The sequence below is a fragment of the Coptis chinensis genome, chromosome 9, assembly GCF_015680905.1.
Source record: "Coptis chinensis isolate HL-2020 chromosome 9, ASM1568090v1, whole genome shotgun sequence".
Lineage (NCBI taxonomy): Eukaryota > Viridiplantae > Streptophyta > Magnoliopsida > Ranunculales > Ranunculaceae > Coptis > Coptis chinensis.
Window position 1 is genome coordinate 39,650,914 of NC_141464.1, and position 72,089 is coordinate 39,723,002.

At 38.3% G+C, this 72,089-nt stretch overlaps 4 protein-coding genes and 2 long non-coding RNA genes across 11 annotated transcripts; 1 reads left to right on the forward strand and 5 right to left on the reverse strand.

The window, feature by feature from the left end:
• Positions 1–928: 928 nt before the first annotated feature.
• Positions 929–1,498, reverse strand: LOC147475947 (uncharacterized). Its single transcript, XR_015207347.1, has 3 exons — positions 1,393–1,498; positions 1,164–1,306; positions 929–1,055 (listed from the first exon to the last, which is right to left on the reverse strand). It is a non-coding gene; the product is annotated as an uncharacterized LOC147475947 (long non-coding RNA).
• Positions 1,499–15,461: 13,963 nt separating this feature from the next.
• On the forward strand, positions 15,462–21,108 carry LOC147475948 (beta-glucosidase 18-like). 4 transcript variants are annotated; one of them, XM_086582542.1, is made up of 13 exons: positions 15,698–16,304; positions 16,391–16,457; positions 16,562–16,620; positions 16,714–16,789; positions 16,887–16,961; positions 17,042–17,129; positions 17,218–17,470; positions 17,768–17,883; positions 18,079–18,138; positions 18,944–19,193; positions 19,979–20,084; positions 20,279–20,387; positions 20,636–21,108. In XM_086582542.1, exons 1-13 carry the CDS (start codon positions 16,170–16,172, stop codon positions 20,880–20,882), a joined length of 1,641 nt encoding a protein of 546 aa, XP_086438668.1. In that variant the 5' UTR covers positions 15,698–16,169; the 3' UTR covers positions 20,883–21,108. The 4 variants fall into 4 exon arrangements, with proteins under 4 accessions (XP_086438669.1, XP_086438668.1, XP_086438671.1 ...); XM_086582545.1 differs by lacking the exon at positions 18,079–18,138 and having other exon boundaries at positions 15,698–15,832; positions 16,003–16,304; XM_086582544.1 differs by lacking the exon at positions 18,079–18,138 and having other exon boundaries at positions 15,703–15,828; positions 16,003–16,304.
• A 1,268-nt stretch (positions 21,109–22,376) lies between these two features.
• LOC147475949 (uncharacterized) lies at positions 22,377–31,085 on the reverse strand. Of its 3 annotated transcripts, none has more exons than XM_086584037.1 (10): positions 30,915–31,085; positions 30,057–30,156; positions 29,432–29,544; positions 29,093–29,161; positions 27,422–27,537; positions 26,107–26,161; positions 25,843–25,963; positions 24,302–24,349; positions 24,087–24,181; positions 22,377–24,011 (listed from the first exon to the last, which is right to left on the reverse strand). In XM_086584037.1, exons 3-10 carry the CDS (start codon positions 29,534–29,536, stop codon positions 23,910–23,912), a joined length of 711 nt encoding a protein of 236 aa, XP_086440163.1. In that variant the 5' UTR covers positions 29,537–29,544; positions 30,057–30,156; positions 30,915–31,085; the 3' UTR covers positions 22,377–23,909. The 3 variants fall into 3 exon arrangements, with proteins under 3 accessions (XP_086440163.1, XP_086440161.1, XP_086440162.1); XM_086584035.1 differs by lacking the exon at positions 30,915–31,085 and adding an exon at positions 30,500–30,698; XM_086584036.1 differs by lacking the exon at positions 30,915–31,085 and having other exon boundaries at positions 30,085–30,382.
• An 892-nt stretch (positions 31,086–31,977) lies between these two features.
• LOC147475950 (uncharacterized) lies at positions 31,978–33,161 on the reverse strand. Its single transcript, XR_015208836.1, has 2 exons — positions 32,427–33,161; positions 31,978–32,319 (listed from the first exon to the last, which is right to left on the reverse strand). It is a non-coding gene; the product is annotated as an uncharacterized LOC147475950 (long non-coding RNA).
• Positions 33,162–56,478: 23,317 nt separating this feature from the next.
• On the reverse strand, positions 56,479–57,085 carry LOC147475951 (uncharacterized). The gene is made up of 2 exons (XM_086585586.1): positions 56,716–57,085; positions 56,479–56,615 (listed from the first exon to the last, which is right to left on the reverse strand). Exons 1-2 carry the CDS (start codon positions 57,083–57,085, stop codon positions 56,479–56,481), a joined length of 507 nt encoding a protein of 168 aa, XP_086441712.1.
• A 54-nt stretch (positions 57,086–57,139) lies between these two features.
• LOC147475952 (uncharacterized) lies at positions 57,140–57,547 on the reverse strand. The gene has a single exon (XM_086585587.1). The coding sequence runs from the start codon at positions 57,545–57,547 to the stop codon at positions 57,140–57,142; it is 408 nt and encodes a 135-aa protein (XP_086441713.1).
• Between the last annotated feature and the right edge of the window lie 14,542 nt (positions 57,548–72,089).

Sequence of the window (72,089 nt, forward strand, 5' to 3'; positions counted from 1 at the left end):
ATCAATGTGGTTTGATAATTCACGTGGGAGGAAATGAGATTTCTCTCAAATGGAGAAGAAATTAGACAAATGTGGGGACACTCCAATTACTCCATTGACTTATTTTCCTCACATGACATTATTTTAGTTCCTTAGTGAAAAGGAGAAGTTAGTTTTGGTTTTTATTAAAAAGCTTGTAATAGTTTTAATGGAGGAACACTTGTTCTTCTAGAAAATATAGAAGTGAGTTTGGTTGTGGATATTTCTTCTCTCTCTCTCTCTTTCTTTTTGGTGTTTTTATTAGTTCATAAGTCTTTGTCCCAAGGATCATGAGCTAACTTCCCTTTTGGGGAGTTAATCCAACTCATGTGAGGGTAAACAAATTGTTGTTGGTTTGATAGGTTTAGGAAGAACAACTAACTCTACATCCTATCCCAAAATGGTAGTTGGTGTAGAGTTTAGTTAGGAATCAAGCAATGAGCTTAGAGATAAGTCATTGTTTGGTTTCACTTGCTAGCATGTATGAGCTCTTTAGTGAGCCATGCATGTTAGGGATCAAATCTATTTTTCCATTAGGGACTTGTCTATGAGTCTAGGAAGAATCAAAACCTATTTCAAATCAACACTAATGATAGTTTCACATGAGGAGGATTAACTCTCCAATTTCTCTTTCAAATTTCCATTTCGGTATTAAGTGCATGTTTTCATTGTTAATGTTTTTATTAATATTTGTATAGGAAGGAAAAATCTAACATTTATGTTATATCCTTACTCCTTAATTTCCCTTTATTGTAACATCTAATTTTTAGTTGTTCTAAGCTTTAGGTTAGTTCGAATCCTTATTCAAACTCTACGAAACGAAGATCGTGAGTAAGGAATCTTGATTGCTTTTACATTAATTTAGAGAGTTCAAAACTCTAAGTAGTAGAACAAGCATATATCAGTGAGCAACACCTTTTCCCATAGACTCAACCCTTAATTAAGGGGTTTATGACATTTAAAAATCAGAAGTGTAACTCAAAGATACTGGCTTCTACAACATGCTAGCTTCTCAGAAGTGTGCAGCAACATGCTAGCTTCTCAAACATACCAATCAACCAATAATAATAATAAAAAATAAAAAAATAAAAAAAATAAAAAATAAAAAAAAAAAACTAACAAAAACCCAAATTAATAACTATAACCTGCGTCTGAATCTCTGTGGTGGCTCACGGTTCCTTCTGTTAGTACGAGAACGAACCCTCCCAACATGCGAGTGAATCGCACACGAAACACAATACTTCATCTTAGCATACAACTTAGGTAGAGTTATATTCTTTATTCAAAACTGCAAAACCAAAATACCCATCATCAGAAATCCAAATAATTCTTAAATCTTAACCTACTAGTTACGAATTTGACGTACATTAATACCTTCATCTGCTAGTTATACCTAGAGCGCTGGAGTGGAAGCGTGAGATAGTTGAAAGTGAGGAACGATCATCAGTAGAGCCAACTCGAGTTGCAACTTGTACTTCAGTCCTAGAATAACTTTAATGGTCGATAAAATTTGTTGTGCAAACAGAGGTGAAATTACGCCATATATAGATGGGCAGGGCAAGTGTACTTCAGGTACTCGATAAGCTCGTAAAATCAAAATAAAAAGTATAAGTAGTCACAAATTTGAACACCACAAGTTCAAGTTGCATACTAACATCAAAGATAATCCAAAAGTGTTCCTTGTTGCTCTTAAATAAGCTACCTAAACCAATGTGGAAATAAATAGGCTTAAGAAGAAAGACAAAAAATAAATAAATATTGAACAAAACCAGTGTTTCAAATGAAAGACGGTGATCATGGAGGAATGGGCATGTAGTCATGTATAAAAAATTATGAACTAGCATCAGGGGACGCCAATGGTGTGACACTCAACAATTTCTTCGTAACCAGTTAACAAAGCATTAGGTCCACTTTCCTTTATACACTTAATCTAATAAGAAAAATAAGGATTGGAATAGCGACATGCGGACGAATCATCATTAAACCTCACTGCCCTAGTATACAGATGGCCCGCCCATCATTGGTCTAATATTTAGTTAGATGGTCGACTCTTGATGTTGCTAAGTTTGTTGCTAAAAGAAAGAAATTCATTTCGCAATCAAAACTAAATCCATTGTCACAATTATAGGAATTGAAGTTTTCTAAGTAGACTGATAAAACTAAAACCTGACTCAGGTAAGAAAACTAGGGTTAACATAAGATGCATGATCCACCATATAATTTACTCATTCAAAACACCAAAAAAGCATGCTCATGTCTGTCAATTATGGTTCCTATTATAAATATCTGTATCCTATATCTCCAATAAATATGAGCAAGAAGATAAAAAAAAAACCTTGGACCCCGCAATATAACCACCACATGAACCAAACGATTTCGTAAAAGTTCCCATCATGACATCCACATCAGCAGTATCGACACCTAGGAGCTCACAAACACCCTTCCTGTTTTACCAACTGCTCCAATGTTGTGTGCTTCATCCAAATATGTATATGCCTGTTTCAAGGAAAAATGATATTAAAAAAATAACTAGTGGGAAAGGGCATTGGCTCAATCAAATCAATTGTGAGAGTTCTAAGCAGGTAGAGTAAGCACTGGATCCTGCAAAAACATAATAACTTAAAAAGTCTACATTCTACGAAAGAAATTTTCATTTATTTATTTATATGTGTGCATGAATCCTTACCTGCCACGACCAATTTAAGATTATAAGAAAAGATGTGCATGAAAGTCCTTAAGTCGATCTCTATACACATAAGAGTTGTTTAGGAAGCAACACCTTGGTTAAGCCAAAAAGAAAGAATGGCAGTACTCATGCACTAGACAATATAGTTAAGGACGTTGTGCACACAAAAATGGGACTAAGTAAAGGAAAGAATCAGATCTAAAAATGGGACTAACCTCAATTTAATGCTATATTTCATGACTGATGAGATTGATATAGATATACCTAAAATATAGAGAATAAAGTGATGTCAAAAAATAAATTTGTTGCAATCTATACTTCTATTCCGTGATAATACATTAATTGACTAAGAGACGTAGAAATAACAAAGTTTGTCCACCAAAGTAGATGCGCATTCCCTGCAATAAAGTGCTAGAAATGCCAAACACAATTATCCTCACGCATCTAAATATTCATAACAATTACTTGTACTACATGAAGACTCTACAACATTACAATACAAACAAACGAAGAGTAAAAGACGCAACAAAACAAAATACAACATCTATAGCGTAATTATGCTACTTGTCAATGATTCGCAATGTAAACAAAAAGTTTCAAAATACCATATCTTTCTACACTACCTAGAACTCCGACGAAAGCTTTAACCTAATTAAAAAAATCAGCTCCCAGGCCGTCTGCACTCTATCCTCAAAGTGTCTCCAAATAAATGCATATTAATAATTTCATATCAATCCCTCCATAAAGTGAACATATCAATGAACAAAAGGCTACTAGATCCTCAATAAACAAGGTAGCACCCAAACTACCCAACTTTAAAGCCACGTAATCTCATTAAACACTTTCATTGGCCTGGTTAAAAACCACAATACCGTAGCAAGTGACTATCGGGGTTGAATCTAAAAACAAATTCGAACTATAAAGCCTATACTCTAATTCAAAAAAATTGTGGGGCAAAATACCTTAAAACCCCAAAATCATACTGGATTTCAACATTGCGTAGTTCGGAAGGGAAACATATACTAGCAATAATCCTCTCAAAGTAGTGAACACTCAATGAACAAACACAAGGCTACTAGATCCAAACTACCCAACTTTAAACTCAGGTGATCGTATTGAATACATCAGCCTATCCAAATTTAAACACTGTACTACATAACATCGAAGTAGAATCTATAAGCAAACGTGAATTGTAAGCCCCCTATACTCTAAATCAACAAAACTACCAAATATAATGTTGGGGCTATTCCCATTATCTAATTCGTACATTACAAAATGAACTTAGCTCATATGCACACAACAAAAAAGGCCGCATCTATGAAAAACTAGATCTAAAACAAAACAAAGTCATTTACATTGGTCCATCCAAGTCTGGCAAACAACTTAGACTAGGCAGGTACCGATAATTAGAGCCTGCAATGAACATGATGGTGTTTAGCATTATGGAAAGCTCATAAAATGGTCTTAAATCCAAATAAGATATTATTATGAGTTGGTTGAGTTAGTCAGACTCCATTGTTTAACATACACATTCACATTTCTTCATACCATCTTCCATATTGTGAAAACTCGTCTTCAATTCTTCATCCAGGTAGAGAGAATTTCTTGTAATTGAATGAAGATTGTAGACTTTTTTAGTATGTAACTAAACCGCTAGAGAACTAGACATCTCGAGACACAAAACAAAGAAAGTACTCATTGAGACATTTTGTCAAACATGTAGGACAAAAGACTTAATTACATACTAATTATTATCAACAAAGCTATCATTCTAATCATATTCTAACTTGCTGAAATAACTAGTACAATATTGATTTCGTATCTTATATAACTAGTACATGGAGAGATGTGAGAAAAAACACCCTCTTACTTTACATCTAGTTTCTTAAGTTCCTCCTCATTCTTCACCTTCATCGAAGCCAAAACACCTTCCTCCTTCTCCAACACACCATCCGTAAGATGCAAGAAGAGAAAATGATTTGAACTAAGCTTTTCCTATTCCATTAATGGGGTTTACAACTATTCACTTTTTCTCTCTCTATTTACATGTGAGAAACAAAAAGTAAAGTTGGAAAAAAATGAATCGGTCCTTTTCTTTCTTTTGTCTCCACTCCTTTTATAGTTGCTCCACATGTGTCCATCCAATAGCTTTTTTTGACATGTCACTATCCTTGTCTCTTTCCTGTACCTAAAATTTATAATGAATATATCGCCCTCATGCCGACATTGTATTAGAACTTTATTGAAATAATGGCAAATATCGGTATGTACGATATTTGAGCACCACACCATCACCAATCAAGTGTTCATACAAAGGTGCCATATCTACAAAACATTACAATATATTAACTAATTAAATATTGTATTTTTATTCATATTTAAGATAAAAGAAACAAAGGGGCGTTTATATTATTTTCATCTGACTTAACCATGGTTAAAACTTCTTCTTTGAGTTGGACTTTCTAAATGTCGGGGATATCTGGGTGTGTTAAAAGGAAGAGCTTGTTTGCTAGTACTAGATGGGGTTAGGGGTTTTTCGGTTTCCTTTTTTTGTGTGCAGATCGACCTAAAAAACAATTCTATTTCATGACTGATGAGATTGATAGAGAAGAAAAGAACGCAAAAATGCCTCATATGGATCCTGGCATGGCGGTGGTAGCGAGAACCAGCGCCAACACTTCACCCCTTTTTCCCTGTTTTGTTTACTCTTTTCTTACACAAGGTCTTAACCTAATGAGCGCGATGTGAAAAAATCCCGCTTAGATTTTCACCTTTTTTCTTTGGATTTTTTTTAATTGGTCTCAATTTTTCTGTAAGATTTTAACATTGGTCACACTTGAAGATCCGTTAGTTAATATCTTGAGAAACATCACAAAATAATTCGAGTAATTTACTAACGGTTAGGTAACTTTGTAACGGAATTATAATTGTTAGTAATTTACTAACGGATAAATATGTGTTACAAACGAGAAATTGCATTTGTTAGAAAATCCTTATTATGGTGTAGTGGTTTTTATTTTCTTCAGTATGTAGCTTGGAGATCTTGTCAGCACAGTGAACTCGCGTTTCGTGTGCGTCCTGGTACCAAACTTCTGTCCCTAAGGTCTGGGTAGTTTGTTTGAGGACGGGGCAACGTCTGAGATTGCTGCAACTTCCTCTTGTTCACCGTCGTTATCTAAAGCTTCCTATAGCTTTATATACTTGTACACTCGAGTGTACAAGTCTTCTAACTTTTCAGGATGCTCCTTTATGAGCGACCTGTATAGCCAGGTGCTTTTCCGGATTGCCTTGGTGAATGTCAAGGTTGCAAATGACTCTTGGAGGTCGCTTTCTATAGACAGTAAGTCTGTCTTGAATCACCCTAAGAAGGAGCGAATTAACTCGTCTTTCTTTTGAGACAACATGAAGAGTGAGTCTACATCGGTTTTCTTACGTTTGTTGTGGACATAATGGTTAGCGAATAGATCAGTTAGCTTTTCAAAGCTATCGACGGAGTTTGGTTCCAACAAGTAGAAACAGTCGAGAGCTCCTTCTTTCAGACTTGTAGGAAATAGGCGGCACTGCAAATAGTTAAACTCTTGCGCACTATAGAGTGTGAGACTCTGGATGTAGCGAGCTACGTGTTGATCGACCGCGAACTTCCATCATACATCACGGCAACGGCCGTATGAAATCGTCGGGGGAGGGCTTACTAAGTATCTCCAGAGTGAATGAGGATGCTCAATAAGTTTTCAAAGATTTTCCGGATGATCTCGGGCGCCCTTCTTCATAACACTCTAGTCAATTCGCTGGGACAGCTCGTTGATTTGCTAATTCACTTCGTTAATGTCGTCTTTGGCTGTGACTCCATTGGGGTTCTAGGATGCCACCTGAGTTTTCAGTGCGATGTTCTCCTGTCGTAAGAGGGTGATGCTATCATTCATGGTTTCCATCTGTGCGGCCATGACCTTTACTATTTGATCTTTGAGGCTTTCCATGCTTCATGGGCTTGAAAATTAACGATTCTAGAAAGATGGTTGGATGAAATGGAAATTTTGAGTAGATGAATTTTCAAGTAATTTGATCCACAGACGACGCCAATGTAAAAGATGTTTTTGGTTATCCTTACAAATGTAGGCTTGATCAAGGGATTGGGATGATTGGATTGAGTTGACCGAGTTCTTATGGACAAACTATCTACGTATCAAGTTCTCTCTCTGGGGGGGGGAACTTGAATCAGGTCAGATGTAGTTTCTCATCCTCTTTATATAGGTAAGATGTTTGTGCCTCATGCTCTCCCACTTCAGGTCAGATCCAGGTCTTCAGGTCTCTTATGAGCCATAATGGCGAGTTATGGATAATCAATGAGCTGCGTGCTTGAAGCTTCGGTCTTGATGGGTGTAATAAAGGTTTATGTTACGAGCCGTTGTGGAGAGAGAGGAGTGAGCGCTATGGAGATCGCTTCTTAGTAAGATCGCTTACTTGACTCGAGTCACTATGAAGCGAGCTCGAAGGTCGAGTACGGGAGATCGGTTGGTGGTGACATCACTCTGGGCGTGAGTTGTGGAGGTTGCTTGTCTGAGTTGAGTCACTATGAAGCGAGCTCTGAGGATGAGGATACGAGATTGGTCGTTAGCTCTGTATATGCTGGATACGTGTGTGGTATTCATTGGATGTGAATATTACTCCCTCACAAGTGTCTTTTAGTAGCCTATTGCGCCACAAAACAGAAAGACAGCCAATATAGCTCTTTTCATCGAATTATCTAGTGCTGGCAAATGAACTATCTACCTTTTTTTTTTTCTTTTTTTTTCAACAAATGCTGAAGTTGGGTTATCTAGTTCCAGCGAACCTTACCAAAATTTATAATTAGGGCATCACCATTTAAAAAAACAGCCTCCAAGACTCCAATGCAACCCCTAAACGGGCCTCCAGTTTTATCATCGTGGATAATTGTCTTCATTTATATCAAAGGCCTAGTTTTAGCTCCTTTGTTGCTCCTCATTACTGCAACGTGGACCTCCAAAATCTAACGTGGGCCTGGATTTTAAATGGGTGATGCCCTTAGACTGAATCCGGAGATTCCCACTGTTTTCACCAGTTCGCTGTACTTTTATATACCAAAAGTTCGTAGGTTGTGTAGAGGGATAAGCTCGCGTGTTAATAAACACACGGAAAAGCCGTGTGCAACAATTTCACTCCCCTCGACGACACCAGAAGACAAGTAGGCAAAATGTATTCCTTTTCTAATTTGAAACACTTGCATTGACCGATGTCCATTCGTCTAGTTGTCAGCTCAAAACAAAGTTGCATTTCGATTCTTCTATAGGGTAACCATCATTCACCACAGCAACAGCCCATTCAAATGCATTTCTTGATGGTCCACCAGTCTACCGTGCGTGGTACCACATGCTTATTCTTGTTGGGCAATAACGCTATCATAATAAATGCACACTTCTTCTGTTTATTCGGTTCTAAAACTTATCAATTCGCCTTTGACTCGTAGGGCAAGGCAATTTAAGCTTAGTTTAGTATTAGTGTCCAATTGTCCATCGTGGTTCGACACGCACGTGTTCAACCGACGACCATGCTTTTGTGGAAGACTTCATTCACACCACACAAAGTTTCAAATATGGTTGCAAATTCCTAGAAAAGCATCACCTATAGTATACGTGCTCCAAATTCACAGAACGTGCTCCAAATTCACAGAAATGAGTATGACATGTAGCTATAGCAGGGAACGGGTCGGGTTCGGCTATATCCGAATCCGAATTTGACAATATCCGAACCCGAATCCGAATAAAATCGATATTTTATATCTGAATCCGATCCGAACCCGACCAACCCGATCGGATAACACTAAAAATGCAAAAAAAGCTCAAAAAAATATATCTGAACTCGAACCCGAATCTAACAGACCCGAATCCAAACCCGACTCCAATAAATAAACAGATATAAAAATCAACCCGAACCCAAACTATTCGAATTCGGGTCAAACCCGACCTGATTCCCTGCCCTACATGTAGCCTGTTACCAGCGTCACACCATGAAGGTACAACATTTAATATTACAGAAAACTACTACGAAAATGCTTGTACAATTTGGCCCATGAACGATTTTTTATCGACTGAAAAGAATGAAAATTAACTTTCTTTAAGGCTCTGTAGGCACTGTTTGGCCATGTGAAATTCGATAGTACTCGACCATGTTTAGGGTATGAAAAACAAGTAGTGGATACTCAAAAAATAGTTACTCTAGAAACTGTTTGGTCCCTTTTTCTTTAGAGAGATTGTCTCGTCCTGTTTTTCATTGTGTTTTTTTTTTCAATTCTCCCAATGGAATAAAAATCCAAAAAAAAAAAAAAAAAAAAAACACACACACACACACATACACACAAATCGACCAAAGAAAACCCGTATCAATAACTTCAAAAAGAAAAACCAAACTTCAAATCAACATAATTTCATTGAAGAATCAAAGTGATGGTCGGTCGATTGGAATGGAGACGGTGAAGAAGAAAAACCATAGACCATTTATGTTTTTTTTTATTGCTTGCTCCTCCTGTTTATGATCTCTAATTTTAATTTCGAAAGGTGAAGGGAGAAATTTGTGAGAGAAAAAAATGAGTGGGTGAAGAAGAAGGCTCAATTTTTTGAGTGTATAACTTGAATGAATAATAAAATGGTGTTTTCTATCTCTTGTATTTCTCTCGTATATTACGTTATCTCTCCTAAACCCAAAGATCCACTATACACGTTTTTTATGGTTTTACAATCTACATGGTTTATACCCTACTCATTAGTTGTGGCCCCAATTCATAAAATAGGATGGGACCAAACACTAAGACCTAGTATACATGGTCTTATTCCTTCTATAGGTTGGGCAATTCATGCTGCCAAATAGGGCCTAAAGGGTTAACTAGTATTAACCTCGCTAGATGAGCCAATTATTTCCCCCCACTAGTAGATGGGAAATTAGAGTCTCTTTCCTAAATACACACAAATCATGGTCTTCACTTCTAAATACACACTAGATGACTATGTATTTTTTTGTGTGTATTTAGAAAGAGACTCTAATTTCCCATCAAGAAAGGGAGAAGAGAAAATCCTAATTGGCTCATCTAGTGGGAGACAATACTAGTTAACCCTTCTTTAAAATTTCGTATTCCAATTCATAAACAAAAGAAATTGTTTGTGTCGACAAGGCCCAAATAAATAAATTAGGAATAATTCTACATTTCTACCACGGGTATTATTTAATTAGATAACGTACTTGGAGAAATGTTTTCCGCCACAGTTCTCCGGACCTTTTAAAAATAATAATACTTATAAGTAGCTAGAGATAAGTAGACCCACTTGCACTAATTTGAAAATCTAAAATACACCTTCCGTGATAGATTTTGCTTTATGTTAGTAGTAAAGGTTCTTATCCTGAAATCTCAAATTTGAGAGAGAACATGCATAAGTTTTGAAATTGGGTTTCCAGATTATTGGTGAGAACCGTTGTGAGTGTTGGGGAAAGCCGATACCAATTGATCCCCACTAAGATAATTTCTACTTGGACAATCTACTACTTCAATAAAAAAAATTAATCTTTCACTACAACCAACAATCACAATCTTAATCTATGGATATAACTATTACAAACAGGCAATAGAAATATAAAGCGAGTAAAACATACCACAACAAAAAAATGTAACGTGGTTCGGCCAATGATGTCTACTTCCACAAGAGCTAATCCTTTTGTAAGTATGAGAATGAATATTACAATCACTCCTCTCAAGTCTCTCAACCTTACTAGATCACTCCTCTCTCCTTACAAGCTTTTCTCTTTGCAAGGGTTTTCTCTCAATTTTGATTGCTCTTAAAATTGGGTTTCTAAGACTTGGTTTTCCAAAACCTAACTTCTGTTTTTATACTAAACTTGCAATTTTGCGGTTACTATAGAAATAGAAACTGACAAGTTTAGGCATGAGCGCGGGCGCGCTCTCGGTAAGGCAAAATTGAGCGCGTGTGCGCTCTCTTATTTTCCTCAAACCCAAATTCCAGTAAAACACCTATCATGAAAAAACTAAGTCCTTTTTCACGGCAAGGGCGTAGGCGCACCTTGAGCAAGGCTAAGTCGAAATAAGCGCGCCTCCGACTTCTTCAAACAAATAGTACATGTTCCTCCAAAATTCTTCCTCATCTTCATGTGAGGATAACTCCAACAATCTCCCCCTCTCGAATAGTGAGGGGGGATACCTCCATGCATTCCCAAATCAACAAGAGGAGTGTGCTACCATTTCGGTGGTGGCACAACACACATCAAACTTATCTTTCAGTAAGACTTTGGTTATCATATTCGACCCGTTCTTGTCAGTATGGATCTTCTCAATGCACAAATATTTGTCTTCGAAAACTTCTCTAATCCAATGATAACGCACATGTATGTGCTTGGATCTGGAATGAAAACTCGGATTCTTGCTCAAATGGATGACGCTCTGACTCTCACAAAGAACTACAAACTGTTTCTGCTTTAACCCTAATTCATCGAACAACCTCTTCATTCATAGCATCTTTTTGCCACACTTAGTGGCTGCAATATACTCGGCTTCTGTAGTAAAGAGGGCAACACACTTTTGCAACTTAGATTGCCAAGAAACTGCTCCCCGCAAAAGTAAAATGATAATCGGAGGTGGACTTTACAGAGTCAACATCACCGCGCAATGTCTACATCGATTAGCCTTCAAGTAAGGTCTTACTTCCACCAAAACATAAACACGCTTTGGAAGTACCCTTGAGATATCTCAATATCCACTTAACACTTTCCCAATACTCCTTACCCGGATTTGATAGAAAACGGCTTACAACACTAACAACGAAAGCAATATCCGGTCTTGTACACACCATTGCATACATCAAGCTGCCCACTGTGGATGCATAAGGAATCTTTTCCATTTGACTCTGTTCATGCTCACCCTTTGGACACATATCTTTGGTCATGCAGAAATAGCCACTAAGCGGACAACTGACTGGCTTCGCTTGATCCATGTTGAATCTCTTCAACACCTTCTTAATGTAGCTTTCTTGAGAAAGCCACAACTTCCCACTCTTTCTGTCACGAGTGATCCTCATACCAAGTATCTACTTTGCTTGACCCAAATCCTTCATCTCAAAGGACTTACTCAAGTCTTTCTTCAGCTTGGATATCTTGTTGATGTTATAACCAACTATCAACATATCATCCACATACAACAAGAGCACTATGAAATCCCCATCTGGAAATTTCTGAACAAACACACAATAATCAGAAGCAGACTTCATGTAGCCATGCTTCACTATAAATGAATCAAACTCTATGTACCACTATCTTGGTGCCTGCTTCAACCCATACAAACTCTTTATCAGCTTGCATACAAGGTGCTCCTTGCCTTTGACCTAAAACCCTTCCACGGGTCCATCCATGTAGACATCTTCTTCAAGGTCTCCATAAAGAAAAGTCAGTCTTGATATCTAGTTGCTCAACCTCTAGGTTCATATTTGTGATCGGACCCAATACCACCCTCGATAGAAGTCATCTTAACTACGAGAGAAAATTTCATCAAAGTCAATACCTTTTTACTTTGACCAAATCCCTTCACAACAAGGCGAGCTTTGTGCCTTGGATGTGGATTATTCTCCTCATGCTTGATTTTGTAGATCCACTTATTCTTGAGAACTTTTATTCCTTTCGGTTTCTCAACTAAGTCATAAGGGTGATTCTTATGCAAATAATCCATCTCATCATGCATGACCTTCAACCACTTCTCTTTTTCTGTACCTTCAAGAGCCTTTTGATAGTGTATAGGTTCTGCACCATCAGATATTAAAATATACGTATGTGGTGGATACCTAGTTGAAGCTTGTCTCTCTCTGTCGGACTTTCTTGCCCCATTTTTTTGTGCCTCAGGAGAATGTACTTCTGCTTGCTCAAGTGGTGGTTCATGCACTTCATCTGCAACTTCTATATCAATAGGTTCTATCACATCATGAGCAATAGGATCATCATCATGAGCTTTAAACCCATGGTTCTCTGCATTCTCAATGCCTTCTGCACGTTCCACAATAGGAATAACTTTTGATTCTGAATCAACAAGAGCATTAGTGAAAGCTTGTAGCTTCTCACCATCTTCAAAATTTGCTATAGTTTGGTCTTCCAAGAACACAACATCTTGACTTCGGATTACCTTCTTATTAATCGGATCATAAAGTTTGTAGCCAAACTTCTCATCCCCATAACCTAGAAAAATGCACTACTTGGCTTTGTCATTAAGCTTAGATCTCTCATCCTTGGGAATATGAACAAATGCCCTGCACCCAAATACCCGCAAGTATCCATAATAAACATCTCTGCCTGACCATACTCTTTATAGATAATAACTATTCAGATGCTTCGAAAGTGATAGGTTGATCACATGTACGGCTATGCACATTGCTTATACCCAGTAACTTCTAGGTAACCTAGAGTGAGACAACATGCATATCATCATCTCTACAATGGTACTGTTTATCCTCTCGGCTATACCATTATGTTACGGAGTCTTGGGAACGGTCTGATCATGATGAATCCTATGACTCTTGCAATACTCTTCAAACGGCCCAATGTACTCACCCCCATTATTTGAGCGAATACACTTCAAAGGGTTCCCTGTCTCTCTTTCCACAATGCTATAAAAAGTCTTGAACACGCCAAGTACTTCATCCTTAGTCTTCAGACTATATGCCCATATCTTTCTTGATGCATCATCAATGAAAGTCAAGAAGTACAAAGCTCCCCCATGGGACTTCACTTTCATAGGACTACATAAATATGTGTGTACAAGCTCAAGGACATTGTCCTTTCTGTGAGAGGGGAATCTTTGGAAAGGCACCTTGTGTTGCTTTCCTACTAAATAGTGAGTACATCTATTTAAATGCGTAACTTTGATGTTTGGCAAGGCCTTTTGCTTGGCAAGAACTTCCATGTCTTTTTCTCCCATATGACACAGTCTCTTATACCATAGTTCGGAGGAAGCTTCTTCTTGTGCTGCATTTAATTCTACTTTACACAAACTAGCCTATGTCTTATAAAGCGAGCAAGTTTTCTTCTTTTTGGCTACTACAATGGAATCTCTGCTCAGTTTCCATGCCCCGTTACCAAACGAGTTTAGAAAGTCATCATCATCTAACTTCCTAGTGGAAATTAGGCTTAACCGAATGTTAAGGACATGTCTTACATCCTTGAGTGTCAAGGTGTAGCCGACATTGGTTTCTACATGAACATCCCCAATGCCTATAATCTTTGAGACTCCACTGTTACCCATCTTTACCTCACCAAATTCACCACAGCTGTAGGTATAGTGAAGAATCCCCTGTGCGGTGTGACGTGATAGGATGCTCATGTATCTATCACCCACTCTGTATCCTAGCATGAGGTACTAACATAACACTCACCACAATCTGACACAATTCCCACTAGATCATCCTCGACTAGTGCGGTAGTATCTCTGCCTGTGTTTCCGTTCCTCTTTACCATGTCTTCATGTACACAGTTATTCTTCTCATCCCTCTTCAGTGTTATACACTCATACTTGAAGTGACCCTTGGTGGCACAATAATAATATTGTCTCTCTACCTTAGGAGTTCTAGCTTCACCCCTAGATTTGTTTATGTCATCACCTATAGAATGAGATGGTTTTCTGCTCTTACCTTTTCCCCGCTTCTTTGTGACAAGGATCTCTGAGTGAGAGGAACTGCTTCATGAACCCCTTATTGTCTCCTCATTCAACAATGCCCCGGTAGCCATCTCCATGGAAATGATTCCATCCTTAGCGGCTCCGTTAAGAGAAACTACTAACGTCTCCCAATTGTCGGGTAAAGAGTTTAATATGAACAAAAGCTCAACTTCGCCACCCATATTAATCTTCATCAAGTGCGACTGCTTGATGGTATTATGTACTTTATTAAGATGCTCAGATATTGAAGAACCTTCTTTGTACTTCGTGTTAGCAAACTTCTTAATGAGCAGTACCTTGTTTCTGGCCGACTTCCTCTTATAGAGGTCTTCGAGTTCTTCCACAAGCCAAAAGCGGTAGTCTCTTGGGATACATGGTGAAAGACACTGTCATCTATCCACTGTCGAATGTACCCAATTGCTTTTCTGTCAAGCTTGCTCCACTCAGCCGCCACTATTTTGTCTGGTTTTACTCATCCATTCTTAATGGGTTGTGCCAAGTCCTTGCAATAGAGCAAGTCTTCTATCTTGGATTTCCAAATAGTGTAGTTAGCTCTATTATTCATACTAGTCATGCGAGTGTTTACAGAATGGTCTATCTCTACAAGCTATTTCAACTCAAACCTCCTCTCATGAATTTTATCAAACACTTTTTGGGCAAGATTTGGATAACAACCTTGTTGGGCTTAATCCAACCTGGCTCTGATACCACTTGTTGGGTAAACCGATACCAATCAATCCCCACTAAGATAACTTGTACTTGGACAATCTACTACTCCAATAAAAAATCTAATCTTTCACTACAACCAACAACCACAATCCTAATATATGGATATAACTATCACAAACAGGCAATATAAATATAAAGCAAGTAAAACATACCACAACACAAAAATATAACGTGGTTCGGCCAATGATGCCTACTTCTACAAGAGCTAATCATTTTATAAGTATGGGAAGGAAGATTACAATCACTCTTCTCAAGTCTCTCCACCTTACTAGATCACTCCTCTCTCCTTATAAACTTTTCTCTTTGTAAGGGTTTTCTCTCAATTTTGATTGCTCTCAAAATTGGGTTTTTAATACTTGGTTTTCAAAACCTAACTTCTGTTTTTATACTAAACTTGCAATTTCGCGGTTACTATAGAAATAGAAACTGACAAGTTTAGGCATGAGCGTGGGTGCGCTCTCGGTAAGGCAAAATCGAGCGCGTGCGCGCTCTCTTATTTTCCTCAAACCCAAATTCCAGTAAAACACCTCTCGTGAAAAAACTAAGTCCTTGTTCACGGCAAAGGTGTGGGCGCGCCTTGAGCAAGGCTAAGTCGAGCGCGTGCGCGCTCCAACTTCTTTAGACAAACAGTACCTGTTCCTCCAGCTTCTTCCTCATTCTCGTGTGAGGGATAACTCCAACAGTGAGTATGTTTATGGGAAAACGATTTATTTGTATACTCTGGTGGTTGAAAATTTGAAAATGATTTTATGATTAATATGCAGCACTAGAAGATACGTAGCACTATATGATTTCTTGATCTAAAAGTTACAGGATAACTTGAACTAATGCCATTTGTCTAATCTAAAACGTTTAGTAGGGACAAATTTGTGTCGCACACAATTGTTTGATTACGTACACCACACACAACCACACGTTATACGCGCGTTGTAGTATCACCTGCTCCCTTCAGCATTTACAAGAGATCATCAGTATAATTGGGTTACAATTTTTGAGCCAGTTGAATGAAAGAGAAGCTAAAAAATGAGCAGTATTACAACAGTAGTTTTCTTTTATCTCTGCTGTGCTTTCTCTTTTGTATCAAACGCTCAAGAAGAGATCAGTAGAAGCCAATTTCCTAGTGGGTTTTTCTTTGGAGCTGCTACATCATCTTATCAGGTAGCTCTTCTTGACCTTTCTGTTTTTCTCATATATATGTAACTTATCTGCTTTCTCTGTAAGAGTCTGGTGTTTCAATATTGAAGATTGAAGGTGCAGTTCTTGAAGATGGAAGGGGTCTAAACAATTGGGATGCATTTAGTCACACTCAAGGTGAACTAAATTCTCCTAATGCATGTTTTGTTGTCATAATAATACAGTTCACATAATGTGGTTTCTTGCATTTTCATCTTAATTTTGCTTCATTAACTTCTTAGGAAAGATTTTTAATGGAGATAACGCAGATGTTGCCGATGATCATTACCATCGATACGAGGTGGAACAGTAATAGTGTTATTGCTCATTCTTTCTAGCTCAATTTCTAGAGAACAAAACCTTTTCTAATACCTTTTTTGATTGCTATGGACAGGAAGATATTGAGCTGATGCATACCCTTGGCATAAATGCTTACCGGTTGTCAATATCTTGGACTAGAATTTTACCTAGTAAGCTTTGTAAAAGCTCGTTACGTTTTCCGTTTAAGTGCTACTCATCCCCTGTGTTGATAAGCGAATTGCATGTGTTTCTAAACAAATCTGTTAGGAGGGAGATTTGGGGATGTTAATTCTAATGGGATCATGTTCTACAACAAGCTCATAGACAATCTTTTACTGAGAGGTACCACTTGGCCACTATCATGGTTCCTTTTGCTTACTTTTAGATGAATTATTGCTCTGATATACTAATGTTCAAGGCAGGAATTGAACCATTTGTGACAATTAGCCATCATGATATACCTCTAGAACTTGAAGACAGATATCAGTCGTGGCTTAGCCCTTTGATACAGTAAGTGTAATATAATTCATTTTACTCTTTTTGCTAGGTTATCTGAATTAAGTGGACATAGAATTGAAAACATTTTGTGCAATTACAGGGATGATTTTGTATATTATGCCGATATATGTTTTAAGAGCTTTGGTGATCGCGTAAAATATTGGATTACTATCAATGAGCCGAATCTTTTCGTCCGTAACGCTTACAAGATGGGGATATACCCACCTGGTCGATGTTCAGCACCATTCGGAAATTGTTCTTCGGGAGATTCAGAGACGGAGCCTATTGTTGCTACTCATAACATGATAATATCACATGCTAAGGCCGCAACCATTTATAAAAAACACTATCAGGTACATAAATAATTGTGACTTTTCAATTTTCAATCACTGCATTTCCTTTTTGTATGGCTAACTACGGATATTACTTAAGGGTACGAAATATGAAATCTAATCTCCATGACACAGAAATAGCTAGTAGTGATATTTTCCATGAGACCATGGACTGAAAATGTTTTAGTAGAATCTGGAATTTACTAGATTAATCTCATGGAAGAGACATCAGATCAACGTCTCAGAGTGAAATACAAAGCAATATAAACAAGTGAATATATTAGATATAATGTGTGTTGGTTTAAAAATACAATTCAGGCCCAACAAGGAGGATACATTGGAATTCTGCCCCATGCGTCAGCGTTCCTACCCATAAGTGATGATGAAGCGGATCGTGAAGCTGCGAATAGAGCTATGGCTTTCAGTATCCCCTGGTAAGTGTTCACTGACTCCCTCAAAGGCTAATAAACTTTTGTTTATACAACCTACAATTGATTCTGCGAACTTCATATAACAACGACCATTGGCAAAATACTAACAAAGCTGATTTTGTGACTGACTTGTCAATTAATGTTAAAATGATTTCGACCCGCCTTAATTTACCGATTTTTCTTCCTTGCAACATGCAGCAATAGATGGCTTGTAAGTTGTAACTTCCTTAAAAATAAGCTACTTCAGATTTTCTTCGGGTATGGAACTCTACTTTCAAGTGGTAGACAATAGGTACTGTATGTTATAAAGCTCACTGGAAAAACAATGAACGCGCATATCAAGTGATGATATTATATGCAAGAATATTAGAACTACTTGTTTATGTTATCCAAATTTCCAATAATACAAAACATCCCCTTTGAGCTGTGAAAGGGGACGCTGTTATCCAAACTCTGAATCTCCTAGCCAATAATATTTGGTCTAGATCTACCTACCAACTTATACAGTGTAGATGTACCTACCAACTTAATGCAAAGGGTTTGAGTTAATGTAGTTTTTTAACCTATATTGGTGAATATTTGTACACATATTTGCTATTATAATTAAAGGGTGAAGAAAATGTGAACTTAATATATAGGATAATGTTGTCTGATTTGCTTATCCCAACTGCAAAGATTAATTTAATGTGCCGTTCCTGACTTTCTGTAATCATTGATTGGGATACATGAGTTTGGTGCATTTTTTGCTGTTGGAAAGATCACTATCAATTCCTTCAACCTTTTGTCGAAAACATTCCTAACAATCAATATCCTCTGCTACAGAGTTTCTCCAGAAAGATCACTATCAATTCCTTCAACCTTTTGTTGAAAACATTCCTAACAATCAATATCCTCTGCTACAGAGTTTCTCCAGATTTGCCTTCTGAACTTTGTGTTTGATTCATTAAATTTTGCTTTTCTTGCAAACTGTTTTCTCTGTAATTTGTTAAATCGTGTTACATTCAGTTTCTTCTAGATAATTTATCAAACTATATGCACTGAAATGATGATTGATCATAAACAGGATTTTCGATCCCCTCCTACATGGTGATTACCCTCCAGAGATGCGCCTATGTCTTGGAGATCGACTGCCTAAGTTCTCCCACGAAGAGAGGAACATGATGAAAGATAGTTTAGATTACATTGCCATTAACCACTATGCTACTTTTTATGCAAAGGACTGTATGCATTCTACTTCTGAGTCTGGATGTCACGCCATTGAAGGCTTTATGCTCACCTTGAGTGAAAACAATGGCGTACTAATCGGAGAAAGGGTACTTCAAAAACGTTTTAATTGACAGATTATTTTTTTGTTTTAGAAGACTTGACCACCTTTTTCTGTTCTTTATTCTAAATGTTGGTGGAGTGCTGGAACGGTGCTCAAGTTCCACTCGTCCAGGCTAGGCATCCACAACCAACTGGGACAACCCCAGTTCTCATCCAAGAAGTTAGGATCAAGACTTTAGCCCAGTATAGAGTTGATGCACATTGACCAGTAAGGCCCTCAGTCGGGACTTGATGCACAAGACCTCTAGTATGGAGTTGATACAAAATAGTCTGTTGAATTATTCTTATGTTAATTAGCTAAGACTGTTGGCTTTTGCAAAATCTATTGCCTAAATATTGTAATTTGTTTCGAAGCCTATTCTGTTTAAGCCGCATACGTGCAGTCCTCTATGTTCGGAGACCACTTTCAGTCTCCATATCTGCTAAGGAGCTGACGGTATAGTCGTATAGACGGAATGTGCCCACCTATTATGATACACAGATACAGATAATACAGCTACGGCACAGTAAGAGCAGGGCATTTTGCATAAGATGGAATATTTCATAGATTATGACACCTATGTCAGAATATCCTGGTATCATAAGTTTGTGTGCTGGCAGGTCAATAATTTGTTGACATTTAAAACAACGCATTAGGTCATTGTGTATTACTGACTTCTGGTCATGGCAGTCTTCTATAACAACACCAACATCTTTTCTTTGTCTTCTGAACTTCTACTCCCGTCTTCCTCTGTACCTTCTCACTAACTGAGTTTCTGTTCTTATTTAACAGACAGCATTTCCAAGTTTCTTTGTGGTTCCCTATGGCTTAGAGAAGATCATCGAGTATCTGAAGGAAAGATACAATAACATCAGGCCTATGTTTGTGCTTGAAAATGGTGAGTATATCAGTATATGTGCTATAGATGTGTATAACTATCAGTTATTCAGATAATATATATGCCGGGTCAGACTTCCATCTTACTCTATTCTGAGGACAGTGGCCTTGTCTATTGTAGCTGCTCATATAAAATACTTACATCCTTTGCTCCAGTGTAAAATACTTACAGAATTGTCGCTAATTTGTGTTCAGGAATGGCTCAAGCAGATGAACCTGTCGAGAAACATAATGAGTTGTTGCAAGATATAAAGCGTGTAAATTACCATAAAAGCTACCTTGCTTCTCTTCTGCGGGCAATGAGGTAATATTTCATTTACTGCTAATTTTTTTTCGCTCATAAAGAACGGAAAAAAATCCAATCGCAGCTTCAATTCAAATTAACTGTCCAATTATATTTCCTGTGCAAGCAACCAGGATTTATAATAAGAGTGCGTTCCCCATTCCCAGACTGCCTAACCTGGGTCCTGCTTGATATATGATTATTCATTATACAACTGAAATGGATACATTTTTGTATGTTGAGGGACTAAAGTTAATTGATATTGACAGGAATGGAGCAGATGTTCGAGGTTATTTTGTGTGGTCACTGATAGACAATTTTGAATGGACCAGTGGTTATAAATTGAGATTTGGTCTCTATTATGTCGACTATCTAACATTGAAAAGAACGCCGAAGGCATCTGCAAAATGGTACAAGGATTTTCTAACGAATGGAACACATGCTGAGCAGGCAGCAATCAAAACTAGTACTTCCAAGAACCAAGATGTCACTGCCACTGTATTGAAGGAGGAGTAGAAATGGACATTATGCGCCACAAAGTTAGATTCATGTGATCAGCCAATTATTTATTACGTATTCAGTTTCCACTTATCTGTTGTTGTAGTCATCGAACACATGACTACTGTACGTGCTTGTAAATCCTTGTTCTCTAGATGTCTTAAAAAGTAATTTAGACATATTTTACCCATTTCATGGATATTTCCTGTGACAAGAAACTATAACTACTACATGTTATACAATCTGATCAGGTGTGCAGCTTGTATACTTCAATTATGCAAGACGTTTGAGATCAAATTAGAGTAAAAAAAAAAGAGACTGACAAAATCTGAATCAACTCCAAGTCTAACAAATGAGGTCTACATTACGTACCCTTAACGTACTCGCACTCAATTTGTCGTTAGACTCCTTTACATCCGTTACTTCACAGGCTGCATCTGTGTTGGACACAGTATATGTTGCGCCAGGAACAAGTTTTACCGTGATCAATGATTAAGAAGACTCTAAGAATTAATTAATTACAACATGACAGGTTTACTTATCTTTCTTTATTTAATTAGTCATCGTTGATGCAGGTTCAATAAGTTCAAATTTTTGGCAACTTAGCCAGGAACTTAGCAGCTCCAAGACTTCATTTTTTTTTTCTTTTATAGTTTTATCATGTTCAGCCTTTCTTTCTTCGAACAATATAAGTATTTCCTAACGGACACTCCTCGCAGTTAATAGGGGCCGTTGAGCCCGCAGGCAAACAAGCGACCATAGATGGTAATTACTCAAACAAGATAATCTTGTGACAACACAACTGCAAAAATGATACAAACTGCTTGTTCAGTAATTGTTATACGAGAATGTGCATCAGTAGCTAAAACTTCGTAACCAATGAACTTATGAGTACTACAAGTATTTGCTGATGCCGAATCCGACCTTATGTGTGTAAATATTCCAAAACACAAGACCCTTCCAAGTTCCAACAATCTCATCTTCCACAAAGGATTTTAGAGAAGTTTGAATAAATTAAATTCTAATTCTCCGCACAAGGCATATGTTGAACCAACTCTTCAAGAACTAATTTCTAAAACGACAATGCTGGTTTGATGAAGCATTTCTCCAGCACTCCAAACTCCATAATACACAGTACAAAAACATCTGGAGGACTGAGGTTACCTTCAAACTCCATATTCCCTTTCCTTTTGAGTGTCTTTTTAAAGCTATTATTTTAACGACTCAAAAAAAGAGGAGGGGGAGGGTTTGTACAAGGTGGCTGTGTCTGTTAAGCCTAAAGGAGTGCTTTATCACTCCAAGATACAAAACCAAAATCTCAGCACAGAACCAACTAGTCACCCATTAAGAGTACATTTAGTTAGTGAATCTATAATATGTAGTATCTAGTAATTCCCATCTTCTGAGCCAATGGGGCTTCCCTTCCTCTATCTCCTTCTATCGCCTCTGTTGCACTAGCCATGTCTAGCAACACAATCTCAAGCGCATATTCACTTCCCTCCACGCGTTGAAGTGGTATAAATTTGCTGCATCTTAGATTTACACTTGTTCCACCTAGGAGTGATGAACCAAGGCAGTCTATCGTGTCCAAAGCATGTACAGCAGCAGTGGAGTCAGATTCCACACAGAGCACATACCAACCCCTTTGTACTGCTAGTTCAATGCACTCTATGATCGCTAACACCTCAGCCATGAAGTTGGTTTGGGTGCCAATGTTTCTACTCATCCCTTGGTCTGGTAAGAACCATCTGCAACTTTGCACTCTCGGTGCCCTCCTGTAATTGGGTGGAAGGCCCCAGCTTCTTAGTATGCTTTCATCGGGCATTTTCTGACAAGTTTGTAGACTAGGCCCGCAATCATCATGATACACTATGTTTCTATGTTTCCATAGGACCACAATGCCACTAAACAACGCTGCTTGCCATAGTTCCTTAATGATACCATTCTTAGAAGCTGCTGCTGCTCTCCCTTTCTGAATAGAAGAGAAATTTGTAGTAATACCAGATTTTTGAGCCACCCATCTCCACAATTTAATGGCAATATGACATTCCCATAGAATATGATGGAGAGATTCTTCTTTTGCACACCCACAGTAGCATTTAGAAGCCAATTTAACACCTCTTAGCTTAATCGCATCATCCGTAGTTGCACCTTTAGAGCACAGTTTCCAAGCCGTAGCAGAGATGTTAGGATGAATAGCGGAATCCCAGACCATAGAAGCCCAATTGACTTGAGGTTTCTTTGTTCTGATCAATTCAAATGCCGACGCAACACTGAACTTTCCTTTGGAGTCCGGCAGCCACACCCTTGAATCTTGTACTGAAGCATCTAACACAGGCATGTGATCTGGGTCGATTCCAACTTGCACAAAAACATGCTGAACAGGCATTGGTATTGATCACTCACCTTCTTGGTCAAGTCTTGCATTGCATCCTTTAAGTTCAGCACTAGTCAGTCCCAGTTCTTGCATCATACTTGAACTTCCGACCAATTATGTCTCCATACATCAATCTTTGAACCATCTCCAATATTCCATTGGTAATTCTGCTCTATATGTTCTAAAGCCACTTAATACCGGACCAGATAGAGGATCGAGTGCTGTATTTAATAGGTTCCCCATCTCGTAAGAAGTACTTGTGCCTCATGAACTGGGCAAAGTCATCATCTGCTGTAAGAACCTGCCAAGCTAATTTCATGAGTAGTGCCAGATTCATTTCTTTTAGTCTTCGAATACCAAGTCCCCCTTCACTAGTGGGTTTGCAACACCTATCCCATGCCACCACCACTTTCTTGCTTATAGCCGGATTACCACTCCAAAGAAAGTTTCTGCTTCATGGATAAGTCCTGCTGGCCATCTATATATAGCCATATTATGTAATGGGATACTCGAGAGCACAGACTTGACCAGTACCAATCTCCTTTGGAATGACAAGAGTTTGCCTTTCCACTGGAGAGCACAGATTTTAACTATTCACATTCTTTGTAATACGGAAAATTGAACTTGAGCAAATTAAGAAGCCTAAGTATTTAACAGGTTAACTAAAGCTACTGGTACAAGAGGTTGTAAGCGGGAAGGTCTTGAATTCGATGAACATCTTCCAAGGATAATTCTCTTTCTAATTGGGTCCTCGTCACTTGTAAGACCTCCTGGAGCAAAAGAAAAATTAATAGGAGCAATACCAGGAAACTTGAAATTCATACGAGAGGAAAAAGAACACATACATTAAACTCCATGTAAGAAGCACGCATGGCGAGCCATTGAGCATCCATCATTTCAAATGCTATGCAATATAGTACATCAAAAGCTTCTTCATCTTCTGCAACAAGGTTGACATGTTAATGATGAAAATAATCAGAAAGAGGTTGATATACTGATGCTAATAGAATTCAACATTAGGCAACCAAGTGAGAACACATTGCAAAACTTCTTATTTTACCTGATAAAATTTTTATGAAGTTAATTCCCGGAAGACATTTTGGTTTCGCTGTACAAGGGTAGAGAAACTTAATCAGGAAGACACAAACAGACATACATTGAATGTAGTTAATCACCAATTCCAAGAAAATATTTTTTCTTCTTTTGGAAAACAAGGAAATACATAACATTAAATACTTTTACATTATAAAAAAAAGGGACTATCAGTGATCAGAGAGAACGTACATTAGGTTCAGACTAATGCTAGGATTTTAGGTTGAAAATACTTATCATTTAGGGGCTCAACCAGTGAAATAGGAAGATCCAAGAGAAGCCAATATATAGGGCACGATCTAAAAGAACGCATGAGCTTGCAGCTCAACTGGTTCTGTACCCTCTTTGCATGTGGAAGGTTATGGTACAAAACTTCGAAGTTTCATTCATGTAACTAATTAAGCCCTTTAGGGCTTGCGATGATAGCCTTTGGGCTGGGTTTCTAAAGAATCGGTCACGGTTCCACGATCGATTACCCTTGGGGGCTAGTGATGATAGCCGTAGGGTTAGCTTAAAAGTATAGCGGCTGCTTAGGTCGACCGGAGTGAAAGCAAGTCTTCATAGAGGTGGAGGTGACGAGACTACTCAAGTGGCTCAACGACATGTTGAAGTTTCATTCTTTAACAGTTAAAAACTAGTTGCTTGGGTTCAAAGCAACAATCTCTCCATATAAAAAAGTTTTTTTTCTTCATAAAAAAATACAAGTAAATATTAATGCTCTGCTGCTTGTCTGAACAAGACGAGACACATCTTGAAGGTAGGCCACATGAATCTACTAAATCTTCTCTCATACCACCTAATCAAGGCAACATTTTGTATATCTTCTTATTCCTCCTCCAGTCGCCACCCCCACACACTATTACCACTGCCGTCACCTTTCTGTTTTATGTCATTTCACCCATTCTCTTCTTTCCCGGGTTCTTCCTCTTCTTCATTTCTTTTTCTTTCTCAAAAATGAAAGCTCCACCCTCATCATCCTCTCTTATCTCATGTTTTTCATCTCTTCCAAATTGACCATCATGATCACATTTTCACGTCACATAAAATAAATAGATAAACTAAAGAAACCTGATAACCCTGTCATGGTAGTGCACCAACCAAGATAGGTTTGTCTGTATTAGTGCACCGTGCATATCGGATGGTGCATAGTCATACACCAATCATGATTTGTTTTCTGCAATTACATTGACCAATCACGTTTTCATGATACACCACAGCTGAGGAAACCTTATTGAGTCAGTGTGATGCTTAATTGACTTTTAACTTCTTGTTTTTGTCATGAATTAATGGTGGTGGTGGTGTTGCCAACGGTGGCAAGGGAGTTCAATAAGAAAGTTGATGGCAGCGACAGAGTGGTAGTTATGATGGGAAGTAATGTGATCCTACAAATTACTTGCGACAGTGGAAGTAATTTTACATCTTTTTTTGTTGCTGCCCTTGCAGATATGTTGGATTCAGTAAGCCGAGCCAAAAATTAACTCACCAAAAAAATAAAATAAAAAAGCTCACCTGAATACAAATCCAACATCTGAGTCAACATAAATGACACATTAATGCCAGCAACAGCGAATGGATATTCCCACTTTGCTCGTTTGCCTTCTTGTTTGAAAAGTAACCTATGAAAAGAAGCCTTCATATTGAATTTTAGTGTAATTAGTAATATACAATATGTAATAACAATTTGACTACAAGAACATTGGTATAACTAATAAGTGCAAATATGATCATCTATAGATGGTCATTCGGAAAGGTTAGTAAAGAAAATAGACGTACCGGATAAGTCCTGGCAAAAAACAACAGATTCTCAAGAGAAATAAATCCACAGCCCCTGCAGAGGAGTGAAGATTTTATGATGTTAAAAACAATATCTGGTAAAGATAAAGATAATCTCCTCATTCTCCTGTATGACCGATGTCAATGAATCGCGACTTGATCAATATTTAGTACAGATTTCTACGCATTACACACATGCTTTTACACTATGCAACAATATATACAAGGAAAAGGATTAAGGTGATACATTAATATCAACACCCTACTTTTACCATACATATATTTTTCTACATCTGTTTCCAACTTCTTCAAAAACCTACAAACAGTTCCAGGATCTCATTCATCAGCTGGTACAATCCCTTACACACTCTTATACGTTGTTGATTTAGGAGTACTAGCCTGTATTAATAAGTTCTTCTTTACACTTGAATTTGAATCAAGCCTCAACTCAAGTCATTGATCTAATATATACTTATACTGATCCTGCAGTCTTTATTAATGGAAGGAGATATTTGGAGGTTGTTCAACACATAGATATTGTGTTCCCTGTTTAAATTGAGGTTCTTTGTATCTTTTTGAAACATACAATGCCAAGACATTCGTTGATTGCAACTTATTTTGTTGGTGTCGCTTGGCAATTTGTTTCTTTTCCGGACAACTTAAGAATGTATTCATGTTTTGAGCAGTTTAGGATCTAGGAGGAATTGCGGCTTGAGGACAAGCCATCTTTAAGAAGGTAAGAATGTTAAAATTAGGAACTAGAATAATATTGGTATTAGGACACTATGTACTAGAAGTCTAGTCGAGGTATATATGAGTCTAGAATTTTCTCTATATAAGCAAAAGAGTTGTATTTTACTTTCCATTTACCAAGCAATGTAGTCCCAACATTTTGTCTCTAAAGTCTCTATCATCTTCATTAATCTGTGTTATTCTTTTCTCTTATCAAATTATGGGTCACATTAAGTGGCAATAAAGTATCCCAGGCTTATGCACATCAACACCAAGAAAGTTTTCCCAACCGTCTACGGGAACTACCACCCTGCTCCAATTACTTCTATGAAACATAGTCTCTATGAAAAACAAGTGAGATTAATAGATAAAGTAAGTGACAGTCATTCTCTCAACCAATCAGTCTAGCTAAAGGAGTTTAGCTCAAGCTCAACTATGTTTTAGACTGACATCAGTTGGCCCGACGAATAATAAAAAAAATGTCTCTTGAACAATCACTCTTGTTAGCACATTTACTATAATTTGAAGTCAAATGCTAGCCAAGAACACAATCATAAAATCATTGAGATATACAGTATCAGACCTAAAGTCAGTTGATGGATTAGGACCTTGCCATCCCATTTCCTTCCATTGTTCTGAGATCAGGGCTTTAAGCTTAACCTCTGGAAAAGCAGCATGCCACAATGCTCTCAGAGCTTCCTGACAATAAGATAAGCAAATCAAATAAACTCCCTTAAATGGCATCATAAACAGTGCAGAAATAAGTAATACATACATTGAAAGGTGAACCTTTTCCTTAATATTCAATACATCCAAGTGATTTGTACCCCCAGTAAAATGCACAGACACGATATGTGCATTAGCAAGGCACTTTCCATTCGATCTAGAAGTGTGAGTTTAGATTTTCAAAATAAGGTCAAGGACCTCAAAACATGTTTCTTTTCCTTCCCCTAACCAGCATTAGTACGTATCATATGTCTTCTCTAGTCTTGATGTCACTTATCAAGTGGATACAAAGGCAGAATTCAGACCTACATATGACTAATCAAAAACTACATCAAAGCTAAGTGAACTATAGACACCAATTAAGAGCAAGATATAATACTCGACAATGGCTTACCAACAAATGATATTATATGACCTCAATATCATGAAATGCATGAAGAACAAATATTCAACTAAGATAAAAGAGACAATTTTCACACTCCTCTAAGTGGCATTGTGGCAATAACCACTGCAATGGTTTATATGCTAATATGATTTATGAACATATTTACAACTGAATATGATAGTGTGCATTAAAACAATAGTAACAGGAATCACATATATTACATAGATAACAGCAAAATAAATGTTCTGATGTCGACTCCACCTGGAATCATAGAAATATATTTCTATATTTTGGTAATTGTTTGGCAAGGGCTCAATTAGAAATACTTTAGCAAACTGACAAAGTTGAACAATCACAGGAAAGTGTTGGAACATATGTTAAAACACAATTGTAGTTTATAATGCATTGAAAGGATAACATGTATGGCACATAATTAGATGTCTACTTGGTGGTGGTTCCGTCTTGCGAACTGATTTTCTGCACCTTTGACTTGCTAAAATTACAGCCATTATGCATTTGTTTTCTTTTAGTAAAAAAAGGACCAGCCAAAATATGTCCTTATTGATCTCTGTTTCTGCACTGATTCTTTAGTTTGAAGAAATCTGATCTCGGCTTAATCAAAATAGAAGGAACTTCGGTACTACTCTAGGGGCTAGGCACGAGAAAAGTGACACTACACATGAGCCTGGGAGGCACTAGGGTCCAAGGTGTAAGGGGTCAGATTAGCACCTAGGCATACTTTTGATTGCATATCTTTGGAGTCAAGGAAAGGGAATAATCGAAGATACATTGACATGGATACATGCGTCCGTAGGCGACATACGAAGTGTCTGACACTCTGAAATATCAATAGTTGAGGTATATATCACATACAATATGTCTCCTGTATGTGTCCGACACGGACACGTGGATACATATCCGACATATGAAGTGTCTGACACTCTGAAATATCAATAGTTGAGGTATATATCACATATAATATGTCTCCTGCATGTGTCCGACATGGACACGTGGATACGTATCCGACACGGATAATGTTTAAAATATGGCGTGTCTATGTAACATTGGAAAAACGAAAGGATGAGCAAAGTATTGGGAAAAAAGTAGTAAAAAGAAAATAAAATAAATAAACAATAATCATACCTGATGGTCTGGTCGAGTCTCGTCAAATGGTACTTGTAGCCGTTCTTGAAGCATTTTCAATCTCTTTTCCTGCAAGGATATAAATGAAGGTCATAAGTTTTAAGAGAGAAATCAGTAGCAGCTATTGAGAATATTTTGTAGAAATAAAAATATCACTCGTTAATACGTAATAAAACAATTAAACAAAAAATAAAGAACAAAAGAAACCCATTACAAGTGAAAAGAGAAGACGTGCCTATAAACATCTTGTTGACTCCATAAACAGTACAACCCTATTGAACAAAATAAGAAATAATAAGAACTATTAAACTACTAGTGTTACTAAATTTTTACACTAACCTGAAGGGGGGTTAAAGAATAGTCAGTAAACTTGTTACTGCTTCCATGTCGTCTGTTGCCTGAGCGAAAAAAAAATCCTCCTATCCATGATCGTGGTCCAACCATAGCATTAGCTGCATCCAGCATATATTACTAACTTATTAAAGAAAAACAATTGAGCAAAAACGTATATGCCATAAATTAGGCATGCTTCTTTGTACTCATAACTTAATCTCAGAAGGGGGAGGTAATATAAAGTTACACTTGCAAAAGATGTTATTGATATTTTTAGTTATATTCATGATCGGAGAACCTTTCTAGGCCATCGATCACGTTTTGCTAGCACGCTTACAAGTTTCATTATGCAGAATAAAAGTACGTCTTACAAAACCATAAAAGCAGAACAGAGGAATTAGCATTGGTAAAACCCAGATCCCGTTTCAACAAAAACAAAAACAAAGAAGAAGCACCAGATTGATCATATAGAAACAATCTAAATAGGCATTCAAAAATATATTTTACGTTGAGAGTAATATTGACAAAGACATTATGAAACAAAACCAACATAGAGATTCCGATATAGACCAAAATACAAGTATGAGTAAACAGAGCTAATAAACTAAAAATGCAATAAACCACGACTCACTAAAACATTGAGCAGACTGCCATATTACGTGAGCAAGATTATGCGCCCATGCCTGATCTTCATGTCCACTCTTCCGTTTCCAGCGACCACCTTCATCAACCTGTATTCACAATCTCTGTCAGGTGCCAGTAATTATTCAAACTTAGTAATCAAATTAAACCACAAAGCATGCCAGCTAGTTTTGCCAGTTGCGCAAATCACTTAAAAAAAAAGAGAGATCAAAATATATATTAGGAAAATGCTTAGGTGGTTTAGGTCCCAAACAACTACTCCAAAAAATTTCACAAATGTGTCAACTTATTGGGCCAGCTACTTCTTCCATTCTTTTCTATAGAAAAGCATATCTTTGAACAAAATATTATATTTGCACCCACAAAACACTACCAGAAAAATAATGTACTTAAATTAATCAAAGAATACAAATATGTATGGGGAAGTTTTACCGTTTCTATGGAAGAACAAGAAGGAATGCATGTATGACGACGACGACGTAATCTCATTTCAGGCAAAGACGATCACTAGCTAAGATAGGATTATTCATTTTTTTTTTCTAAAGTGATAAAGAAGAATGAAGGAACATAAAATGATGACACTCAAGACCCGTGTCACATGCAATGTTATCATTTCAACACCATGATCATTATATATATATATATACACACAACAGAAGAACAAATGCAGCACCGAAAATGAAATGAGGACAAGTAATAATAATAGTAAAAAGGAAAACAAGACAAAAAGTATGTTTGATAATAAGTTAACAACGCAATCAAAGGAGACAATACAAGACAAAAAAGTATGGGAAAAGACAAAAACATTTTTACAAAAGGTAGGGACCACCAAGAACTTTTAGTTTACCTTCGATTTAGATGTTTGGTGGGTAGTGATGAGAAATGGGTGGGGTCCAATTAGGGTGGAGGTGGTGGGGCCGGTGACAGTGGAAGAGAAGGAGATGGTGGAGCATCTGAGCACTTCTCCAAACAATTGGAGGGACAAAACAAAAGGGGTGCGTTTTGCTTTTCCACCGTTGTCGGATTGGATTTGTCGGAATATAGAGAACGTCTAAAAGCCCATGCTAAAACCATGCCTATTCCGTAGGGATTGGGAATATTATTATTTATGAATTTAAGTCCAAGCCCAATTGCCAAACTTGAAATCAAGCCAGTTTCTAGGGCCGGATTTGAGGATTGCCATAAAGTTGCATTGTTTGAGACATGGAGTACATTTGAAATGTGCGGAGTTTGGGTCAGGCAAGGCGAGCAAATTCAGACCCAGCAATAGAAAAGAGGTTTTGTTTCATATAGGTTGTGTTTGTTTCTCATCAGAACGTTATGTCTAAACTTGAGGTGAAATACGCGTGGATTTGAAGTAGAATTGGGTTTTTTTAATGTGTTGACCTCCAAAATCCTTTCACAAAACTACTCGAACTTGTTGAAGTGGATTTTTACGAGTAAATCAGTTTATTAGGCTGGACTGCTGGAGTGTTAGTGTTGGAGAACATGGCCCGGGGGCTCTTTGTATAATGGGGCCCTAGTGGAGGCCTGATTCAATGGAATTGCAGAATAAAGGCTAGTTCTCCATGGGCCTACGCCACACCCATGGGCCATGGGCAATGGCAAGACTAAAGAGGATGGACCGCTGGGGCACCTTCTAGTAGCGTAACTTACATTTGCTCCCATCTGTACTGCGCTCGTGGAATGATTTCATTGTAGAATGTACGATACTGTTTTTTTGTGGATTAGTGGAATTGAACTACAATTAGATATTGCAGCTATCACTATTTCAATATTTCCAAGTTCGAAAGTTGTGAAATTATGCAAACTCAATGCCTGTCTGTAAAATGTTAACGCTTGAATACAATCATACATACTGTTAGGAATCAAAGGTCTAACGACTACAGGAAACTTGCGACTAATTAATCTAAGAAAATAACAAAATATATATGATGATGTACACATTTTTCATTCTAATTATGCATAATTTAATCATGGAACCGGATATGATTTCCTATTACACATGCACTTATACGCCATGGGACATGTTTCTGCCTCTTCTACCGAAGCACAAACGAAGCTCACCATCACTAGTCTACATGGTCTGCATGACCCACATGCGTGTGAGCAATCGGGTAATCTTGATCCTGCTACTTGGACTGTATCCGGTCTTCCATGTATGACTGCTCTACGCTCGCCATAGAAATCTGCTTTCACTATCATTCCATCTTTTGTTCTAGAGGTTTTGTGATGATGTTTATGACTATGATCTGTATAGCAAAAAATTGATAATGTCTAATCAGAATACGTCATACCACCAAAATAATGTTAAGCAAAAAGTTAGAAATTTTTTTTTTAAACAGGTTTTAATACATACGCGAATGGGAATGAATAATGTGCCTAGCTGATATGACTGTTGGAGCTATTATAAGAACAGCCAATACCAATGCAATCAATTGCGCTGAAGCTCTACCGGACTGATCCATCTTCTTTCGTATATGTGAAGTTGGAAAAATTAGAGTAGATGACTTGAAGTAGAAATGAAGAATGAGTTTGATGAAAAATAGAGAACAGAGAACTTTCTATATAAAGGAGACACTAGAAAGAAGCAGAATTGAAGCTAATCACAGGTTGGGAATGGAAGAAAAGTGGTGAAGATCACATGAACTAAGAAGGGAGTAGGATTCACAAGGTTGGGCGTGAGATGAGTGACAAATGATGTTAGGATTTTGTTTCAATTCACGGAAGTGCACGCTCTTGGTGACTCGTGGAAGGGTAAGTGAGGAATTATACAACAACTTTTACGTGACTTGGCTTTGTTTTCTTTAAAAGGCCATAAATTGACCAGGTAGGTAGTCTTAAAAGATGTCTGAAGAGTTTCACTAAATTCATCAATTTTAGACACAGACATTCTACTGTGACATACATTAATGCTGTTTAACTGAAAAAAAATAGAAAAAAACATACATTAATGCTCGCTGCTACTTTTTTTCATTTCTTTGCTATGCTACAATTTCAATCAACAAGCTGAAGTTTCTCTTTTGCCTGTCTTTACTCAAGTACATGCAATTCAGCCAGATGAACTTCACTCTAGTCGGGTGACTCGGGTCTAGGTCTCCATAATAAGGAGTATTATGAGTACCAATTTTCGTGTTGCAGTCATAATATAAAGCTAACACAAAGAGGACCCCAAAAGGATATAAAGAGAATTCAATTCATATGAAGTGAATGTAGATAAGTGCGTATAAACATAGGAGTACAGGACCCAAAAAATTTGTAGATAAGTCTTGGCTGTTTATATGTCACTATTGATAGTGAACAAAGGGGTGAACGAAAGGGGTTGTTAGAGGGTCATCGAATTCTATTTCCATTTCAGATAGATGATGACCTTACTACTTGTTAGAAGTTTCTGGTCTAATTCTAACGTAAATAAAGCTGGAAAAGGAAGTAGTTATTATTGGGAAATGATACACTTGGTATTTAATTATGCAGTTCTTACCTGGACTTTTGTGGCTATTTACAATTTGGTTATTTGTTAAGACGAGAATTGAGATTAGTTCCTGGTCACACTCAGAATAGCAACTTCCCACATAAGAACAATTACAATGGCCGTTTTAAATAGGGTTCGCCTATTGCCAACGGGCAATTTGCTTTTGCCAAAGGCCAAATAAATGTGTGATGAAAATGCCCTCAAAATTACCCTCAATCACTTCATAACAGATTCTTGTCTCTTCTTCAAGCTTTTGTCTCTACGAAAAAAAAAAAAAAACAATAAAAACTGGTCAATTTAAGATGAGACCGGTTCCTCTATAACCATCTCTGTACCACACACACACATCTCGTATCTCGGCGCACACACACACATCTCGGAGCACACACATAGGTATCGAGGCACACACATACATTTTGGATTCGGATCAACGGCGAGATAACACGGTTACAGAGATGATCTCTGTACCCGGTTGTAGAGATCTCGAGTCCATTGAAGATGGCGTGTCTATGTTAAGGAATCAAACACCCTCATTTTCGCTCACCATTTCCCCAATTTCTTCAAAATAATGCTCCTCGTAAGAAAGAGAACTTCCAAAACATTTTTCTTCATGTTTAATGAATGGAACAACTTATTATTCATCTATTGTAAGTACCCTCCGTTCTCAAATATATCACTACAGCACACGTGTCCACACACCAGGTCGTATCTTCACAACTCGTACATCGCTAGCTCGTACCACGCCACCAGGGCATAACAACGACCCAGACTCAGGTCATCCCAAATATCAAACACAGTCATATATGGAAGCAAATGATCTACCGCGATCCTGGAGCTCAGTCAACGCACCAATCAAGGAGACATTTATTTTGTAACATCAGAAATAATGAGGAATCATCAAGATATTAGAAAAGATGGATCTACACTTGATAACGGCCTGAAGCAAATAAGGAAAGTCAGCTCAAACATCTATAAGTAGAGAGAGATGAACTACGTAAGGTTTGATTCAAATTTACCCAAGAAACTTGATATGTAGGCAACTCTTGTCCCAAGAAAGAGTGCAACCATTCCCTATCAAACTAAACATCAAGTCGTAGACACAAAATCCACACCTTTACATTGGCGTCGTCTGCCAGCTCATTTCCTTGAGAAAACAACCACACTATTTTTCTCAAGCCCACGAAGCTGGTTAGAAAACCACCATGGAAGCACAAATACAAGCTCTAGTAGATCAAGTCAAGTTCCTCCACAAGTCATTCACCACGCTCCAGCAAGAGAACCAAGCTATGCGCGAGCATACCACTTCCAACACCAACAATGTGACTCCATATGCCATCGACAATAATGTCGTCATAGCCCTCACAACAACCACTAATCAACGCCTCGATGACCTCACCCAAAGACTAGAAAAATCAGGAGAAAAAGCCAGCGCAGCACAGAACGTTCAAAAGATGCTCCAATCATATAAGGCGTCACCATTCACCATTGAAGTCAGGGACAAGCAACCTCCCATTGACTTTATTCAACCAAAGTTCTCGTTGTACGACGGTAGCTCATGTCCAAGTCAGCACATAGCTCGCTTCAGCCAAATCCTGGCGCTCTACAGCACTCCAGACTATGACTACCTAAAATGCAAACTTTTTCCAGCCAGCTTGAAAGACGGAGCATTAGACTGGTTCTACATGCTCACTCCTGATTCAATCCACAACTTCGACAAGCTGGCCAAGATATTCTCAGCAGAGTTCGTCTATAACAGAAAAAAAACAAGCAGACCTAGACTCGCTGTTCTAGCTGAAGCAAGCACACGACAAGACTATCTGCGCTTTCCTAGGACGTTTCAAAAAGGAACTCTTATCAATGGAGCCAGACCTCAAAAATAGCTTTGCAACCTCTGCATTCACCAACGCCCTCCTAGACGACTCCGACCTAGCAGGGTCTCTCATGCGCAACAAGCCAGAACGCCTAGACGACCTATACCACAGAGTCGACAAGTACATGAAGTACGAAGAATGGATGGCCCAGCGCAAAGGCAAAGAAGTCCTCGCAATAAGCGACAAGCGGGGACCCAAAGAAATCAATCAGTACTCAGGCAATAATAACAAGGGCAACAACTCCCACAAGCCCTCGTACACCAAAAGAGAATTCTCCGACTTCTCCAGGACTCCAAGCCATATCTTGAAGAAGATATATACAGCACATTACTTCAAGCCAAACATTAACAAGATGATAGCAATACCAGGACGCCCATACTGCCACTTCCACAAACTCCACCACCATGACACCGATGAATGTTGGAGCCTCAAGCACTACCTCAAAGACTTAGTCGAAGAGGGAAAGCTAAAAGAGTTCCCGCCGCCGACCTTAATCGCATAAACCGAATGCCAACCGCAGCCCGTAAGCGGGAGCTATAGCCATGAACGACACGCCACGCAATGAGCGTATAAACAACCCGACGATCTAAATCTCTATGTCGGTCGAGGCATAACAGGAGACAACACTCCTCTGATCATGATGAGGAAAAGGTAATCTACATGATTACAGATACCTCCAACAACGAGACCTCAGGTCGTGAAAAGCGCAAGCGCGTAGGAGCACTGCAATAAATCTACCACCTCTCCCACAAAGTTGAAATGATCACTCCTACCAGCTCTCAAGCTACCACCGCCATAGCATTCATCGAGGAAGATCTTGACAAGGTGTGCCTACCCTATAATGATGCTCTGGTAATGCACATCAAGATCAACAGATAGACAGTCAAACGGGTCCTAATAGATCCAGGCAGCTCCTCCGACATCCTTTTCTACCAAACCTACAAGGATATGCACTTGCCATACTCAGTGATGATAGAGTCAAATGCACCACTCTACGGGTTCAATGGAGACCGCACAGATGCCATTGGAGACGACATCCTACCAGTCTCCATTGGAGAAAAAGGGGACATGGTTAAGACCTCAACACGCTTCAGTGTGATTGATGTTAAGTCGTCATACACTGCCATCTTAGGACGCAGGTGGATTCACAAGATCCAAGCAGTTCCATCAACCTTACACCAAGTCCTGCAGTTCCCCAAACCCCGAGATATCATGGAGCTCAGAAGCAACCAACTAGAAGCTCATCGATGCAATCAAGTTAGCGTAACAACCAAGGACAAAGCTCAGGTCGTATAGACAAAAGACATCCTAAAGCTGCAAGGTCCTCAAGCTTCTAGTCTTCCAGCATCAGCGACAGACAAGCTCAAGGAAAAACATGCACAAATCGAACCTGGAGAGAAAGTCAATTTGGGCACAAATGATGACCCGAAATATGTTTATGTAGGGGCTGATTTAGACCCCAAGCTCAAGGAGCAACTTGTCAATTTTCTATCTTTCAATAAAGATGTTTTTGCTTGGTCATATATCGATATGTCAGGAATCGACCCTCAGGTCGCTTGCCAAAATTAAATGTAGATCCAACGATAAAGCCTATCAAACAATGACCTAGAAAACTAGCACTCAAATTTCAAAAAGCCATCAATGAAGAGATAGAAAAGCTAAAAAATATTGGATTCATCAGAGAGGTCGAGTACCCGACCTGGCTAGCTAACATTGTAGCCGTTTCTAAGAAAAATGGTCAGGTACGACTCTGCATAGACTTCACCAACGTCAACAAGCATTACCCAAAGGATAACTTCCCCCTACCCAGGATTGACATACTGGTAGATCAAACTTGCGGACATGAACTTCTATCATTTATGGATGCATATAGCGAATACAATCAGATACCACTTACAGAATAAGACTAAGAAAAAATGTCCTTCATAACCAAACAAGGAACGTTCTGCTACAACGTCCTACCATTCGGCTTGAAGAACGCTGGTGTGACCTACCAGAGACTTGTCACAAAGATGTTCAAAGACTTGTTGGGCTGGCGATCACATTTCTCACTTACAAGAAGCCTTCGAAAGATTGTGCCAAAACAAAATGAAGCTCAACCCAGCAAAGTGTGTATTTAGGGTAGCCTCCAGGAAATTCTTGGGATACCTTGTTTCACAAAGACGTATTGAAGTAAACTCAGAACAAATACGAGCTCTCCTTAAAATGTCAGAACCAACTTCCAAACAACAAATTCACAAGTTATCTGGCATGGTTTTAGCCCTCAACAGATTCATCTCACGTGCATCTGACAAATGCAGACCGTTCCTGCAAATACTAAAAAAGGGCGCAACATTCATATGGACAGACGAATGCCACAAAGCTTTTAACGACCGGAAGGCTTATCTATCAACTCCGCCCGTCCTATCTAAACCAAATAAAGGAGAAACACTAGGTGTAACGCCCGTATTTTTAAATACGTATTTTTCTATTTATTAATTATTTATTTATTTATTTTCAAAATTCGTCGGATTGGACTCGGGATACGTGGGCCTGGTTTTGGGCCCGAGTCGGTGTTGGGCTTGGGTTTCGGACCCAAGTATATAAACACATTTTTCTAGAAAATAGGGTTCAGAGAATAATAAAATATTAAAAATGGAGGCAGAGATGAAAGCTGGATTTCTGGAGGGTGTAGCGCGACGGCTCGGACTCGGAGGAATTCGTCGGGTTTTAATTCAGGTGAGTAGCTATTTTGCTATTTCACCGGATTTATGGTTTTCGTGTATCAGTGTATACTGTTTAATGTTTACATTTTTATATACCGCTCATTATATCGCTTTATTCGGGCGTCAATGAAAACTCGTTGAATTTGTCGTGTTGTTAAAACTTCGAAAACTTCGGAAAGTGAGGTTGAACCGCTGAACCTCGAAACGTTAATGGCTGCGTGAACCAATGCCAAAGAACAGTTAGGATCAAAATTTATATTGCGTGGTCTTAATATAAAGATTGGTGGGATGGGAAGATTTGAGTTTGACGCTTTGGTTGTTTGTCGCAGCTCAAAACACGCTTAATGGCGCCACCGTCGCTTGATTGTTTTAAAATTTGTTGGGTTTGATGGATTGTTGGTGAGGGAGTAGTGTAGTAGGCGTGAGGGGGATCGAGTGGCCGGCAGTAGAGCTGTTGGAAGCTCCCAAGAAAATCGTTAATGGCTGCCAAGAAACCGCCAGTAACTGTTATGGTTGGCTTTTGGTTTTTTTGATTTTGAATGATTGGGTTTTGCTTTTTGATTGGTGGTTGGAGGTCGTCATGGTGGCTGTTGGAAGCTAGCCATTAATGGCGGCCAGAAATTTCTAGATCTAGTTTTTTTGTGATGTTTGGATTGTATGATTTGGGGTTTTCGTTTTCATTAAAGTGGTGTGGGTTTCTATGAGGAGTCAAACCGCTAGGTTGGATTGGGTGGCCGATTGGAATCTGGTGGTGGTCGGTTTTGGTGGTGGCTGATGGGTGAAGAAGATGAACAGTAACAAGCCGATTTGGGCTTGGGCCTTAGCTGTTTGTTTGGGCCGGTTTAGATAATTTTATGTGGGCCGGTTCTATTTATTTGGTTGGGCCCGATTTTAAGTTATTTTTGGATCAGTTTGATTAAGTTTTAGTTTGGACCACATCGCTTTGGTTGGGCCAAAGTTTTGTGTGGACCAATTCAATTAAGATTGGACCACTTTGGTTTAGTTTGGTTGGGCCGGACCATATCAGTTTTTGGGTTGGACCAGATTCATTTCTATTTTTTCCGATTTGTGGACCAGTCAATTTAATATTTTCGGGCCGAACTCAGTTATGTTTTGGGCCAGTTCAGTATAAGTTTTTGGGCCAGTTTCTAATATTGCTTGGGCCAGTCCATATAATTTAAAATAGATCCAATTGGGTCAGGTAAAATAAATAAGTGGACTTTTAGACTTCCGGGTTCTAAGGTTTGGGCTTGGCCAGTTGGGTCCGAACCATTTCCCTTGGTCATGAGCCCATGAGCCGTGCACCTTTGACCTTAGCCATGAACCATGGCTATGACCCTGAACCTGTCGAACACGGAAACGATAGTTTGACTTTGACCAGGACAGTTTGACTTTGACCAAAACATGTTGACTTTGACTTTGACCAGGACATGTTGGCTTTGACCATGATATGTTGAGTTTGACCTTGACCATGATGTGTTGGCCAATCGTAGCCGAATAGTGGCTTGATATATAAGATGTTGATATATAAGATGTTGATATATATGAGATGTTGATTGACCCACGTTGTTGGGCAATCGAAATTTAATAATGGCTTGATATATAAGATGTTGATATATAAGATGTTGATATATATGAGATGTTAGATCGACCCATGTGTTAAAAAATCGTAGAAAATAATTGGCTTGATATATAAGATGTTGATATATAAGATGTTGATATATATGATGTGTTGGCCGACCCACGTGTTGGGCAATCGAAATTCAATAGTGGCTTGATATATAAGATGTTGAGATATAAGATGTTGATATATAAGATGTTGAGATATAAGATGTTGATATATATGAGATGTTGATTGACCCATGTATTGGGCAATCGTAGCCGAATAGTGGCTTGATATATAAGATGTTGATATATATGAGATGTTGATTGACCCATGTGTTGGGCAATCGTAGCCGAATAGTGGCTTGAGATATAAGATGTTGATATATAAGATGTTGATATATAAGATGTTGATATATATGAGATGTTGATTGACCCATGTGTTGGGCAATCGTAGCCGAATAGTGGCTTGAGATATAAGATGTTGATATATAAGATGTTGAGATATAAAATGTTGATATATAAGATGTTGATATATAAGATGTTGATATATTCCGTTCGCAAAATAGAACGAGATGCGCGATATTTTATGCCGAATAGTGACATTACTTACATAATTGCTTCCGTGTGAGGATTTACCCGTGTCGCGCATCCCCCGCCGAGTAGTTACGCATTCAGGCATGTGGATGTACATGTTCGGCGTTGGGTAGCGATTGTGGTAGCCATGAAACTAGGTAAGACATAGATACGACGTGATTTTTAGGGACACGCAAAGAAAGCCCGGAAATAATCTAATTATGGTAATATGTTTGGTTGGTTATTTGTTTAGTTCGAACCTAAGGTGCCTCGATGGAGGAACTACATGCCTTATTGATGATGCGATAGTTTGTTGTATGGTTAGTGGGAAGTTAAAAGGCTTCGATTGGAGGAACTACCTGCCTAGATTATTGTACTTAAGGATGTTGTATTAGTCGCCGAAAGTTAAGGCTTCGGTGGAGGAACTAACTCCCAATATGGATTATGTATATATTTGTATAACTATATGTTGTTTTTAGAGAGCTACACACCAGCATTTTTATAATGTCAATCCGATTTGCATGTTTGCTTATCGTGTGTTCATTCAATGAACATAGTTGATAAGTTTTGACAGGTTTAGTGTTAAAGAAGAGTGGTTGCTTGGTTTTGCGTTAGCATTGATCTCGTGATTTGTTTTGTTTTCCCGAGGTGATATAGAATTTCAGTCTAGACAATGTTTTGTATTTTCATTTGTAAATGTTATTAAAGAGTTATTGAAAGGAGAGTTGTAACCTAATCTTATTTGTGAATCTTTGTCATGAAGAAGACTTTTGTTTAAGTTAAAAATTTTATTGGTTTTTATTATCCGCGATATTTAAACCGCTTATGGGTTTTGGTAGTTGAGAGTCGTCACACCTCGAGATCAAGAGTCGGAACAAATAATGTTTTTCCAATTCCACCGAAATTGGGTGTGACACTAGGGCTTTACCTTGCCACTACCGATTTTTCTATCAGCTCGGTTCTCTTTCGCGAAAGCGAGAGAATCAAAAAACCAGTCTATTTCACTAGCAAGACATTGGCAGATTCAAAAAAGCATTACTCTCCAATTGAGAAAACAATGTTATCTTTGTTATACTCTGCTCGCAAGTTTCAACCATACTTCTAGGCTCACAGCATCAAGGTAATAACAGATGTACCTATCAAGCAGGTCTTGAGTTCTAACAACAAAACAGCCCGTATGGCCAAATGGGCTGAAGAACTCGGAGAACATCATATTAAAAATTTTCCCAAAACATCTCGCAAAGGTCAGGTCATTGCCGACTTTCTTGCTGACTTTCCAGTCGAAGATGTCAATTGGGAACCCGAGCCCATTACTTCACTCCATTAACCAACCACCCTAGACACATGGCACCTCTCTACGTAGATGGAGTGTGCAACAACTGTGGTAGTGGACTGGGGGCTGTGTTAACTTCACCAGAAGGAACCCAGCTACAAAAGTCAATTAAGATTGATTTCGCAACATCCAACAACGTAGCAGAATATGAAGCGATAATCACAGGCCTCCGCATGGCACAACAATTACAAGTCCGAAAGCTCAAAGCATACAGTGACTCACAACTAGTCGTCAAACAGATCACCAAAGAGTATGTGACAAATAGAGCAAACTTAGCTAAGTACGCTCAGGTCATCAATGATATCATCAGCTCGTTTACAACATTCTCCTTGGAACACATTCCCCGAGAGGATAACAGACATGCAGATAGCCTGGCTTTCTTAGCCTTAAAAGCCCAAAAGGCATGTCCCATCACAATTTACATTGACATCTTAGAGAGGCCTCCCTACCAACAAGAACGTGCCAACAGCCTCACAGACTTCCAGCCCTCATCCAAAGAAGAGATCACTCAATCTTGGATAGGCCCATTCCTAAAATTTATCTTACATGGCGAGCTCCCAGCAGAGGCAAGGAATGCTCGTGCCAAACAATTTCGAGCCCCCAGATACATTGTAATCAATAGATGATTGTTCTGTAAATCCGTAGGAGGACCCCACCTAAGGTGCATAACTCCACGTGAAGGCCAACTCATCTTCGAAGAAATTCACAAAGGCTAATATGGCAACCATGCAGGAGCAAGATCTCTGGCTAATAAAACAATTGCCCAAGGGTATTATTGGCCATGCATGCACATTGAGGCAATAAGTATGTTCTCAAATGCCACCAATGTCAAACATTTTGTCACAACCACTTAAGTCCAGCATGGGAGTTGATCATCATAGCCAGCCCGTGGCCTTTTCATATGTGGGGGCTAGACATCATGGGACCATTTATCCCACAAAAGAAAACGTAACTCAAATACGTCCTTGCAGCCACAGATTACTTCACCAAATAGGTTGAAGCAATACCACTCTTTCAAGTCAAGGAAGTCCACGTTATCAACTTAATACGGACCAATATCATCACAAGATTTGGTCTATCCCACACCCTCATCATGGACAACGGAACCCAATTTGCCGGCACACAAGTCAAGGCATTCCAACAAAAATGGCGTATCACTCAAGCATTTTCTACACCTAGATATGCACAAAGCAATGGCCAAGCTGAGGCTACAAACAAATCCATCAAAGAAAATCTCCAAAAGAAGTTAGAGAGCAAGAAAAGTCAATGGCCAGAACAACTTGAGAACATCTTATGGGCATACAGAACAACAGCCCGAGCTAGTACCAACGAGTCTCCTTTCACACTTTGCTTCGGAATAGAAGCAGTCATACCATTAGCACTTACAATCACAACCACACATTCTAACATCGTCGAATCAAGAGAAAATGACAACATCTTAGCCAAAGAAGTCGACCTCCTAGAGGAGCGGAGGGAAAATGATGCAATATCCCTAGTTCGGTACCACCAAACCATCCAACGATCTTACAACAAGAAGGTCGTCCCAAGATCTTTCCAAACTGGCGACCTAGTCCTCAAAAAGACCTTAGCACCAGCCAAGCTTGACCCAACTTGGGAAGGCCCATACATAATTCATAAGGTCGTGGGAAATGGAGCTTACTGGATCAAAACTCAGCTCGGTGATGTGCTTCCCCGACCTTGGAATACAGCTCTACTCAAGCATTTTTTCCAATAATTTGTCTTCAGATGTATCAATCAATATGAATAAAATTTCATCAGCATTTCGCGTATAAATGTTATCCTTGCATTACATGAGTACCATGCATTTTGCACTCGCTACCCGATCTGGGATATCCATGTAACCGACTAAGCACCAATGCCAGAGTTAAGCACGACTCAACTATAATTACCACGCAATGGTTAATTATTAGTCAAATTCAATTCACAGTCCCTAAAAAGGACCACAAATCAACTTAACACCAACGCCAGGGTTAAGAACGATTCAACTGTAATTGCCACGCAAATGCTAATTATCAGTCAAATACAATCTAAGGTACCCCCAAAAGGACCACAAGTCAACTTAAGGCCTTTCAAATGGTTAAGTTTGACTCAACTATAATTACCACTCAAAGGCTAATTATTAGTCAAAAATCAATAAGAAGTTCCCCCAAAAGGAACCAATCAATCCATACACACACCTAAGGACACGAAGAAACCTAGGTGCCAACTATGCACATCTATCAGGTTGTACACAAACACCTATGACCTACAAACATCAGACGATCTAACAAAGTACGATAGGTCGTCGAGTTTACTACTATGCAGCACAGGTCGTCAAAACAAAAAACAGGAGAAGCAATCATATTCATACAAAATTCACAGACAATCTCATTTCAAAACAAGTAAGTAATTTAAATATTTTTACTTAATATAGTTTCGATTAGATACTAGAGGCCCCCAAGTTATCCTGGGAAAATGACCTCAACATCCCCATAATTTTTTTTTTATCAGTATCAACAACAAAAATAGTTCAAAAACTTCATCCATCCTTAATCAAAATTACAAAAAGGGCATAATCAGTTGACACGGGGCAGATTCTCCACATTCAAGGGGTCCAATTGGCAGCCCTCTTCACTAACAGAGCTACTAGCCGGACCACCACTAGCATTCAAAGACTTCGTGGCAAAGCATCTTTAGTGGGGTCGAAAGCAAAACCGAGCAAAGACCCCAGTCAGTTGGTAGATCATGTTATCTACTAGCATCTACAACAACACTTTCTATAATTACTATTGCAGCCTCACTTTTAACAAACCTTTTGAAGGTTTTGTACTTACGTTCTAGCTCAATGTAATCATCCACCAAAATGTAAGAGTCACCACTCTCTACCAAGTCGACTAGGTCATTATATTCATTCTGAGCTCGCTCAGCAATGGCCTGCGATTGTTTGCTCTCAGCAACCCAATGTGCTACCTCCACCCTTGAAGAATCAAGAGACGGTTGCAACTAACAAGGCCACCTTCCTAGCCAAATCCCCAACCTAAGCCCTCAGCCCCAACACTTCAGCCCATTCAATCTCTTGCACAGCCAACAACTTGTCATAAGCCTCCTTGGCAACCTCCAGCTCCTTCTTGTACAGGTCGGAGATAGTTGCCATCTCCCTCAGCTTCCTATACATAGCCAGAACTTGACAAACCAATAAAATAAGTAAAAGCAATAACTTAAAGCACAAAACAAAAGTTAGGGTCGGAAGGACACTTACAAAGCACAACGAGCGATCCATGTCTTTCAGGTTCGCCTGCAAGTCCTTCCCCATCTCCAACTGATGCATATCTCCATCCAGGGTAATACTCTCCAGCAGCCCATTCACGATTAGTGAAGACTTGAAACTACAGTCCCTGTTCTTCACCAGCCACGTCAACCCACTCACGGGGTCGTAGTAGGTGACCATTTTATCCAGAACGTCAGAATCACCAACCCTATCACCTGAGACCGCACTCTCAGACCCCTTACACTTTTGGGTAGCTGGCTCAGTCTCACTAGCTTTCTTCTTGCCCTGAGCATTAGCCACACCCACATCAACAGCCAGATCTTTTAAGTTCATCTTCTTTAAAGGAGCCCGACCTAATGAAGAACGACCTTCCACCATAGCAGGTCGTTCCTTAGACTCAGTTCGGGTCCTCTTCCCCCTCAGCCTCACCGACCTCAGCTCGCCTCTTCAGCTAAGGCCTACGAAAGGGAGCGGGAGAATCACCACCTCCCCAATACTCCCACCTCCACAGCCAGCCCTGTCACTTTCACCCCCCGTTAGGTCATTTAGACACAGGATGGCTACCAGAGCCCCCTCTAGTCGTTCTCACTCCAGAAACATGTGCCTTCCTTTGATCATCTCTTTCCATCTCAGTATCCGAGTTAGAATCAGAAATATTAAAGACTAGCTTTCGGGCCCTTTTCTTCTGCTAAGTTTTCTTCAAGTTTATCTTCGCTCCACCTCGTCTTTTGAAGTAGTGTGCAACCTCCTCCAACAAAGACATTTTTTCTTCCCAACTTAGCCTCGCAAACTCTACAATAGCCCTCGTAGAAGTACGATCATGAATTACGACCTCTGCAAAACAAACAAGTGTCAAACGTAATCATATCAACTCGTAACCAAAACAAACGACTTACACATGAAAACGACCCACACAAATAGACAGCCTACACATGAAAATGACCCACAAAGATAACGACTTACCATCAGTCCTCACACAATGATTCTCTAAAACAATCTAGGAGGACAATAACTCCCCACAAATCAACAGAGGCCTACGCCACCACTCCTCCTTACTCACACCAACAATCACATATGATTTACCCCTCATCACTTGAAAACCAAAGTTCATACTAGAAGATATTTTCATAGAAAAATGCTCTAGCACGTCAAACAAACAAATATTGTAACCCCTCTGTCTCAACAGATCCAGAACATGAAACACCCTCCAGTTATTACCCACAAATTGCAGGGGTGCATTCCCACAAAAGTTTAGAACGTCCAAGTCAGACGTGAGAACGACAACCTCAACCCCGCCTTCAGTTGGCCATACGTAATTACAACCCCACCATCTCGAGGAACATAGTCTGAACAAAAAATGTTCTTCTCACCACTCAGGTCGTATATCATCATATTGGGACTCTCAATCCCAAACTCCCTTCTCAAGTCCCCAAAATTATCAAACACTGACCTAGACACCGCCTCCTCAATCATCGTCTCCAATGAGGAAGACGATGACGCCTCACTTCCATTATGAGCCCTAACACAAGCATCTTCATCACTTATAGTTCTCTCTCTCCATTGATCCAACTCAACTTCCCCACTAAAACTATCACTAGTAATCGATATGACAATAGCAAAAACGAAAACGAAAAGATCAAATTTTTTAGTTTAAAAGAAACGCACCTGAAAACAAAAGGTTGGAAAGGTTTTTGGTTTTTCTTTCTATCTGCTTTTTCTTTCTTTGAGTTGATAAAGTGAAGAAATGAAAGACCGCCAGACCCTAAACCCTTCAGCTGCACAAACTTCGAAAAAGCCAAAATGTTTTGCATTCCCCACAAAACACAATCATAACCTCGCCCACAAATCGCCGCGATTTGGGCCCATGGACTAGATCCAACAGGTCCCGCACATTTTCCAAACTTGTTCAAACAAAACCAGCTATGCGAGAAGCTTTATTTTATTTTTTCTTTTTACACCACAGCTGTCCAAAAGATAAATAAAATAAAAGGGGCTGTGTAAATACTCTCAATTCTCAAACATATCACTACAACACACATGTCCACATAATAGGTTGTATCTTCATAACTCGTACATCACCATCTCGTACCATGCCACCAGGACGTAACAACAACCCAGACTCAGGTCGTCCCAAATATCAAACACAACCATATATGGAAGCAAATGATCTACCGTGATCTTAGAGCTCAGTCAATGCACCAATCAAGGAGACATTTACTTTGTAACATCATAATTAATGACGAATCATCAAGATAGCACAAAAGATGGATTTACACTTGACAATGGCCTGGAGTAAATAAGGAAAGTCAGCTCAAACATCTATAAGTAGATAGAGATAAACTACGTAAGGCTTGATTCAAGTTTACCCAAGAAACTTGATACGTAGGTAACTCTTGTCCCAAGAAAGAGTGCAACCATTCTCTATCAAACTCAACATTAGGTCGTAGACACAAAATCCATACCTCTACACCTATGAAGTCATTATTAGTTCTCATTGTTTTCCTAACACCCATATGTTAATATGAAAACCAAATACAATCAATTTGAAACCAAAAAGACCAACTTTGACGGAAGTACTTATTTGCGAGTTGTGAAGTTATCTAATTTCTATTTCCTGCACTACTAAATTGAGTATAAAGTGCATCAAAACCATTTTCTCAAAGGAATTAATTGTCAAATTCAATTAAAGGTCATATTTGGGTGCTTCAAAATCTTAAGAGTTGGTTCATTTCACTGAAAGATATTGATGAGATAAATACAAAAGACAACATAGTTTCTTCTATTGAAATGGGTTTACCAATATATTCAAGTGGACCTTTTTATTGATTGTTTTTGTAACTATGTTCCCAAACATTGGTCTATGAAACTTTGGAGTTCCCCAACCCACTCAAGTGTATAAAATTTCTTTTATCCATTTCTTTTCTATTTTTTATATTAGAGGGCCGTCACATGTCTATTTGGTCCTTGGCAAATTGCCCATTGGCAATAACCAGACCCTTAAATATGCCAACTAGGTGCCAAAAAGGTGCCACATGTACATCACTATTTTAGCACTTATCCCACCTAGGTATTTTGGCATGGGGAAATGCTAGCGAGCTACCCCTAAAATGGGGTAGCACCGTGATACCTCTATAGAAACCAAAAAAGTAGGGTCCCTGTTATTGACAGACCCCTACAAAAACAGGGTTTCCAATTGTTTTGGGCACAACCGCAAGCCCAATACATCCCGCACACTAAAAACCCATTTCTTTAGAAATTGGTCCCCGAAAAAACCAGTTAAACCTTTTGGTGGTTTTTGTAATCTTCTTCTCTTTCAGCAAAGTACTCTTCGACCGATTCCAGAATGCTTTAAGAGTACCTTTCTTTTGTCTCACCTTGCATTAAACCCAATGGGTTTGGCAATTCTAAACCCTTTTCACCTTCTACTTCAAATGTCAAAAGAAGTGGGGTCGTGAAACTTTCTTCTTCTTTTTCGCTCTTCGACTTCTTGTTAGTACTAATTGGCTTTAATGGAGTTTTTAGTGAAATTCCAGCTACTGCCCATTTTTTCCCTTCTAATTTTACTACTCCACCTTCCATTTTAGACTTTTGAGGAAAACCTATTTTTAGTACTGGCTACCTTGAGCTCAAAATTACTAGTTAAACTATGAAATTTGAAGGAATCAAAGGTAATAAGGAAAGGGACAAAGTTTAAGTCAGGAGAAAGTTTGGGTTAGTGAGATAATAACGCAAATTCACCATCGCAAAATTCTAGTTTCTTGCGAATGACTTGGCGGAGTCGAATAGAAACTAAACCTACGACTTGGTGGAATGGAATGGTCTCCCCTTGGATGACTTCAATGGGTCGATTGACTGAATGACTTGGTAGTGTCGCTGTAGTCCCCCCCCCTGCGCACTAGATGGGAAATTAAGGTCTCCTCCCCAAATACACACCAAAACAAAAAAAGTCAAATTGGGTTGACCGTGTGTTTTTTTTTTGTAGTAAGGGGGGAGGGGTAACCCTAGTTTATTTTGAACGACTTGGTCTTGATATTGGAGAATGGAAGATATGATCGAGATACAAGATCATAATCAAATCAATTTATGATCTCCACTATTCTAGAATGTCCTAATCTACCATTCTAGAATAATAATATATTCTCATATCTTCCATTCTCCAATATTCCCCCTTAACCTCATGGTACTAGAAAAAGTAACATGAGATTAACAATAAACAAGAGAAATCAAATCCATTGTTAAACTTCAGTAAAGTGACCCAACCAATGATAATAGCGTGCAAGTAACAATCCACGCTTTGACGAGCCGATCAGTCTGAATCCATAATGCAAGATCTAGATTCACAGTCCTCTTCCCATTGGAGGGATTGATTTCTTGATCAAACATGGGTACTAACTTGTTGATAAAGCCTAACAACCTATGGCTTTCAATCAACTCCGAAAACTATGTTTTCCACAACAGAAATTTTGTTTGGTTGGGTTTAATACTCGGACACAGTGGCAACAATAGATTTGATGAGAAACAACATGTAGTTGACTCAATGGGGTTTGTTTTTAATTCATTGGAGAGACGATGGTGGTAGGCTCTTGATATCATAAAGAAATTGATAATTGGATTTTATTATTGTAGATAGAATGATTACATCAATCCTTAAATGGGTTTATATAGATAGACAATAAACCTAATAAGGAAACTAGAATAACAAGATCATAATCAAATCAATTTATGATTTCCACTATTCTAGAATGTCCTAATCTACCATTCTAGAATAATAATATATTCTCATATCTTCCATTCTCCAATATTTGAGCCACATGCCCCAAGCCAATAATTCAAGCCAATAATCCAATTTAACCCTAGTTTCTTTCGAACGACTTATTGGTGGAGTCGAATGGGATCTTGATATTGGAGAATGGAAGATGTGATCGAGACACAAGATCATAATCAAGTCAATTTATGATCTCCACTATTCTAGAATGTCCTAATCTACCATTCTAGAATAATAATATATTCTCATATCTTCCATTCTCCAATATTTGAGTCACATTCCCCAAGCCAATGGTTCAAGCAAACTTTTCGAGCAACTCCGCCAATGCCTCAATGTCGCCCCAAGCCTAAATTGAAATCATTTTCAAACTGACTCCACCAAGTCATTGGACAGATCCTAGAACGACTCTACCACATCGATTAGCCTAGTTCTAAACGACTCCGCCACATCGATTCAGTGCACTATACAGTGATTTGTCTGGGCCATCCAGGGACATGTTTTTAGAATTTATAGAACTTCAATTTCAATTAAAAAAAACACAATTACATCAAATAAAAACACAATTAATATAGATATTTCAAACTTTTATCAATTAAATTTGATATTTGTGGAGCAATGTAATGAAATCTCATGTAATGGAATCATTTTTAATTCTATGCGTCTTTTAATTGAAGTAATTGTATTTTTTTTTTAATTGAAATCAACATTTTTAATTGCATGTGTTTGTTGTTAAGGGCTTGAATTTTTTAAAATTGGGGGTTTTAGAGGGCAAAGAAGTGGGTCTTAGAGGGCAATATAGGTTACTCGGGGAGGGGGGGGGGGCATACTGGATACCTAGTAGTAAGGGTCCTGTTATTGACAGACCCTTTTTTGTATTAGGTAGACCCCGACCCAACTTGGCCCATTTTGGGGTTTGTACTTGTGTTGGGCACAACCCACCAAAGAACGAGAAAGGAAATTACCTTTGTATCCTTCACCTATAATTTCCAAGTTACACCACCACATTGCACCAAAATTCACCTAATTCCTGACCGCATTCTCCAACATTCTCAAATTGCACTAAAAAAATAGAATTCTCTTGTCTGCATCCTCCAATTGCACACTTCAACACCAATTTCAAAGTGAGGTTTTTTTTTTCTTTCATTAAATATTCTATGCTTTGATGCATTGTAGTTTTTAAATTTTTGCTGTCATTGAATTGTATGAAGTGTTAAGTTTGTATGAAGCGGTAAAGTGTTGTGAAATCACGAATCAATTTAGTGACTCGTACTCGTTTAGAACCAGATCGTGTTCCTAGTGATTGTATTATTGTGGGTCTTGTTCAAGATTTCTTTTTGCTTATGCAAATTGTTGGAAACTTCAAATTGATTGTATTGTATCATTTTTATTGTATCACTATATTAATTGTAGCATTTGTTTTGGTGAAATGAGATTATTGATGCATTGTAGTTTTGTAAAATTTTAAACAAATACAGATAGTCGAGTACGATATTCATTGGCTTTTAAAATAGATTGTACGACTCTCTGTAATTGATTATGTTTGGTTTTCATTTTCATTTTGTAGATGAAGCTTGTTTTCATATTATTAGATTGAAATTTTTGGTTACTAACACTTGTTATTTATTACTATTTTTTTGTAGCAATGCCTTCTCGATCGAAGAATGTAGCAAAAACCATCTACACGGGTACTAAAAAATTGCTTAGTGGAGGGAGTAGTAGTTCGGGTCGCAGTGACCCGCCTGAGAAAAAAAGAGGAAGGGGAACGGGCACCTCGGCATCTATCCGTAGAGGGGATCAAAAAGCAGATGATGTCGATCCGAGTAATGTAGGTGTAGGTGATTTAGAGTTAGTAGAGAAAAAAAGAAGAATGGGTAAACAGAAAATGGCTCTAATATTCTGAGTATTGTAGATGAGGATGTAGATTTAGATGAGAATATAAATTTTGATGAGGATGTGGATGCAAATATGGTTCTTAGGGAAAATGTAGATGTAGGTGATGATAAGGAAGAATAGCGTGATAGTGATAGTGATAGCGAAAAGGAAGAGGAGGATGGTGATGGTGATGAGGATGAGGAAGAGGAAGAGGAGGATGGTGAAGAAGAGGGTAACAACGATGATCGATGTCGATGATGGGGAAAAGTCAGGTGACGAGGATGAAAATGATGATGATTTGGAGGGGGATGACGATTCAAAAGAGGATGCGATGGAGGAAACAGTGGAAGCTCCACACTATGTTAACACAAAACATGCATTGCATTGTTATCAAAAGTTTTTTGATGATACAAATTGTTTTAGTGTAAGTATGTGGCTTTGTTTAATATTTTATTGATTAATTAATTGTTTGAGTATGCGATTAATGGTTGATTTTCTTATATGACAGGTTGAATGATGACCTTACAACAATGTCAGAGCTACACACCCGGTGGATGAGATTGCTTATTTTAAGGGATTTATATGTTTTCTTGGTGTCGTGGTGCTTTATGCTGTTTGTAGGGCGGTGCGTCAGTTGGGTCATGTGTAGTTTATACTTGCCAATCCTCCGCATCCAAATGTCACAACGAGAACTACTTGCAGACGTGGGCACGAAGTGAAATGGAATCTTGCATTGGCATCTTGGACAACATGGGGTAATCATGTGATCCAACCCCAAAATCGGGGACCTCCGACTACTTATCCATGGGAGTGTCAGTTTGACTACATGGATTGGTATGAAATGAATACTCACGTTTGAATGAGAGCTTCCTATTCATTTATCCCTACAGACACTTCCTAGTTCCAGTACTCAGCTGGTGAGTTTTGTGATTTGATAATTGTAGTTTCGCTCTTTTAAAATTGTAAATACTAAATTAGTTTTGCATATTTTTTTTGACAGAGAAACATCCTCGACAAAACTAGTAGCATGCTAGAGAGAAGACTTCAGTTGGGTGGCTCTACAATTCCCGATGAAGCAAGGACCGAGTTCCTCAATATGGAAAAGTTGACCCGATGCAAGTTTATTGGTGGGCGTTACCGTCGTGATTGAGTTTGGTGGATGGATTAGGGTTTGGTGTATGGATTAGGGTTTATTATGTAATTTGATGGATTTGGTATATGGATTAGGGTTTGGTGTATGGATTAGGGTTTATTGTGTAATTTGATGGATTTGGTGTATGGTTTTAGTGGAAATCTAGTTTGCGAATGATATATGAATGTATGGAATTTGAAGTTATTTGTATATGAATTATTAGTTTTTATTTGGATGTATAGTTAGTTTATATTTGGTCGTTTGAATTTGGTTTGGATATGAAGCGAACAAAATCAAAAAACAAATTTTGTTTGGATTTTGGTCCGGACGACCCAATTAGGTCGCACAAAACCATAAAAAATGACATGACCATGCATTTACAAGACATTTTCTGGCTTAACAATCTTGGCAGACCGCTTAAGGTCCCTAAACGACGTCCTCAGATTGCTTGAGTATGCTCTAAACGATCTCTTCAAACCATTCACTGAACACTATAACGACCTAGCCATGTCGTCCCAATATTTCTTACTAGATATATTTGGTTTGAACGACCTCTTCAGATCATTCTAGTATGCTCTTAACGATTTCATCAGACCATCCAACTCTACACCAAACGACCCAACCATGCCATTTGGTAAAAAAAAAATGGAATTTTTTCAATTTTTTCCTATCCCAATTCCAAACATACATACATCCAAACCTTTTTCATATGGAATTGTAGGTTTCACAAACATAACCTCACTGTGAGTGTACAATGTATAGTATAGGGGGAGGTTGTCATTAAGTTCTTGTAACAACTTATTTCTCATCCACGACCACTCTTCCTGATTTCTTCCTAGTGCAATGCACATAGCTCTATACCTGCAATTGCCATCACCCAAAGGGTCATCTACTCTAACAATGTATTTGTGCAGTTTTTCTGGAATATCCAAGCTATAATATTTTGTCCCCCTCGGGATGCCAATATATAACTCTTGAGGTGATTTTTGAGAAGAGTTCTTCTGTGATGTGGGTGTTTTTTTTTATGGTAAAGGTGATTTTTGAGAAGAGTTCTTCCGTGGTGTGGTTGTTTTTTGTGGTAAATGTGATTTTATAGAAGAGTTCTTCCATGGTATGGTTGTTTTTGGTGGTAAAGGTGATTTTGAAAAATGTACTTATGTGGTGTGGTTGTTTTTGGTGGCAAAGGTGGTTTCGGAGAAGACTTCTCTGCAAGTGGGTTTGGAGCAGCATATTTTGATAGTGTGGATGTTTTATGAGAATTTTTGGACTTAGGCATATATTCTGATTGTTGCGACAAGACCCACTGTTCATGCTCACATTGGGAATGTTCAAAACCAGAAGGATCTCGCTTTGAAGAGTTCTCATCCTCAGTTTGCAGCTTTCTCTTATAGGCCGACCTTTGGTTTTCGCGTCCTCTTGAGGCGTTTCTAGCCATGTACTTTCTGGCACGGAAATCTCCATAAGTTCCTAATCATAACCCTTTGCTCTTCTTCAAAAGCCATTTCATATATTTTCATAAACATATCCACCGAAGGTCTACAATCGGGACCAACACCCATAAACATATTTGGATAAGCAGACAAAGTTTTCCAAAAGGGATCGATAGCACTAAAAGATATGGACCGCTCTTGCTTTTGAAGTTCTATAATTTTGTGAGCACATGGTAATCCATGGCTAGTGCGCAAGTAATACCCACAAATGAACTCAGAGTCTTTAGCAGCATGCGTTACGCGAGTATTCAGTTCTTCATAAAGCAAGTCCAAACATTTTATAGAGACCACCAGGTTTCTAAGTTCACGAAATAATAGAATTTTGTTGCGGTGCTGAGTTAGAATCAGACTCTTCTCAAAGATACCTCTAATCTCAGACATATGAATCTCTAAAATCGGGTGAATCAAGTAAAACATACCTAGAAAATCATGTAGATTTGTTTGCCTTTATTAGAACACGTTTCACCTGAGCATGAGACCCTTTGACTTTATTGTTCATTGTACTCCCAAAGTGAATGTGTTGGTCTATCCAACAACATACGAATCGATCCTTGTAAGGCCACCAAGTCTCTCACATATAACTAACAAAATTGGAGTACTCAACCCAAAGAAATAAATCTACGATTGAAGATATCCTCAGCCATCGATTTCACTACAGTGTTCCACGAGAACTGGCCTTTCTCTACAAGTTCTGTGGTTGGAAAGAAATCATGGCATTTCTGAAGGACACACGTAGTGATATGCCATCTACAGAGATGTTTGTGTGCATCAGGGAATACAATATCAGAGACACTCATCATGGCCAAGTCCTTATCAGACACGATCACGGATGACTTTTCGTCACCCAGCAAGCCGTTAAACTGACGTAAAACCCACTCATAGTCTATCGTTGTTTCAGACCGAAGCAACACTTGACTGTGAAAGACTTTCGGGTTGAAGTCACCCCCACAAACTGTACAAAAGGCCATTGATATGTATTGGTTTTATAGGTGGCGTCTATGATGAAAACTTTTGGAAAAGTCCGAGCCAACTTAACACCCTCCGGATGGGCCCATAACAACCCCGTTATCTCATCCGTATTCGTATCCTCTCTCACCTCCTCTAAATAATGGTTTTTTGCTAACATCTCACGCAATCTCTGCAGCATTTACGTGCGACCGTTCATTTCCAACGTCCTCACCTTGTGCCTCGTATTATAGACTTAATATATGCTGGATAGGTTTTTAGGATACCTAGCTATTTCTGATGGACTTCAAAACTTCTTTAGGCTTAACTGAATTTTGAGTCATCTTTGACAAGTACTCGAATTATGGAACGGTCAGCCGAGTAACAAATGCATGTCCTTCAAAGGTTTTCACCAGTGGATAGTTGTGAACACCATTAACAACAACAATTTTCCAACTATCGACAATGCCGTGTTGGAAATAACATCTTAACTTAAATGGGCATCCACATTTTATGGTTCCCGTATTTCTCTTATTAGCCTTATCTTCATCTACTTTATTGTGTGAAAGATACACACCAGAAATCTCACAAGCTAAATCTAGCCTTGCTACTCGGTTCATCTCCTTAGCATACTACGACTTCCCAATTACCATAACCACATTACATAGTTTTCCCCTAGTAGTTGCCCAACCAATTGCCTCATTATGTGTAAAAAATACCTAAAGACATGAAAGAAAGCAACAGTTAATACACTAATATAATTTCATTTAGAAAATTAAACAAATGAAATCAATGCCTAATCTATACCTCTTATGTAGTAAATAATTCTGTCGTATCCATTGAAAGCGGTTGAACATCATCCACGTCATTCGAGTTTCCAGAGTTCTCGGAACCCAGTAAAGGATCCTACATGAAGAACAATTGTTAGGTGATATATTATACTCCAAACGACCCCAATGTGTACCAAATGTAACCCAAGAAAGACCTAACCACGTCTCGTGTGAAATGTTCTAAACGACCCATACAGATCGTTCCATATAAATGATTGATGATTTGGTTGTCTGCATTGGTAAAATTTGTTTGGTTTGGATGTATGTATGTTTGGAATTTAGATAGGAATAAATTGAAAAAATTCCAATTTTTTTTGGACTATTTTTTTTTGCACACAATTAAGGAAATTTTATTAAAAAGAATGTCAAAGACAGAACATGATACACTTTCACTCATTATCATAGTTACATAATCTGGTCTACTAGTGCTCCAAATCGAAGTTTCCTGCAATAGTGTGGATCACTTTCTAGCCGCTGCCTCCGCACTAAAATTGCATTCTCTCCAAGTATAGGTTAGTTTCTAGTGCTGTAGAAGTGTAATCGCTCGCTCCTATCTTGCTCTAAACACCCATGGTATAGCATTGCTATTGAAGGCCTTAACATCAGCTTCTAAGTCGGCCTCAATCCAAATGTTATTCCAATTCATTTCCCCAGCTTTCTCGATTGCCAATACAATGGCAATGCATTCTGCCTCAAAATTGGTAACTTAACATGGCCTAGTCCTGCTGCAAGAACTCCTACTACTGCTAAGTCTTTGTTTCTGCAAACAATTCCACCCCCCTTTTACTTGGAGTTCCTTGGGCTAAACCATCCGTATTCCCCTGAGGAGCCACCCAATGTACCTCATGTATTTTTTGGTCTGGAGCACTCTTCGCTTGTATATCGAGCCTTTTTAGAATTCGAAACTCTTTCATGTCATTTTTCTTCCTTCCATGAGAGAGCGAACCCGAGACTTTCATGCCCCTTAAAATCTCTCGCTTCATGTTACCCATGTGAATGGGGTTGTCCTCCAAATGCTCTTTGTTTCTAGTCTTCCATACTTGAACCATGATGTGTACTGTAGTTGCATTCCATAGTTCTTGAATGATGGGGCTGTTGTTTTCTGTCGCCTTCAGCATTGCCATGAAGTTAAACTCTGAGAGGGTTACTTCAAACATTTGTGCTGCCTAAGTCCAAACCTCTCAAACTTTGGTGCAATCCCATAGAAGATGCTATACATATTCTTCCTCTTGATGACAGAAATGGCATCGAGAAGCCAGCTGTACCCCAACCTTTTTCACGAGATCATCAGTTGGCACGCCTTTTTGTATGAGCTTCCAAGCTATGTAGGCATTTCTGGGGTGTATGTGGGCTGTCCAGATCTTCTGACTCCATAATATTTTATTCTTCTTTCTCCTGATTGTTTCATAAGCTGACTGGACCGTGAAAAGCCCATCAGACTCTGGCTTCCAAATTCTAACATCTTCTTCCCTACTAGTTTGTGGGATCTCAGTCAAATCAATTCCCAGACGACCAAACACTTCAGAGACAGCAGCAGGAAAATTCCATTTGTTATCTTCAATCACGTCAGATACCGTCGCCTTGTACCCATACCAGTTTACTTGTCGCAATAGTTCCATGATTGATTTTCCAACCTAGTTGTCTCTCAAGAGGTCTACTTTGTGTCCTTGACCTATGATCCATCCTGTGTACTGCTCTATATCATGAAGAGTACCTCTAAGTCAAGGCCAAACAGATGAGGGCTTGTGATACGCAAGAACACTGTCATCTCTTTTTCGGAATTTCCTGTTCATAAATCTACTCCAATCATCATTCCAATTTAGAAAACCCCATGAAAGGTTCAGAAAGAGTACTTTGTTTATCTCTTCCAGCTTGCGAATGCCTATCCTAGACCCCCTTCGTCTTTAGGCTTACATACATTCTCCCACTTAAGAGTAACAAATTTTCTCTTGGTGGGATCTCCTGACCAAATGAAGTTGTGGATAGCAGCCTCTCCTTCTTTGATACTTTTCTTGGACCATTTGTACACCGCCATATTATGGATTGGCATGCTTGATAAGATCGCTTGGGCCATGATTACTCTCCCCTGAAAAGACAACATTCTGCCTACCCACCCAGAAGCTTTCCTTTTGATTCTAGCCACTAGTGATTACGTGGATCTAATGTTCACTCTTCCCTTGAAAAGTGGCACCCCCAGATATTGCTCAAGTAGTTCTCCTTATTTAATAGCAAATAACTCCTCCACTCTCCTTTTCTTCACAGAAGTCATGCTGCCCAGAAAAATCTTACTTTTTTCTGTGTTAAAAAATTGTCCTGCTACCTTTTGATAGAAGTTAAAGCCTAACTTCAACTTTCGGAGGCCTCTGATGTCGCCATTTGCAAAAAGAAAAAGGTCATATGCAAATAACAGATGCGTACAGCCAAGAGTATCACCGAGAGTCACCATATGCTTCACACTACCTGCTTGGAATATGTGGTTTATTCCTCTGCTTAACACATCTTCTGCTAAATAAAAAAGAAACGGCGACAAGGGATCCCCCTGTCTCAACCCCCTTCCTGTCGAAAAGAAACCACACAGTCCCCCATTTATCATAACTGAGATTTTTGCACTGCGAAGAATTGTCTCAATCCAATCACACCATGTTTTGGAGATACCAAATCTCTGCATCACCTGTATAAGGAACTCCCAGCTAAGAGTATCAAAAACTTGTGCAATATCCAGCTTAAGCCCTATGTTGCCACCCATTCTTTTATGATCAAGTCTATTCATCATTTTTGATGATAGAAAGATGCCTATGGAGCTATTTTTGCCTTTGATGAAGCCTAGCTGTTCACTGCTAATCAACTTGTTTGCCATTAGTTTAATCCTTAGAGATAGGATTTTTGTTATAATTTTGAACAAGAAATTACAAAGACAAACAGGTCTATAGTGATTTACCACTTTAGCTTGTGTTACCTTTGGTAGGAGCACCAAAAAGTTAGAGTTCAAACCCTGCTGCAGTTTATTATCCTTGAAGAAGGAGATAATAGCTCTACTGACCTCCCATCCCATAATAGCTCTACTAAACAACATGGTTGAGTCGCTTGGGCATATAGTATAGCCAAACGGTCTGATGAGGCAGTTTAGGCCAAATGTCTCAGGCTGGATATTGGGACGGCATGAATGGGTCATTTGGTGTAGACTTAGACAGTGTGATGAAATTGTTAAGAGCATACTGGAGCGATCTGAAGAGGTCATTTAGGCTAAATATCTCGGGTAAGAAATATTGGGATGTGATAAGCACCAAAAATTGTAATACTAAACCCCGTAAAGACATATCATTTTGGTTAATTATGTGTTTAATAATTATAAAATAATTATATTTTTGTACCTTTTGCAAGTTTTTGCAGTTAATGTGAATATGATGATAAAACCTGCATCAAAGTATGGGAATACTATGCATACTTGAAGTCTTCCCACTCAGCCCCAGTGAAGCCCAACAAAGCCTGACTAGAGCCGAAGATTCCAAAAGGACAAAACCAGTGTAGAATGGGACCACGTGTAAAGAAGCAACAAACTTCCGAAGCTCACATCTTTCAAACTTGGACTCCGATTTTGGCAAGTGAACTGCCAGAACGACTAGGGCTGACGAGCTCTATGCAAAGACAGAAAGTTGTAAAAATGCCAAAATTCGAGCCGTCACTAGACATGGGATGTGGACCAACTCTGCGGGCCCACAAGAAATGATGAGTCATCATGCGTAGACAAGTGGCAAGATATGGACACTTTGGTGACACCTTGCAAGGAGAGACAAGACAAAACATTAAATGAATGATTAGATTTTTTATTAGGAAAAGTTGAAAAAAGTTTGGAAGATTTGAAAAGAAAAGACAAATTTAGAAAAGACAAAGTTTGAAGTAAGTGAGGGAAAACTTCACGTGAGAGAGGGGGATATATATTGGGAGTTTGGAGAAAGGTAGGGATTCATTCTTGCATTTCCTTTTCGTTGTTTACATTTTCATACAGTAGTATTTTCCTTTCTTTGAAGCTTATATTAGGTTAGTACAGGAAGTCTTGAACTTCAAATAAAATCTATTTTCCTCAAGTTAAATTCTAGTTCTTCTTTTACTTCTTTTCACTTTTCAGTTCATACATGCAAGATATAATATCAATCCAAGGACCATGAGCTAAAACCCTCCTAAGGGGAGGGTTAATGATGCTCATGTGAGGATCAGGCTGCAATTTAGTAGTCCAGAATCACTACTTAGGAAATAGGTTTAGATTATACATCCGGTCCCAAAATGACTGAGTCTGACCAAGTTTGGAGTGATGATACTCCAGACCAGTCTCGTTCGAGACCTAGTTAACACTAGGTCAAGTCTCGTGCGAGACCTTATGGTGGCCGTTAGCCCTTTGGTTTGTCTAGCTGGTGTATGATCAAACCAGGAGCTGAAGTGATATTCCATAGATGGAATGTTAATTCAACTCCTCATGCTAGTGAGATGAACTCAGAGATGAGTATATCTCACTAGGGATCGATACTCGACGCCGTTTCAGGTTTGTCTATGAACTCTAGACGGATTAAAGTTGTAGTGATAAGGTACTCTAAACTTTTGTAACTGACCTTGCTTGATTATGATTGACCTTCTTCCTGTATCTCTCTCTATTTAGTTTACTTAGAAATCAATCGTTATAATTTTACATTAACTTGCATTCCAAGTTTTAATTGAGCAACATATATAAGAAATAAACTAAAATCCTACTCACTAATCTCTTAAAGCTGTAAATCTAGTTGTGAACCTTGCCTAGCCCTAAGGTTTGGACGATCCCTTAATCGATCTATGCTACCAACCCCCATGAGTAAGGTAACTTGATTAATCAGACATTTTACGGACTTTGGACTCCAAAGAACAAAACCCTAAATTACTAATTATCAAATGGCGCGTTGCACGCCTAAGGACTCCAGACATTTAACATAACAACTGGAATACATCACTGGACAACCCCCTCTCCTACCCTCTCTTCTTTTCGATTTTTCAATTATTTTGCGATTCTAACGTTTCTCTTAACTGCTCATATCAATTTTATTTTTTTGCTTACAGGTACCTGTGAACCAGATCGTAATTATCATCCTTAGGACATTCTAAGAACGCTATAAGAAGTTGAAGCACTGCATTTATCTCATAGTCTCGGACGAGACTTTCTAAGGTTGCGTGCAAGACTACACTGAAGTATCAGCCCTCCATTTTTCAGGCCCAAGTCACTTCCCTTCTCAGTGCTGTTTTGGACTCTCTGGACCTGTTTATCTAACTTCTAGTATGTGCACGAGTTCAACTTGTTTAAGGAGTTAATTCGGTCATTTAATTCTACTATGTGGAATTAGGGGAAGTTCCAGGTTTCGCATTATTCAACTCCTCCTCAAACTTTGTCGAGGAAATTATTTGGTTGATTGCTATAACCTGTTTTATATCTCGTATTTATATCTTGGCATAAGAACTCTTTGCATGTAAAGAATTTTTCCTGAGTATGTGTGGTTCGTCATTGCATATTGACGTTAATACAGTTAATATGATTCGAATATATTTGGATGTCTGCGTGATTTTAACCGGCCTGCTTAGATTATTTTTGTATCGTATATTACATCCATTCACATACGTGGCATTACTTTGGGGCGGATGCGGCAGCTAAATATGAATCAACTTTGAGTAAAGGAGTGTTCTCTTGGAGTCCCAATAGACCCTTTCATTAAGTCATTAGAATGTCCTCATCGGACTTACTATAGATTTGATACCTAGAGTTTGTTGTAAATCCATTTTGTTAGAGTTGTATTATGTATTACCTATTATTAATAAAATATCCTATTTGCATGCAAACAAAAAATATACGGCATTACTTTGCATGAGTTCATTCTCGATATTCCTCTATCTCGCATCTAGTTGCACGTGTAAGATATATTTTATGTATGTGTAGCTATATATTATTGCATGCGTAGGACATGTTTCTATTCACGTATGAGTAATATAGAGTCGCATGTGTAACCTTCTTATGTATAACTAGCATGTACTAATTGTATGATTAGTCATCTATTTTGGCATCTCTCATCTTTATTTGCATGTTTCGTAATCACATGTTTAGGCTACATATACGGTTGCGCGAATATATTACCTGTGTTTTTCCCCCTTCTCCATAATACATTAATTACGTAAACTAAAAAATAAAAAAAAATAAAAAATAAAAAATAAAAAAAAAAAAAAAAATAAAATAAAAAAAAAAAAAAATCCTAATAATAAAAATTTCATCATAATCATATCGCATAATATACCATCATCACTCATCCTCCTATTCCATCAGTATCTAGCAAACTTGAAAGAATGAGGTTACCTAATTAAGGAACGTGCTAGCACGAATAACATCCCTCAATTCTCTCAGGTGACCTGGCTGCTGGAATATTCACACGTTATCCTAGCTTACCTGCTTAAGTTAGCAACAACTCAGGAGGACGTGGTTCACCTCCCTCCTTCCGTAATTACTGATCCTCATATCATAATTCGTTCCTTATGAGCTTTGAATTAAAATTTGTGTTTGCATGAGACTATGGTCTGGTACTAATAAGGAATTAGAACATACATATCGTCGTCGAAAATACGATAAACAACTAAATAAGTTATCCCCTAGACATAGTTCTTCCTCAGTAAACCAACCTCGTCAAGTATCTCAGTTGCCATTATCTCCCATAGTTATGGCCCAGGAAAATCCACTACAACAAAAATGAGATTTGACATCACTCAAAAAGTGATGTCAAAATACTACAACATCACTTTTGCAAGTGATGACAATAATGGTGTCGTAGAAAGTTGAAAGTTTTGACATCACTCTTAAAAGTGATTTGGTTAAGTGTTGTTGTAAGTCGGTCAAAGTCTCTTTTGAAATGATGACATAGGGACGAAGAAATCACATCACTCAAGAAAGTGATGCCCAAAAGTGTTGTTATTAGAACATATGTCACTTTTTAGTTGATGAATATTAATTATATTGGTTCGACATCACTTTTATAAGTGATATGAAATTGTGATTCAGAAAATATTTTAACATCACTTTTAGAGTGAAGTGTAAACTAATAGCATAACATTTAAAAAGTGATGTTACACACATTTTCGTACATCACTTGAAAACTGATGTCAAATGTCATTCCAAATCACTCTAAAAGTGATGTCTAATGTTCAAATTTTTTTTAAAAAAAAAAATTAATTTCATTTCCCACCATTCATATCCTTCGATGAATTACATTGCAAATAAGTAACAAGAAATTCCATTCAACTGTATTACATTTCCACTTCAGTAATATAGACAATTCAACATCTAACACCTGTTTCGATGCGTTTACAAAGCTACAAATAAACACAAAGTTACTATGCCTTACACTTACAATACATTTGTTACATTGTCTTTATCCTTCCAGCCATGCATAATCTACCTCTTCTTTTCATTTGTTGGAGAGAGTTGGGTCCCAAACAACATCAGTAGCAATTCTTTCTTTGCGGAGGAAAATCAAACTTCCACAAAAGAGCGAGCAGCATGAAACCAAGTGTACGTCAAGAAGAAAATCAAGGTGAGAAGAAAAGAATAACCGAACAACTTCATGTCAGTAGATCCAAGTCCAAAAAAGTTCCTATCTAGTATGCTAGCAACTAGGGGAATGGTCACAACGATCCCATATACTTGCAGATCATGTAAACTTGGGTTGTGTATGGTTGCCAGGACACTGGTTATATTACACCACCTGCATTGCCAAAATCAACAATATAATACTAATTGGAAATAACACATCATTTAGATACTACATAATCCTCTTGCCTACCAAACACGTCGGCATGCCTGGAAGACATCGTATCCCTACAATAATCAGATACTTGAACATATAGTAGATAGTAGTTGATATTCTTAGTTCCTCATTCAACGTCAGTCTCATTTAATAGATCTTGAGAATAACTTTGCTTTTATGGCTTATACTTAATTAACAAAGAGGATTCTTACAGAGAATAGAATCGAGCCAATGATGTCACCTGATGCAAATTATAGCCATCACTCTAGAACAAAAGATAATATGACCTATATTACACTTACATAGATCCAGCAACAACATTCCCAAGGAAAAAGCACAACCCAATACTTACACCAACAAGGCAAAAAATAATTAGCTTAATTGAGTCATCACCACCGTAGTAGCATATATCTATGAATATATATTTTTAAATAATGAACAACATACTATTGTTTCTTTGATGTACTGATTAACTGGTCCCCCATTCTTCGTCTTGCGGTTTACAACCTATACAATGGTTCTTGTAATTGGCAAATGACTTGTTTTTACATCTACAAAATAGATAAATGGAACATAGAATTCAGTAAAGGTGAACAGAAAATTATTTGTCGAGAAAAAACTATAGCAAGCTAAACATAAATCATCTAAGTACAAATATATATAGTACCATGTCATCTTCCAATATAGCAAAACCTTTACGACTAGAAGTATGGGGCATCTTGTGCTTCTTAACTGCTTCCTTTCCTCTTTGCCATAATATCTAGGAAATCAAAAGTTACACTAAATCAGTAATAATTTCTTTTTTGTGCAAGTCATACTATATATATGACAAAAAATACCTTGTAGTCGTCGTGAGAAACATAGGCGACAAATGCTTTCCAATCATCTAGCCTTATTTTTTAGGGGCAGTTCGCAAGTCTATCCTTGTCATTATCAAAAGCATCATAAAACTTATTTCTCAACTTAGCTTTGTACTCACGCCAATCTTCTTAATCGTCTTAAATGTCTGCTTCTTAACTACCTCCCTGTTCAGTACTATAAAATGTTGCTATAACATTTAAACAAACTAAAATCATAATATATACTTATTTAATCATATCTCAAATTCTCCACTATGCAAAAAAAAAACCTTTATCAGATCCCACAACTTGTCCTGAACGTTTACTTTGTCAACTTTATGCCAAGTAGTATAGCTAATTGGAACACGTTCCCTTGATAATTTACCTAAGTAGCTGCTGTATAGTTCGGAATTTTCCCGAATTGGTTGACCTTTTTCATTGAAGTCCACAACCTTCTTTTTACCAGTTTTTGTGTCCAAGTGAGTCAGCATTGTCGATCCCCTCACACCCTTCTTAGTACCTAGCTCTTCGGGATGGTTTGAACCTTGAGATGCGTTACCCTCTGCCTCTATTCCTTCATTATCCCAATGCATTTCCTGATCATTTGGGTGCTGGATTGGCATGTCTATCTTTGAGGCTAAAATCAATCTAATATCCCTGCTACGATTACTTGGAGAAAACAATCCTATACTACTAATACAAGTGATGAAACAATAGGCTTAGTCGACAACAAGATGGAAAGGCTTTCAAGCAGCTGGCAGTATGAAACCCCAAATTAGCTAGGAAACACAAAACCAGATCTACCCATTGCTCTACTTCATATCCACAAGACCCAGGGTTTCATCTTTCCAGTCCAGATAAGAATAACAAAAGGAAGATTCTCCATCTGAGTCTGAACATGGCAGACAAATCAAAGAAGCAAGAGGAGATGCTAGGGAGAGGAGTTAGAAATGCTATCAATAGATCAAAAAAGGCAAAGATTGTAGCGGAGGAAATGAGGAGAAAAGGAAAAGGGGTACTCTCATCCCAAGAAATGCAAAATCATATCGGTATCTAGTGAATCAAATGAGATAAATGGCGGTCGAGAAACAAGGATGATCCCATATCAAGGAGAGGGGGTGGAGTATGACTCGGATGAGACGGTCTCACAACCCCCACCTTTGGCAGTAGATGATTCAGCTATGAGACAAACCATGGCTGGAAGAAATAAATTCCAAGGTCAAGGATCTGGTCCGGCCCCAGTTCCAGAAGATAGTGATGATGAGAGCATTTGGGAACATTATGCTAGATCAGTAGAGAGGAATATGGATATGTCCTGGTAAAGTGGCTCTGTCAGTACAAATAAAGGAAAGGTTGAATATGCAAATGCGTCAAAAGGGTTTGCGGTGATTGTCCCTACACGACACCCCAATGATGATCTACGCCTAGAATTGCCGGGGTGTTGGTTCTACCACGGCGATTCAATATATAAAGGACCAAATGGGGGTGCTGGGTTTCGATATTTTGTGTTTGTCTGAAACAAAGGTGGATGTGAAGCATGTAGATATGGTAAGTAAGATGCTTAAGATGGGTGGATGTTTCTGTGTACCGGCTGAAGGTCTAAGTGGTGGATTAGCACTCATATGGAAAGATAGAGTGGACCTGGAAGTTATGGGAGCTACCATGAACCAGATAACAGGTAAAATATCAAATTATTACAATAAGGCAGTGTTCTTTTTTTCTTTTGTGTATGGAGACCATGTGCCTTGTCGTAAAGGAAGGATCTGGACTGAGTTGAGGGACATAGCTCCTCTAGTGCCTGGGCCTTGGTGCCTTTTTGGGGACTTTAATGCTATCTCTTGCCTTAGTGAAAAAATGGCGAGCGACTAACTAAGTACATGATGGAGTTTAACAGTTTCATCAATGATCTGGGGTTGTTGGATTTGGGCTTCAAGAGCCCAAAATTCACTTGGAACAATAACAGAACCCCTGGAGCTCATGTTTTGGAAGGGCTAGATCGTGCTATGGCCACCCCCCAATGGTTGACTTGTTTCCCTAATGGTTATGTGAGAACTGTTGCTAATGCATCTTCTGGTCATCTGGCCTTACACATTTCTCTCACAAATCCTGAAGATAGATGTTTAAAACTTTTAGATTCTTTAGCAAGTGGTTATCTAATATCTCTTGTAAGCCATGTATTGATGATGCATGGAAGTCTGTGATGCATGATATGCCTGATGAAAATGTTCTCAATAAATTGCATGCCACGAAGGATAATCTTAATTTTTGGAATAACAATATCTTTGGGAGCATTTTCCAGAATATTAAGAAAACTCAACGTAAGCTGGAAAATGTTCTAACCAAGGCTTTTACCATTGAGAATCATAATAAAGCAAAGGCTCTTAAAGCCACCTTGCTAGAGTGGTATATGAAGGAAGAATCCTATTGGAAACAAAAGTCTACCACTCATTAGATTAAGGAAGGAGGAAAGAATACCAGATTTTTCCACCTTTCTACTATTTATAGATGGGGAAAAAATAGGATTGAGAGCAAAAAGACAATGATGATAACTGGCAGCTGGGAAGAACTAATATGGGTAAGGCTGTTAATGAATATTTTGAGAATATTTTTACCTCTGATTGCCCTGATGATAATAATAACATTTTGGAGTTGTTTAAGCCTGTTATTACTGATAGAGAGAATGAACTGCTCACTGCTGTACCTCTTGCTGATGATATCTGGCATGTGGTGAGAAAGATGGGGAAGTTCAAGGCTCCTGGGCCTGATGGTTTCCAAGGTATATTCTATTATGACTGCTGGGATATTATTGGAGAGAGTATCATTGCTTTTGTTCAAGATTTTTTTGTTTTCTGGTAGCCTGAATCCTAGCTTCAATGAAACTTTTATTACTTTGATTCCTAAAGTGTCTAACCTTGATCACATAGCCAAGTTCAGACCTATTAGCCTGTGCAATTTTAGCAACAAGATTATTTCTAAGATTATGGCTAATAGGCTGAAATGCCACATCAATAAGATTGTATCCCTGTAACGCCTGTATTTAAAATACGTATTTATTTAGTTATTTATTTATTAATTAATTTAATTATTTATATAAAAACTGTTGGATTGGATTTGGGATATGTGGGCCTGGTTTCTGGGCCCAAGTCTGTATTGGGTTTGGGTTTCAAACCCAAGTATATATTCGTATTGTTCTGGAGAATAGGTTTTTTAGAGAATAAAAAAATAATAAAAATGGAGGCGGCTTGTTTGCTCGAGCGTTGGAGCGCGACGACTCGGACTAGGAGGAATTCGTCGAGCTGTTAATAAGATGAGTAGTTATTTTTACTATTTCATTAAATCTACAGCTTTCCGTGTATTGGTGTATACGGACATTTTCTCTGTCCAAGGTTTATGTCTGTTATTACTACTAAATTTCCTGTTTTTATTTGGCGTTTTGTTGTATTTTATAAATTCGGTTTGAGTGTTAAACTGTTGAAATACTTAATAGAACTGTTGGAGCTTTGTAGAGGTCGTTAATGGCGGCCAAGGCTAGGACCAAGATATCGCCAGTACCATTTTTATGTAACTGTAAATTGTTGTTTTTGTTTGGTTGTGGACTGATGATGGGTTGTAGATTCGTGGGGAGGGGTTTGATTGAGTGTTGGAGGTTGGTTGTTGGTGATTAGACGAGCTGTTCAAGCTCTGAAGAAGTCGTTAATGGCTGACGCTTCAGTATGGAGAAAGGGCTGTCGTCTGTAGTTGCTTGGATGGACTTGAATGGGTTGTTGGGATGGGATGTTGGTGATGGGGTCGTGTAGTGAGGTGGTGCTGCTGAAGCTCGGAGAGTAGCGTTAATGGCGGCGGTAATATTTTTAGATCTAGTTTGATGGAGAATCGGGATTGAAGGATTTGGGGATTTTTGTTTTATTAAAGTTGTGGGGGTTTTTCCCCTAAGCATTTTCGAGTAGATTGGGAGGAGTGGCGATCGGTATTGGCGGTGGCCGAATCGGTGGTGGCTGGTGGAGGAAGAAGCCTGAAGAAGACGACCTGGTGGTATCTCCTGGGCTTGGGCCTTAGGTGGTTGGGCGGATTCTTTTCTTTTAATTTTGGTTGGGCCAAAGCCTTTTGGTTTTGTTTGGGGCCCAATAATCTATTTTAGTTTTGGGCCAGTTTTGATATTAGTTAGTGGGTTGGGCCATTTTCTATTTGTTTAGTTTGGGCCAGTTTAATTTAAAGTTTTTGGGCCGGTTTCAGTTCAATTTTTGGGCCGAACCACTTAACTGTTTTGGGCCAGTTTCTAATATTGTTTGGGGCCTGTCCATAGGACTTAATAGAGATCCAAATGGGTCTTTCAACATTTTAGACTTTTGGGTTATAAGGTTTGGGTTTGGGCTTGGCTAGTGGGTCCGAACCATGACCTTAGCCATGAGCCCATGAGCCATACACCTTTGCCCTTAGCCATGAACCATGGCTATGACCATGAACCTATTGAACATGGAAACGATAGTTTGACTTTGACAATGACGTGTTGACTCTGACTTTGACCGTTGACTGTTGACCATTGACTTTGACCGTTGACTGTGGAATGTTGACTTTTTCCAGATTTTCACATATTTGATTTTATGGACAATTGCAATAATAAAATATTGTCGAACATTGTATAACCTTGTTTGTCATTATCTAATTAAGATTTGACGAAAATAGTGTGTAAAGTATATAAATATTGGCACGTAACTAGAGGGGAATTCTGATAACGAGACTTAGATATATATGTTTTTATGAGTGATAAACGTAAAAATAATAGTTTTACCTACGAAATGAACGATGAACTCAAAATGTAAGTAAACTAAAACTATTTACGTGTCTATATTTATCAAAGTTTCTACTCTCAATTCTATCGAAATAGAGTAGAGTAACAAATTCGTTCCACTCCTAGTTCTCTAGCATGTAGTGTTTTCTAATCTAATTGATCAGTCTTAAGTCTAATGAGAGCTTTACGAAGGGTGTTATACTACGATACAATATGAAATTGATTATGTTGAATTTAAACTATGAATGCTATGGAAATATGATTGTTTTGAATCTAGATAAAGGATTAGGGGGGATTGAATCCACCTCGAATCCAACTTAATAACCTAGCATAGATTCTTGTATCTCAATTCTTACGCTCTTACGGCAAGAATTTCGAAGTTCTAATCCCTAGTTGTTCATGGCATTTCTACCAAATACTAACTAGCATGTGAGGTCGTCCACCCATTCTCATGGCTTAATCACGACCTTCTAGAGTGGAATAGATTCTACAATGCTTCTACACTATACCACTAAGTTTTCATCAAAGCTTCATCAACCCCTTTAATGGAGGTTTTAGCATTGAGTCATCAACCCATCATTTCCCATTGAATTATAACTACACATCATATTAAAATTCTAACTTAACTAATTTAACTAACAATAATTAAAATCTAATTAACAACTAAGAAATGATAATCAACAAGAATTAAAACTAGATCTAATAGATTGAAATAACAAAACCGAAAATGACAAGAATAATCACTATTTTATTTATCTAATGAATGATATTCAATGATTCAAGAAATTAATCTAAAACAAGAAAATGAAATTCTAAAACTAAGTCCTAAAACTCATTAATGGAGGCTAACTAATCTAATTCTAATCTAGGTCTAACTATCTACCATTAACCAAGAGCTAAGCTTTTGTTTTTATACTTTCAGATCCAAAAATCGTGCATGGGCTTGGAGCCATGTTTTGGGCCAGAGAATCAGGCCCAAAACCCAATTCTTTCAGTCCAAAAAGGCCTCTTCAGCTGCAGTTGGCTTCAATAGACTTTTCGTCCACTTCTGCTCCTCTGATTGGGTCAAGGCTCGGACCATTGGAAAGCTCTTTCCGAGCCAGTCGTTTTGACATAAGGTAGGCCCCATTCCGAGGTCTGAGTCCAAAGATACGGCCTTTGGAAGTTCTACTGACTTGTGTGCTGTTTACGCCTCGCCGACTTTTCAGCTTTGACCGGGCTTTTTAGAAAGGCTTTGTCTTCTTGAATCTTGGCCTTTAGTCATGGAACTCCTTAGTAACCGACCTTTTGCTCCTTTATCTCGCTAAAGTGGCACATTTATGCACATAATGGACTTTGAAGCCTGAATGCATAAAACACGAATCGTTAACTCTTAATTATTACTCACATAATCGGTCTAAAAGTATGATTCTGAGGGTTAAAACTACAGTTTTGGGCTCTTATCAAACCACTCCCAAACAGCATTTTGCTTGTCCTCAAGCAAAGATGAGAAATTAGAATAAGTGACCAAAAATGGAGTTCTAACTACTCGCTTTCACTGAGTGCGACATTGACCATATGCAACAAGGCCTTAAACCACTAGGAATTCCCTAGTGGACGAAGTTATAGCCGTGGAGAGTTTTAAAGTGAAGGTACTCACAAACTTCATCTATACTACAACGACTAAGAAATAAAACTATTGTTTCCTTATCCATGCTCTAAATTAACTATTCCTCTCACTAGCTATGAACAAGAATAACCAAGTCAAAACCTAAGCTAATATATGCATAATAATCAATCATCTACAATAAACATATATACAATGAGTACTACTATGAAATGCAATATCAGTCCGTTTAAACTTCGAATAGCGTCCTTAAGTAGGTTCTCACAATAATAGTCAAGATACAACACTCGATTTTTCCACTCGTTTTTATCTACTCTAGTCTTGAAGGGGCACACTTTACCTTACAATCTCAATGACACACAAGGAAGCCGAGTCGATCAAACACATTTGCCACTTACTATCACACTAACCTATTCCTAATTGAGCTAGAGGTCTTTATTAGGTGTTTCGGGGATTAGGAGATGGTTTAAGAAGGAAGGAAATGGATATTCAAAATGGACAAGTCTGAGATAAAAGAGTCTTCATATTATGTAACTAGAGAAAACCTTGTTATTTACTTTTGCTTCTACACTTTGTTTCCATCCTTAGCCATATTTTTTTTTCTTTGGCTTTTGACTCCTTTTATTATATTTTTTGGAGTTTTTATTTTATTTCTATTTCTATTTTTCTTTTCTTTATTTCTGAAGCAACTAACTAATTTTTGTTTACATAGGTTTTTCTCTTCTTCTTTCTTCCTCATTCTATTCTCAGACTTATTATAAATTGGGTAGGTTGATTTTTTTTTTATTTTGTTTTGTTTTTTGTAACAGGTAAAGGATTTGTGGTTTATGAAATGCTAAAGAAAGGCTCGAGGGGGGCTTACTAAGCGGAAAAAATTCATAGGTTTGAATTTCTCGCTATATCGATCCAAAGAGGGCCTAAATTCTCGCTTAGGATATGGCATAGTGATCAAGCAAGTGGGCGTGTGATTTCTCTATCCGGTTTACTTCTCCTTTGTGTCATTTCTCAAATGTTTCGCTCATATAAGGCTTTAGGCTATATTCTCACAGATTTGTAGAATAAGTACTCTAGCCAAGCTTTGAAAACTTATCGCTAACAATCATAGATACTCATGTAATATATTTA

Excerpts from the sequence above, each read along its gene's own strand:
- LOC147475949 (XM_086584035.1), bottom strand. The coding sequence starts at position 30,556 with ATGAGATTACGTCGTCGTCGTCATACATGCATTCCTTCTTGTTCTTCC. Across the intron at positions 24,182-24,301 it reads CTTCATAAAAATTTTATCAG|AAGATGAAGAAGCTTTTGAT; the intron begins GTAAAATAAGAA and ends ACCTTGTTGCAG. Across the intron at positions 24,012-24,086 it reads CTTCTTACATGGAGTTTAAT|GAGGTCTTACAAGTGACGAG; the intron begins GTATGTGTTCTT and ends CTTTTGCTCCAG.
- LOC147475952 (XM_086585587.1), bottom strand. The coding sequence starts at position 57,547 with ATGGAACTATTGCGACAAGTAAACTGGTATGGGTACAAGGCGACGGTA.
- LOC147475951 (XM_086585586.1), bottom strand. The coding sequence starts at position 57,085 with ATGTTTGAAGTAACCCTCTCAGAGTTTAACTTCATGGCAATGCTGAAG. Across the intron at positions 56,616-56,715 it reads TTTAGCCCAAGGAACTCCAA|AATGCATTGCCATTGTATTG; the intron begins GTAAAAGGGGGG and ends ATTTTGAGGCAG.
- LOC147475948 (XM_086582542.1), top strand. The coding sequence starts at position 16,170 with ATGAGCAGTATTACAACAGTAGTTTTCTTTTATCTCTGCTGTGCTTTC. Across the intron at positions 16,305-16,390 it reads CTGCTACATCATCTTATCAG|ATTGAAGGTGCAGTTCTTGA; the intron begins GTAGCTCTTCTT and ends TCAATATTGAAG. Across the intron at positions 19,194-19,978 it reads GCGTACTAATCGGAGAAAGG|ACAGCATTTCCAAGTTTCTT; the intron begins GTACTTCAAAAA and ends CTTATTTAACAG.